At 43.0% G+C, this 72089-nt stretch overlaps 1 protein-coding gene across 1 annotated transcript; it reads right to left on the bottom strand.

The window, feature by feature from the left end:
* Window positions 1-28617: 28617 nt before the first annotated feature.
* On the bottom strand, window positions 28618-58156 carry GCNT2 (glucosaminyl (N-acetyl) transferase 2 (I blood group)). Its single transcript, XM_072152576.1, has 4 exons — window positions 57898-58156; window positions 56939-57786; window positions 36926-37015; window positions 28618-28899 (listed from the first exon to the last, which is right to left on the bottom strand). The coding sequence occupies exons 1-4, from the start codon at window positions 57912-57914 to the stop codon at window positions 28709-28711; spliced, it is 1146 nt and encodes a 381-aa protein (XP_072008677.1). The 5' UTR covers window positions 57915-58156; the 3' UTR covers window positions 28618-28708.
* Window positions 58157-72089: the final 13933 nt, after the last annotated feature.

Here is a 72089-nt window from a genome sequence, read left to right as displayed (position 1 = left end):
CTACTATGCCAGATGAGATGACACTGAGTTAGTGCCTAATTGAAATCCAACCCCTACTAAATTTTCCCACTTCGGTCTTTGCTATGGATATGTGCGTCACTAAGCGCAGAACACAGCGGTCGCAAGTCTCACTACAAATTGCTCAGAATTGGCTAGTACATGCACTGCAGAAAGTACAGCCACCAGCAGATCAACCAGAAATCAAATATATAGAACGCTACTGTATGCGTAAGTAAGCTCTTTGTATTCTCCTATGGCTATTTTCTAGCCAAGTATCAAAGCACACTACTATGCCAGATGAGATGACACTGAGTTAGTGCCTAATTGAAATCCAACCCCTACTAAATTTTCCCACTTCGGTCTTTGCTATGGATATGTGCGTCACTAAGCGCAGAACACAGCGGTCGCAAGTCTCACTACAAATTGCTCAGAATTGGCTAGTACATGCACTGCAGAAAGTACAGCCACCAGCAGATCAACCAGAAATCAAATATATAGAACGCTACTGTATGCGTAAGTAAGCTCTTTGTATTCTCCTATGGCTATTTTCTAGCCAAGTATCAAAGCACACTACTATGCCAGATGAGATGACACTGAGTTAGTGCCTAATTGAAATCCAACCCCTACTAAATTTTCCCACTTCGGTCTTTGCTATGGATATGTGCGTCACTAAGCGCAGAACACAGCGGTCGCAAGTCTCACTACAAATTGCTCAGAATTGGCTAGTACATGCACTGCAGAAAGTACAGCCACCAGCAGATCAACCAGAAATCAAATATATAGAACGCTACTGTATGCGTAAGTAAGCTCTTTGTATTCTCCTATAGCTATTTTCTAGCCAAGTATCAAAGCACACTACTATGCCAGATGAGATGACACTGAGTTAGTGCCTAATTGAAATCCAACCCCTACTAAATTTTCCCACTTCGGTCTTTGCTATGGATATGTGCGTCACTAAGCGCAGAACACAGCGGTCGCAAGACTCACTACAAATTGCTCAGAATTGGCTAGTACATGCACTGCAGAAAGTACAGCCACCAGCAGATCAACCAGAAATCAAATATATAGAACGCTACTGTATGCGTAAGTAAGCTCTTTGTATTCTCCTATGGCTATTTTCTAGCCAAGTATCAAAGCACACTACTATGCCAGATGAGATGACACTGAGTTAGTGCCTAATTGAAATCCAACCCCTACTAAATTTTCCCACTTCGGTCTTTGCTATGGATATGTGTGCCACTAAGAGCTAAACACAACGGTAGCAAGTCCCCCTGCTAATTCCTCACAAAATGGTACTAGATGCAAATTAAAATAAAAAAAGTAGAACGTTATTGTAGCCCTAAGAAGGGCTGTTGGGTTCTTTGAGAATCACTCCTGCCTAACAGTAAGCTAATAGAACACCCTAACGCTTTCCCTGACCAGCAGCAGCTCTCTCCCTAGCGGCATCCAGACACAGAATGATCCGAGCAGCGCGGGCAGCGGCTAGTCTATCCCAGGGTCACCTGATCTGGCCAGCCAACCACTGCTATCGACGTGTAAGGGTACCACGTCATGCTGGGTGGAGTGCAGAGTCTCCTGGCTTGTGATTGGCTCTGTTTCTGGCCGCCAAAAAGCAAAACGGCGGTAGCTGCCATTTTCTCGAGCGGGCGAAGTATTCGTCCGAGCAACGAGCAGTTTCGAGTACCCTAATGCTCGACCGAGCATCAAGCTCGGACGAGCATGTTCGCTCATCTCTAGTGGAAATGTTTGGATAGTATCTTTTGCGTTTAATAATTTTAAAAAAATTCTCAATTTTAAAAGTTCTAAATTCCTTACTTTTCAAGTTGATAGTTAGAGCGCCCAAATAACTTTATAAATAACATTTACAGAATGTCTGCTTTATGTTGGCATGGCTTTTTATGCATCCTCTCATTTTTTTAGGTTGTTATGGGGCTTAGAATTGAGGGTGTAATTTTTCACATTTTTATGAAAATCAACAAAACCTATATTTACAGGCAACTGCTCAGTGTTCAAGTGACTTTGAGAGGCCTAATAGTAGTAAAAGCCCCATAAATTATCCCATTATAGAAACCAACTTTAAGAAGTTTGTTAATTCTTTCGGTGTTTTACAGGTGTAAAAGCAAAATGGAGGGGGAAATTACAATTTGTAATTTTTTTGGACAATACATTAATTTTGGCCCAAAATTAAAAATTCACAACAGATTAAAAGACAATAAGCTCCACAAAGTTTAATACCCATTTTCTCCTGAGTATGGCAATACCCCATATGTGTTGGTAAATTGCTGTATGGGCACACGGCCGGGCATAGAAGAAAAGAGTCACTCTATAAAATGTTAATTTTGTTGGAATGCTTAGAAAATGTTTATTAGTTTCAATAGCTAATTGATGAGTTTTTATTAACTCTTTCTTGGTGGGGATAGGAAAATCGTTTTTTTTTTTTATCTTCTAGCCCGCTGGCAAAAAAAAAAAAAAAGAAAATCATTCATTTTGGTTTAGGGTTTTTAGTTTTTTTCTTTGTAGGACGCTCACTGTACCATAAAAATGTTATCTTTATTCGATAGGTCACCATGATTACAGCAGTACCCCATTTATATACCTTTTTATGGCTGCCTTGTTTTGCAGAATATAAAACTCATTAGTTGAGAAATTTGCTAGTTTTTGGATAGCCATATTCTAAAAGGCATAATTTTTTTTATTTTTTTGTACACAAAAATGTTTTAGGGCTTGTTTTTTAAGACACAAGCTGTAGATTTTATTGGTATCATGTCAGTGTAAATGTTACTTTTTGATCACTCTTTATTCTTTTTCTTCATGAGGTTGGATGTAAAAATAATGTAATTTTTGCATTTTTAAAAATTTTTTACAGCGTTCACAATAACAATTTCATTTTATTCTATGGGTTTTTACAGACGTGGTGATACTCAATACGTTGTGTTTTGTGGTGATTTTCACTTTTTTTAATGTAAAATTTGATGGGGCGTTAGTGGATCTTTACACATTTATTTTATTATTTTTTACTTACATAATAATAATCTTTAATGATCTTTATTTATATATCGCCATCATATTCCATAGCGCTTTACAAGTCATAGCGGATATATACAAATATAATATTATATTACAGTGTATAAACAGTCATATGGAACAATAGGAGTGAGGGCCCTGCTCGCAAGAGCTTACAGTCTATGAGGATGAAGGGGTTGACACAAGAGGTAAGAGAGAATGCATAATGGTCCAGCCATTCTTTATAAGTGAGCAATATAAAATAATTTAATAAATAATTGAATAAAAATTCTGCTGCTTGAACCAGCCATTAGCCGTTACCTTATTTACAAGGTCCAAGGTGAATGTGACTGCAGAGAAGCCTGAAACTTGGTATATATCTGGTGTTTGCCAGATAGCAGAAGGGAGATAGGACATAGGATGGATTAGTAAAGGGAGAGTTGACATTTCATGCAGTTAGCGAGTGTGATAGGCTTGCTTAAAGAGATGGGTTATAAGATCACATTTGAAACTTTGGAGGGTGGGTATTAGTCTGAGAGTCCGGGGAAGGGCATTCCAGAGAATTGGAACAACTCGTGAGAAGTCCTGGAGACGTGCATGAGAGGTTCGAATTAAGGTAGAGATTAATTCGAACCTGGCAGATCAAAGAGCACGGGTAGGGCTATAGACTGAGATGAGAGAAGAGAAAATGGGAGGTGCAGCATTATTCAGAGCTTTGTGGATGAGGGTTATTATTTTAAAGTGAATACGGAAGGAGACAGTCAGCCAGTGCAGTGACTGGCACAGACTGGAGGCATCCATGTAGCGTTTGGTCTGAAAAACGAGCTTGGCTGCTGCATTAAAAATGGATTGTAGAGGAGAGAGTTTAGTGAGTGGAAGACCAATTAGTAGGGAGTTATAGTAGTCTAGTCGAGAGTGACTTAGCACAACAATTAGCATTTTTGAAGTTTCAATTGTCAAAAATGATTGGATTCTGGCGATGTTTCTGAGATACATGCGGCAAGAGCGAGCAAGAGATTGAATATATGGTGAAAAGGAGAAGTTTGAGCCAGCACAAGACAGCGGGCCTGCTGACTCGGTGCTATAGTGATCCCATAGACCGAGATGGAGAAGTCAGGGTTGGGTCGGTTATTAGATAGTGGAAAGACAAGAAGACTTAGAAAGATTAAGTTTCAAGAAGAAAGAGGACATTATGTTGGAGACAATCACTAGCATTCTGGATTAAGGCAGGGGTGGTGTTACCTGTAAAAGTATAAAGCTGGATTTCATCAGCATAGAGATTATGCTGGAAACCAAATCTGCTGATGTCCAATGGGAGCAGTATATAGGGAGAAGAGAAGAGGACCTAGGACTGAGCCCTGAGTGCGGTCAGAGATAGGAACAAAACCAAGAGAGCGCAGTGTCCTTTAGGCCAATGGAGCAAAGCATCTGGAGGAGGAGCTGGTGGTCCAAAGTATCGAAGGCTACCGATAGATCCAGAAGAATGGGGAGCTATTAGTCACCTTTGGATTTAGCAGTGAGAAGATCATAAGAGACTTTAGAAAAAGCAGTTTCAGTGGAATGCATAGAGCGGCAACCTTATTGTAGGGGGTCAAGGAGAGAGTTAGCTGAGAGATAGCAGGTTAGTCGAGAATAGAACAGGCATTCCAGAAGTTTGGGGATGAAAGGGAGATTAGAAACTTGTCTGTAGTTAGTAGCATTGGATGGATCCAGGGAAGGTTTCTTTAGTAATGGAGTAACAACAGCATGCTTGAAAGAAGTGGGGACAACACCAGAAGAGAGAGAGGTTGAAGATTTTAGTGAGGTGAGAAGTGACTGCTGAGAAGAGAGACTGTACAAGATGTGAGGAGATGGGGTCACTGATGCAGGTAGTGGGGCAAGCAGAGGAAAGGAGCCTGGACACTTCCTTTGTGACTGGCTCAAAGGAAGAGATTGAACAAGATAAGGGACCAGAGGTAAGGGGATTAGTAAATTGAGTGGATTGAGCAATTATTTCCTGACGAATGCTATCAATTTTATTTTTAAAGTAGGTGGCCAGATCTTTAGCCCCAAGGTCTGTGGCTGGAACTTTGTGTGAAGGAGTGAAGTGTATCAAAGAGCCTTTTGGGATTGTTAGAGAAAGATGATATTAGATTAGTAAAATAGACCTGTTTAGCAAGGTGAAGGGCAGAGTTATAGGTTTCTTAGCATAAATTTAAGTGTAAAAAATCTGCAGATGTGCTCGATTTTCTCTACAGACGTTTGGTAATCCTGGAGCACTGCCAAAGGAAACAAGATTTTTTTGGTGTGCCAAAGTTGCTTGTGTATGTGTTGAAAATTTGGGATAGTGAGTGGTGCCATCTCATCTAGCACGCTTCTGACAGTATGATTATAGTGGTTAGTAGCCAGGTTTGGATAGGTGAAAGAGGGGATGGGAAACTGTAAGGTTTCTGTGAGTTTGTCAGTATCTATTGCAATTGGGTTCCGGTATAAGTGATTGGTGATAGGATTCAGGTGAAGGCTTATTGAAAGTAAAAGAAAGGAGGTTATGGTCTGAAAGTGGAAAGGGAGAATTGGTAAAAATAGATATTGAAGAAAGTTGGGAGAAGACCAAGTCAAGTATGTTTCCCTCATTATGAGTGGGGGAATCGCAGAGGTGTGAAAAACCTAGAGAAGTAGTTAGTGCTAAGAGCTGAGAGGCAGGAGGGGAAATGGGAGTGTTAAAAGGGATGTTGAAGTCTCCCATGATGATGGTTGGAATGTCGCAGGATAAAGTGAAAGAGCCGAGAGGCAAAGAGGTCAAGGAACTGATAGGGTGAGCCGAGAGGACGGTATTCTACAGCCACACGAAGAGAGAATGGGCTGAAAAGTCTGAGGGTATGAACCTCAAAAGATGGGAAAGTAAGAGAGGGTACAGAAGGAATGACCTGGGAAGTGCATAGTGGAGCGAGTAGTATGCCTACCCCTCCTCCATGCCTATTCTCAGGTCTGGAGCAGTGAGAAAATTGTAAGTCACCATAAGACAATGCCGCATCCAAGGCGGAGTCATCCTGCTGGATCCATGTTTCCGTGACGGCCAGCAGGTCAAAGGACTTAGAAAGAAAGAGGTAATGAACAGATTCTAGTTTATTGCACACAGAGCGGGCATTCCATAGGGCACATTTAAAAGGGGTTATGGGTAGAGGAGGAGAAGAGGGGATACACTGAATCTTTTTAAGTTTAGCAGGATTACTTTGTGAAGTGTTAAAATAAGCAGAAGGTGGGCCTGGGCTAGGAGAGATGTCCCCTGCAGCAATCAGAAGGGGAAGAGATAGATGGACGGTATGCAAATAAAACAACCATAGCAAACAGAGAAAATTGAAAATATTTTTCCACAAACATAATTGGTCATTTTTCTCTGCCATCTTACTTGTCTCCCATCCTGTCTAACTGCAATGTATAACTGCAGTCTCATACTTGTCAGACTATTATACTTAATTGCAATGTATAGCAATATACTTGTCAGAATATTATTAAACTCAGAAAAATAATATGCCAACAATGCAAGCAGAGAAGACAAGAGACCAGGCCCTCATTTAGCTCGTTAAACAATTAATCTAGGAGACTTAACACATGTGGATAAAATTTTAAACAGAGAAAAACAAACTCATTGGGGCACATTTACTAAGGGTCCTGCAGGCGCGATTCCGTCAGGTTTTCCCAAATATTTACGTTTTGCGCCGTTTTGCGCTGAATTGCCCCGTGTTTTGCCGCACGTGATTGGATTGTGGCGCATCGGCGCTGCGACAGAAATGGGGGGGCTTGGCCGACGGATTCGGACAAACCGTGGAATTTAAAAAAAGAATTGTGTCCCAAGATCAGCACTTACATGCACCAGGAAGAAGGTGAACTCCGGCGCCTCCCAACACCTGCTGGGCGCACGACCTTAGTGAATCCCGGCAGACCCGAATCCTCTTTGGACAACACGCCAAGGGATCTCGATGGGACCGGGTAAGTAAATACGCCCCATTGAGAAGCATATATTAACATTAAATCAGGTTGGACAGAGAAGGGGTCAAATGTTAGAGAAAGAAACAAACACATGCAATACAAAGGCAATTAACAGATATATACCATTGCAGAAAGTGAGACTGGATTCAAATACAGAGTAGATGGGTGAAAAATGTATTCAGCAATCAGAGATATACCTGTAGAAGAGAAGAAGAGAGTTTTATGTTATATGCATTTAGTGTATAACTCACTTCCACTTATAACTCACTTAAACTTTTTTTTTTACTGTTTACTTTGTCCCGGGATAGGGCATGAACAAGTTAACATTTGATCACTTGTTCAATGCAATATATTGCAATACTTATGTATGCATTCTGCATAGGCTGACAGGATGTGTTAGATCGTGCTGAAAGCACAATCTAACAGGTACTTGCTGCCGGCAGCCCTGGGGACCATCATAGGACCCCATGGCTGCCATGGAAGCGGTCGGCACCTATGTGCCTTGCACAGAGGATGCTGACCCACTGGGTGAGTACTCCGCTCCATAGACTAAGGGGTTAAACAGTATTGCGATCCCAGCTGTTACTGCTGCCATATATAGCCAAGCTCCCACAGCGATCACACAGGCTCTGCTACTGAGCCCGGCGATTGTGGAGACATACATGTACGTCAGGATGCAGCAACAGTCCACATTTCCCAACGTACATGTACGTCAGAATGCGCTATGGAGTTAAATAATGTGGTGCAATGTGCATAGTAGTGAGGAAAATTGCACTAAGGCATTTTGCACCACTTTTCTTATATTTGGGTCATTGGGGCACATTTACTTACCCGGTCCCTGCGCAATCCCCGAGGTGTGTTATCCAACGAGGATGAAGTCTGCCGCAATTTAACAAGAGCGTGCGCCCGAGATCCTGCATGTGTTGCTTCCCTGCTGAGATCCGACGGAGTTCACCTTCTTCTTCCCGGTGCATGTGAGTGCATGTCTTTCGACACAATTTGAATTTTAAATCCTGTGCTTAGTCCGAATTAGTCGGGTTGTCCGACGGCCACACCCCCGATTTGTGTCACTGGTTAAAACTTCGATTGTAGATCACATTCCTCTCAAAGAAGTCATTCCAATAAAATCTAAAATTTTCCCATTAAATAAATCTAACACCAAAATAAAGCATGATAAACCATAGATACTTACTGTGTAGACCCAGGCACTGTGACTGTGGCAATCTTCTTATATTTGTTATCCATAGCCTCCTTCTAAAACAACTTTAAAAATTATGCTAATGCACCTGAGAGGCTCCCCATTGGAGGAGACTGACAGTATGGATCATCAACATCACTTCCTAGCCCTAGCTTTACGTGCCACTGGATTTCTATGTTATATCAATAAATAGTGTGAATTCTGTCACATCTGGAGATCTTATTTCATTTTTGGTTACAAGCGCACCCATTTGGCTCTTCCTCTTTTTTGCACTCCTGTATCATTTACGTTACGGTGCCGTTGGTTACCGGTTCTTTGGAGAGCGTAGGAGTAGCTGCAGTAACCTAGGTTTATAATTAAGAAACCTTTTCCCTCCGAATGGATAACTTTACCGCTTACTAACAAGTGGTCACCAGGTGAGCACCCACCTTCTCACCTTAATCGATACCGACCTATCCCTACGTTATTACGCGAGGCGCCGTCCTCTCCCGTTGTTGTTTTTGTTTTCTTTCTTCCATATATCTATATGTCTAGTTAAACAACATTTGAAAAGTCCAGCAGCACCAAATATTGCAAAATAACTTTGTGGGTGCAAACCCCAATATCCTGCTCTTGACACACCAGACAATTATATTCAAGAAAAAAATGAGTCTGCACTCCAAGGTAAATGTGAAAAAACGGATATATTTCTTGTTAGCTATTTCCTATTATCTGACCATTTATATATCTCACTTTTTCTCTATTTATTTATTAATATATATATATATACATCTCCCGTATATATTACCTACTGTATATGTAATCTACTTTATAGTTCTGCATCTAGAAATCTCTATCATCTTTCATATTTATCTTCTATCATAACAATTATAATTAATAATTCTTTATTTATATAGCGCACACAGATTACGCAGCGCTGCACAGAACTTGCCAGATCAGTCCCTGTCCCCATTGGGCTCACAATCTATTCAACCTACCAGTAATTTTGGGAGGAAACCGGAGGACCATGAGGAAACCCATGCAAACACAGAGAAAACATACAAACATCTTTGCAGATGTTGACCAGCGCTGCAAGGCTGTAGTGCTAACCACTGAGGCATCGTGCTGCCCATCAATATCCCTATCTTCTATCTCTTTTAAAATTCTCCCATATTACAGTTTGTTTTACCATATTAAAGGAGCCTCTTACTGACTGTGACTGGTCATAAAATAGTTTTATTTTGGGGCCCTACTTTTAGTTTTGCCCAGGGCCCCACTTTGTATAGAACCGGCCCTGTTTACATACCATAGTTCTTTATACTTTTCAGGTCATCATTGTTACACTCATGCGCAAGGTGTGACTTGATAGTCCATAGACTCAATAGAACTCAAAAGTAACCAAGGTATTCAATCTTACATAACATATATGCATATTTGTTTGAAAGCATTACATATTCATGCACATTGCTCCATGCACTACATCACACAAGTGAATAGAGCAGCACAAAAAAGGACCTTATAAAAGATTTCTGCACATTTCTGTGTTAGGAAGCCTTATACCTTCCCTTGCAGCTTTGTAGAATGGCAAGTACTGTCTTATGCAATATGAACGATACAGTTTAATTGGGATGTGTTCAAATGATCTGACCTTTGTCAGAATTCCGCTATCCTTGTTTAAATTCCTGTAATGCCTAGCAACCACTGAGGCACGCTACTGCTGGATGCCCGGCACTTATTACTACAAGACAATATAATAACCATTCATGTGCATCACATCAGTTCAGTTGAACAGTTGCCATAACTCATTGGTCTTTGGCATTAAACCATAGAATCCACTACTGGGAACTGAATTTCTAAACGGCTGTGCAAGATAGTGATTTTTCCCCCCATCCTACAGATTCTGTGCTGGGGAGATAAGGAACAACATGTACATTTGACCAAGATTTCTTGAGTGACCTCACTCACCGATCTTCTATGAATGTGTTCCCTGGCATTCTGTCTCTGCTATGGCTTCTGGAATTTTCTATTATGTTTTATGATATGGCTTTATGATATTGTATCCTCTTCATTTGACATTGTGCAACTTACCATTACCATCTGGTCATTTGATATGGTCATCTGCATTCAGGACCACACTTCTTGTCTGACACATTGGGGGTCATTTAGTAAGGGCCCAATTCGCGTTTTCCCGACGTGTTACCCGATTATTTCCGATTTGCGCCGATTGCCCCTGAATTGCCCCGGGATTTTGGCGCACACAATCGGATTGTGGCGCATCGGCGCTGGCGTGCATGCGACGGAAATCGGGGGCGTGGCCAAATGAAATCCCGACGAATTCGGAAAAACCGCCGCATTTTTTTTAAAAAAAAGTGTCGTGAAACTTGCACTTACCTTCACTAGGAATAGGCCGGTCAACATGAGTGCATTTCGGCGGGCCTCGGGGAACTTCAGCGCAGCAGCGCCACCTGGTGGACGTCGGAGGAACTACCTTAGTGAATCCACTCCGGACCAGAATCCACCGCAGAGAACGCGCCGCTGGATCGCGAATGGGTAAGTAAATCTGCCCCATTACTCCACAGATGCCTAATATTCCAGTCCATCCTGTATTGCCCTTGGGGAACCCTTAGACTCTGCTAACTGGAATGATGTCAATTGGAGGAAACATTTTTAACTAGTGGACTTTTGTCATCATCAAGGACCTGCTCTCCATACATTAGGAATTTGCTTGGAGGACTTCTACCATCATAGATGTGTCCAACTAAGAAGCTCCTGAGGAACAATGTTCCTCTGCACCTCTTTTATTATAATTCTATTTGCTACAATTGCAGCAATATAGAGTTATAAAAATGATGATAATTAGTGTGGGTGCTCTGGCTACATTAATGGAGCGCCTCTGATCACCTCATCTTTTTATTTACTCATTCCCCTTCATTTAATTTATTCTTTGGATTTATATGATCACAGGGATACCAAATTGATATAGGTTTTATTGTGTTTTAGATTTGAAAAAATTAAAACCTTTTGTACTTCTTAGTTCTTAATTTTGACCTATTCTGAAACCAGCAGCTTTTTCATACTGCGGTATATCGACCTGTGTAAGGTGTTGTTTTTTGTGGGACATGATGACCTTTTCATTGTTACCATTTTTTGGACTTTTCGACCTTTTTGTCACTTTGAATAAAAATGTTTATGTGTTACAAAATGGAAAATAGTGGCATTTCTGATAATTTTTCCCTTATGAGGTTCTATTTTGATACCTTACATGTTTATAATTTTATTTGTTTATTTATATATCAGTTATAGGGAAAAGGAGTGAATTATTTTTTTTTACTTTTAGTGGGGAGGATAAATCAAGTTGGGAGGCAGAGAGGGCAATGGCATGGAGATGTCTACAGTAAATGTATGGGGTCATTTTAGCTAGGGGGATGTGTAAATGTATTGGTTACTGGCAAGTCATTAGTTACTAACACAGGGCATGGTGATCAGACCATGTGTATGTCCCATGAAGGTGCATTCACACATGGCGTTTGCAATGGGTTTTTAAACGCATCTCTGAAATAAAATCATTTTACATGTTACCATGTGTTTAGCTGGTTTGAAAGCGATTTTCTTTGCTGCTGGAAGTGTAAGCAGCTGTGAAAATTTTAACAGATGTTTTTACACTTATAAAAATGAAGAGAAACGCTTTCAAACCAGCATGCATTTCTGGGATGCATTTAAAAACACATCCAAAAATGCTACTTATGAAGGCACCCTAAATGACTGAGAATCACTATACCTAACTCAGGCAGAGTACATATACTACACCATCAGGCAGAGCCCACATAGTACATCACTTCAGGCAGAACACACATAGTACATCGCTACTGCAACATTCCCCCACCGGGCCCTAGCCTTTTCTTGGGGCCTGGAGGCAGCCGGGGCCCATAATACCGGAGTGGCTGGCGGTTGCGGCCTAGGCACGCTAGTGTCACGGTGCTTGGTATGGGGACCGGAGGGCTGCCTGGCAGGTCTCCAGCAGGTGGTGTTGGCAAGAAATGATATAGAGGGAAAGGCTGATGTACTGGTTCTCCTTGGAGCAGCCCTTAGAGTCTGTGGTATGTGTCCCTGGTAGATGGATGGGGCGCGCTTGATGGTGATACAGCCATAGCAGGGACCAGACAGAGGAAATGTTGTGCATAAAAGTAACTTACAGTTCTTTATTCAAACCAACGGTAACAACACGCCAAACAATTCTATACAGATGCGGTACTGGAGTGATCTTGGAGAGGATCCTCAGGAGTGTGGTCACCAGCCTGGATGCAGGGGCAGGCTGGGATGTAGCTGTGTCCAATGCTGAAGCTGCAGCTTTAATTCTGAGTATATTCAGTATCAGCCCTGAAGGTGGACTGACGCCCTGAAGCTCTGTAGTGAAAGCTGAGGCCTAGTAGCTTCTCCTGTGGTGATAGCTGGGCCTGAGAGATCTGCTCTCTTTGAAGTTTCTGGAACTCCCCGTTCTAACTCCTCCCCTGACTAAGGGTTCAGTTCCTCCCTAGTCAGGTGGTCTCCACCTCCAATCACACTCCAGTTACAATAGTGGAACATCATTGGATGATAACATTAACATTCCTTTAACCTTTGCCTATCCAGGCAGAATCTACTACTGCTCAATTACGTCTATATGTATTGGGTAGTAAAAGGTCTTATTCGCAACTACTCCTCTGCCATGCGCATTGGCAGGAACGTTACACTACCCATGGGTTATTCTTGATACACATTCACATCACAAATTGATACACTTCAAGACTATCTATACGGTCTTAATTTGTAAATACCAGGTGTTTAGCTATTGTGCAAAAAATGCAAAAAGATAATAGTGTTTTTTTAGAATAGCCTCATACTTAGCAGACATACAATATTATATTAGTCATAGTTCACCTCCCGTCAGGGCCAGTTCTAGACAAAGTGGGGCCCTGGGCAAAACGAAAAGTGGGGCCCCAAAATAAAACTATTTTATGACCAATCACAGTTAGCAAGAGACTCCCTTTAGTATGGTAAAACAAACTGTAATATGGGAGAATTTTATAGGAGATAGATAGATGATAGGGAGATTGATGGGCAGCATGGTGGCTCAGTGGTTAGCACTACAGCCTTGCAGCACTGGTCAACATCTGAAAAGAGTTTGTATGCTCTCTCTGTGTTTGCGTCGGTTTCCTCCGGGTCCTCCGGTTTCCTCCCACATTCCAAAAATTACTGGTGGGTTAATTCGATCGTGAGCCCCATGGGGACAGGGACTGATCTGACAAGCTCTGTGCAGCGCTGCATAATCTGTGTGCTCTATTAATTATAATTATTATGATAGAAGATAAATATGTAAGATGCAGTTCTAGATGCAGAACTTTAAAGTAGATTATATATACAGTACATTGATATGAGAGATAAATACAGTAGAAGAGAAATAGAAGATTGATTAGTAAATAGAAAAAGCGAGATTAAATGGTCAGATTATAGGAGATAAATAACTAGACAGATAGATGATAGATATATAGACAGGAGATAGATGATAAGCATCTTCACCTGGGCATTCAACCAAGGGGTATTAACACTTTCATCACCCGGGATTTCTGGATATTTTGTCGCGTTATTGATCAGAGCAATTTTTACAATTTTGACGTTTAAAAATTAAATCGAAATTAAATCGAAATTACAGCAAAAAGAATTAAAGTAAACCCAACAAACCACATATTTTCTGAAAGCAGACACTTGCCCCATTTTCAAAATTGCATTAAAGAGTTTATAGACATAGGCGCCTTCATGCAATTTTGATTCAAACTGAAACATTTTTAAAAAATACTTAAAATTTGACTTTGATGGCAAAAAATTTGCTCTACACAGAAAATATTTACCTTCAGATCTCCTAAATGTAATAGATGTATATGTGTAGAGTTCACAAATGCCTCATATTGATATGTTCACATAATAATTCCACATAATTCCACATAAAACTGTAATAACTAGATATCTTCTTTTCAGCTGCAAATTTTAAGACAGTCACAACCTGCAAAATATATCAATAAAATAAAAGTAAAGACGCCATAAACCTATATAATTTTGAAAGCAGACAACCAGGCGATGCATTTGGCAATTAACATTCAAAATTTCCTCTAAAATACGTACAAATCCAGATACTTATATAAAGAAAATATGCGCCATTGTATTAGCCGCACAATAATGGTGTGAAATAAAAATTTTATTCCAGAACATGTGTGTGTTTTTGGTGTTATATATAACTTTATGGACATGTTCTTCATGTGTTAATATATAATAGTGAAATTAGGCGAAGAGGATCGAATGTTCATTATAACAGTAAATTTTCACAAAAAAAAATCACTAAATAAAAGGCAATAAGAGAGAAAGTGTGTTCTTAGATGTTCTGCATAGAGAAGGGTTAAAACATGAACATTAGTTGATTTTATTCCTTATCAGAATATAGTAACATATAAAGTGAATATTTCCATCATCTGTGAGGTGCAGCAGCTCCTGTGTGCAGCAAATTCTCCCTGTAGCCTGATGGCTAAGAATCTGGAGGGGGGGGGGTAAGATTCAGGGGGCTGTATCTCTGGCTTTGTGACACCTAGAACCTCAGTTCTTTTTTGCTATGGAAGAAGAGTCTCCTCTTTAAAAGAAATCTAAAAGTGTGTTTCTAAGTTTCAGGAAAACGGGGATATTAGTTGTTAAACTGCCATCGGGAGTGATTTTTATATATAAAAATGGCACCTGATATTCTTACTTTAAACCTGAATATCTTTGGATCCATGGCACCTAGAAACAAAATTCAAGATTCATTTGAAAAAAGAGATTCTCTCCTTTCAGGGGGCCATGGGCAATTGCCCACTTTGCCTACCCATAGCGTCGGTCCTGTCTCCCGTCTACCACGCCTTGAGGTTAGGCAAAATTATTCTAGGGTGATATCAACAAATATCCGTGCAGTGTGCACGCCCGGCATGGTGCAAGCCGTGGTGCACGCCAATATAACCCTGTTTAAATCCCTAATCCTGGGCTTGTCTCTGCTGATGAGCCTTCCTTCTTATCCAATCAGCTGACCGGGTGTCATATAGTGACGCATTGCTGGAGTCAAGATGAGATCAGCAGTGTGGGAGGTTCCAAGGGGTTCTGGTGCTGATACGACCACTACACCCATGTAAGTGGTATTGCGGGTTACTGTGCCGCACTACTGTACCCTCTAGCCTCTGCTGACAGTGCTCATGACAAGGGATGGACAGTCAGCACCACGGTGACCCCACAGTAAAGCACTGACACCCCACACTTACCTCAGCTTATAACTGTCTCCTCTACTTAGTATTGTCTCTCTCATGGAAGCAGCCATGTTATGTGGGTGGGGCTTCATGCTGTAGGGGTGGAGCTATGTCATCTCTGTACCTCTAAAGCTGCAAGATGCCGTGGGACAAGGCTGACAGCAGGGAAGAGGAAAAAGTACCCCCTGTCAGCAGATCCCCAGCAGGCAGAGCAGAGGTGGCGCCCTAGACAGACGCCTACCTCTGCAATACCCCTAATCCCGGAAGAGACAGTCATGCTGCTGGTGGGAGCTGTAATCCAGCCCTGGTGTTGTGCAGCAGGCAAGCCTATGATCCACCTGCATTGCACAAGACAGTCGGCAGGCACTCTGCAGCGGTTCCACACTGAGTACCTTCTGTCTGGCACACCCTTCTGTAAAGACAGAGCCAGAACTGGCTTACGGAACCTCATACAGTGCCCCACTCCTCTAAGATTCTTCTGCCCACCAGGGGGTGCCGCCCGAGGCAAGATTCTAAACTAACCTCATGGGTGGTGCATGTCTGGGCACCATCATCTAACCTGACACCAGGGACATCGCTAGGTTAAAAGATCCGGGGCCTGTGTTTGTTGTGGAGGACACTACAGGGGGTTGTGGGGGATATTACAGGGGGCTCTGAGGACAATACGGGAGGCCGTGGAGACAATACAAGGGGCTCTGGGGGACATTACAGGGAGCTCTGGGAATATTACAGAGGGATGTGGGGTACATTACAGGGGGATGTGGGGGACATTACTGTAGGGTCTAGGGGACATTACAGGGGGCTCAGGACAATAGAAGGGGGTCTACAGAACTTATTGGGGACTGTGGGAGACATTACTGGGGGCTGTGAGGTAATTTGGTTGCCTATGTGTGACATTACTGGGGGCTGTGAGGACATTGATGGGGTTTGTGGGGGACATTACCGGGCACTGTGGGGGACTTCTTAGTGGTAGCTGTGCAGACATAACTTAGTGTAGGTATTACCGTATTAGGTGAGGGTCACATTGAGGGCAAATTACCGTATTTTTTGGACTATAAGGTGCACAAAAAATCCTTTGATTTTCTCAGAAATCAAAGGTGCACCTTATAGTCCAGTGCGCCTTGTATATGAACCGTACTTACAGACAACAGCTGCCTTGAACTGTGCACATGTCTGCAACCTGCTGGTCATTCATCCTTATAATCAGGTGCGCCTTATAATCCAGTGCGCCTTATATATGAATCTAGTTGTTTTAGCAGGCATTTATTGATGGTGTGCCTTATAGTCCGAAAAATACGGTAGTGGGGGGCCACAGGTATTAAGTATAGATTGCATTCTTGCTTGTTAGTACAAGTTTAGAAAACAATAGGTGCGTGGCACAATGAGGGGGTGTAAAGTGTGGGTCCCTATACTGTGGGGGGGCAGTACCATATATACCGGCGTATAAGACGACTTTTAAAGACTGAAAAATCTTCTGTCTGGTCTGGGGTCGTCTTATACGCCGGTAATGTTTCTTCTCACCTTTTCCGCGATCCACCCAAGCTCCGCTGCTATGCTCTGGCCACCGGTGACAGCTATGTGGGTGCCGGCGTCGCAGAGAATATGACGTCGGCACGCGGCTGACGTCATATTCTGTGAGCCGCCAGCGCTCAATGAGCTGTCACCGCCGGCCGGAATGTAGCAGCGGAGCTTCGGTGGATCGCGGGAAAGGTGAGAAGCTGTTTTATTATTAGCGTGCCAAGCAGGTTGGCTATATAGAGGGGGAGGCGGCAGGATGCAAACTGGGGGGGCCGGCATTCTGCACAATTGGGGGCCGCCAGGCTGTATAATAGCTGGCTGTATACTGGGGGTACAGGCTGGCAGTATACTAGGGGGGGGGGCAGTTTGGCTATATACAGGGGGGCTGGCTGTATACTGGGGGTACAGGCTGGCAATATACAGGGGGAGCTGGCTGTTGGAAAAGGGGTAGTCTTATACGGTGAATATATCTTAAACTCTATATTTTTAACAGGAAAGTAGGGGGGTCGTCTTATACACCAGGTCGTCTTATACGCCGGAATATGCAGTAATTGTTAGCTTCATTATCAAGCGTAAGGGCCAAAATGTGGACCATGTACTGTGTGTAAACAAGAAAGTATGTATAATATATATATATATATATATATATATATATATATATATGATTTTCGCCTTTTACAATATGTTATACTAAGAAGCACTTATTATTTCTGTATTGCCGGTATTTGCAGGAGGACTTTCTGTGCATCTCTATTAGGCCCCTTTCACATGATTGTATATGGTGCCCGTATATTAGCCATATGAACAGTAGTGAACATACGGTCACCATAGGAGAGCATTGTGCACTTGTGTGTCACCGTGCCATTACTGGAAAAACAGATCTTCTGTAAGAATGTGAGAAGTGGTCACCCCTCAACCTCCCCAGCCAAGCAGTGCTGCCCGGGGCATACATGTATGTGAAAGGTGCCTTTTAGTATTTTGTGGAGAGTGTTAGGGGTAGCAGCAGGATAACACTGTGAGGGGACCAAGATGTAGGGACAATGAAGAACATAAGATGTCTGTTTGGTGAACTCCACAGGAAGAACTCGTGGTGATGCCTAATGGAGAAGATACAGAACACAACAATTGCAGTCACTGGATGGAACAAGTAGGGATTCCTACTGTGGTTTCTGTAGCTGTATATGTTACAGGTACAGTAGTTATAGGCCAAGCTATACATGATGGGGGTTATGTACAGATGTGGGTATTACTGAAAGTTTGATACATGTGCGCTGGGGCCCATGCACCGGATCTTTTACAACCCTAGCAATGCCCCTGCCTGACACACTAAAGAATGGAGGATGTGTACCACTGTATAAATATTATGCTACACATTGTACAGCATAATATGTATACTAACATACATGTTGTGTATATATGCTGTATGTCTATATTGGGTATGGTGTGTGTGTATACTGTATGGGTGATATTTACCAGAGCCCTGAAATTACACTTGCGATTATTCACCCCAATCCGCCACCTTCACACCAGTGGGGCATGGTGGGCTGGCACAGGGGCGAATTTTCACTGTGAAAATTCTTAGGCTGCATTTATATGCATTTCTCTTAGGCTGAAGCCTCTTGATGTATGGTGCTGCGCTAGACCACCAGGGGCGCGAGCACCGGCGTATGATAAATATCTCCCTATGTCCCTATATGTGTATATATGTCTGTATATGGCACTTTAAGTGTGTATATGCTCCATGTGTGAGTGCATGAGTGTATAAATGTGTGATTGTATATCGCATATGTGATCGTATACGTGAGTATACAAATATGTATATTTTTTAAGTTGCAAGGGGGACCCCTATTTGGAAGTCCTTTGGGCTGTGATTCACAGTTAACGGGAGGAAATAGGAAGAAGTGAATAATTATCACGCGATGGAGCCAGAAGGGGCTTCTGTGATGTACACAGGGGCCCCTGAGGCTAATTTGCATAATTTTGCAAAACTTAAAGGACATGAACAACCAGCATGAGGGATTATAAACGAAGCACTGGTTATACTGGTGGGTGCCCCCTCTAGCAGGATCCACTCTTCTTTTAGTTTCTGATGCCCTGTTTAGTTTCTGATGAGCCTGAGGAGCTCCGGGTTTCATAGGTGTTAATGGTGCCTGGATAACAGCCTAATAACAAATATAAAGGTGTCAGATAAGGCATCAGTTATAGAGTAATTCAGAAATATGATTAATAAGCCAGCTTTCCCAAAAGCAGTCTTGGGGGTGTAGATGCTGAAATATAGGGCAATATAATGAAATATGTATACTCTGTATAAAATTAAATAGAAATAACCTTACATTTTTAAACACTATATACCGTATATACTCGAGTATAAGCAGACCCGAGTATAAGCCGAGACCCCTAATTTTACCACCAAAAACTGGGAAAACCTATTGACTCGATTATAAGCCGTGGGTGGGAAATGCATTGGTCACAGACCCCCCCCCCCTGTATATAGCCAGCCCCCTATAATATACAGCACTGCCCCCAGTAGTATACAGCACTGCCCCCAGAAGTATACAGCACTGCCCCCAGAAGTATACAGCACTGCCCCAGTAGTATACAGCACTGCCCCCAGTAGTATACAGCACTGCCCCCAGTAGTATACAGCACTGGCCCCAGAAGTATACAGCACTGACCCCAGAAGTATACAACACTGCCCCCAGTAGTATACAGCCTGCCCCAGTAGTATACAGCCTGCCCCCAGTAGTATACAGCCTGCCCCAGCCTGCCCCCAGTAGTATACAGCACAGCCCAGAATAAAAAAATAAACTTATATACTCACCCTCCGGTGGCCCCGATGCGCAGCGCTGCTCCCCCGATGTCATCGCGGCTCCTCTTCTGGCTTCCCGGCTCCTCTTCTGGCTTCCCGGCTGCTCTTCTTGCTTCAGCGTGCTGGGCGCCGCCATTGTTCTTTCCCGGGTGGCGCCTAGTATGGCGCGCCGCGGCTGATGTCATACTAGGCGCCGCTCGCGAGAAGAACATGGCGGCGCCCAGCACGCTGAAGCAAGAAGAGCGGCCGGGAAGCCAGAAGAGGAGCCGCGATGACATCGGAGGAGCAGCGCTGAGCATCGGGGCCACCGGAGGGTGAGTAAATAAGTTTATTATTTTTTTAGTCCATTTTTAATTAATTTTTGGTAGTATTGACTCGTGTATAAGCCAAGGGGACGTTTTTCAGCACATTTTTTGTGCTGAAAAACTCGGCTTATACACGAGTATATACGGTACAACATTTTTCCAAGCATCTGTGTAAATGCTTTGCTTCATTAAAGGGAACCTTCTATGCAAATTAACCATGATTAAAAAGCATTGCCAATGGTCCCTTTCCATGGCTCCAATATTTAAAAATATCAGATTTAAAGGAGTACCGGAATTGTTAACCCTGAAGAGCTACAAGCAGCGGCAAAGGAAATTTTTGCGTCCCTGGTAGGAAATGAGAGGGCTCAAGACATACAAATAGAGAGCATTCACAGGGCTCTGTGGTCTCCTGTTATATGTGGACACAGCAGCCAGTTTGAAAGCAGCTAGAAACAAAGAAGTGATCCAAATCAGAGATGAAAAAATTGCCCTATATCAGGACATCTCATCTGCCACCCTCAATAAGAGGAGAGTACTAAAACCTTACAGATTATCTTTAATGTAATAATATCCTGTTTCGATGGCTATTCCCAATCAGAATAACATTCCAGAGAGGAGGAAAAAGATGCACAATAAGGCACCCAGAAGACCTGATTTCTGCCTGGGAAATCCTAGACATAGAACCACTTGATATCGCCTCCTGGTCCGCAGTAACCCGCGGTAACAGTTCCTGGACCTGCCAGCACTCCCCACGACGGAGCCATTTCACAATGACAAAGGGGAAATCGCCAAGGAGGAAGAAGCACACAGATTAAAAGTTGATGTTATTATTATTGACTGATCCCCACTTCCGAAGAGAGGAGCGCAATGTCAGATAAGTCCATCCAATTTAAACCCAAATTGGCCAATAAAAAGGTCACCCAAAACTAGAGGCCTAAACCAAGAGTATCTTACAATTATACACTCCCATTCAAAGGGTTCCCCACCATGATATAAACTAATTAATTCACCTAAACTCACTCTAGAGAACCTAATTTTTAACCTCTGAGCTACAATCCCCCCCTCTGGACTTACCCCATACTGGTAACCACCAGATCTTTTAAGAGAGCAGGTCCAATGGCCACAATCACCGATCAGGGACACTTTAGTCTCCACCCCCCCCCCCTTCTCATCCTACATTTGAGAAGACATACTCACACTGCCTCTCGCTGACAAAAGGTGGCAAACTAGGTGAATTACTAAGTTGTTAGTATATAAAACTAACATGACATGCAAATTAACCACATGTCAATATTGTTCTTGTTTATGTTCTTGTTATTTGTACAGGTCTAATTCCATCTTGCCTCGGGGGATCCGCGTCTTCGCCAATCAACACTTAACCATGAGTCGCATCAGTACACAAAAAAAAGTTGATAAGCAAATATGGCAACAGTAACAGTTGTAACATCCAACGTTAGGGGTTTGAACACGCCATAGAAGAGGTCTCAAGTCCTCACTCTACTACATAAGTCCCAAGCCTGAATATCCTATCTACATGAATACACACGTTCCAATATTGGTTCCATAGCACCTATGACAAAGCAGCAAAAGGGATTACAATAGCAATAGCCAAATCGATACTGTTTGAACACACCGCTTCTTTTTACGACAGCGAAGGCAGAATCTTATTTATCAATGGCCTTTGAGGTAACACTAAAATCACGTTAGCTAATTTGTACGCACTAAATACTGGTCAAATAGACTGGTTAATAAAGACGTTGGACAAATTACAAAACTTTGCTGATGGTATGATCTTCACAGGAGGGGATATTAATGTTGCCCTGCACACTTCCCTAGATTCCTCATAAGGAACCTCAGTCCACTCTCAAAAAACCCTAGCCAAATTACATAAAATGTTGCAGAGAATGGAATTAATAGATGTATGGTGGGCAGTTAACCCCTCTACTAAAGTTTTCACTTTTTATTCAATGCCACATGACAATATAAAGAATTATACAACATCCCACCGTACACGCCCTCCGATGGATCTGACCCAATGTCCAAAATAAAACTCTTCCTTGAAGGATTCCACCTCCCATCCCTTAATGCTTCAGAGGCCGAAGAACTGTCAGGCCACGTAATGAAACTAGAAATAAGGAAAATTGTAAATTCACTACCCATACATAAAAGCTCTGGACCAGGCGGCTTACCAGCCTCCTACTATAAAAAGTTTGCAGACGTGCTACTTCCCCATTTAACCACTTGGTGCGAAGCACTCCGTTCAGGATCACAAATTGTGAACAATCCCTTTCAGGTAATATTTCTTTCACTGCAGAAATTCTGCAACAAAAATTACTGCAGTTCCGTAATGGCAAAAACAAACCAAGTTATTTTTTTCTGCCACTGCATTTTCGGTATCTTTTACCTTAAAGGGTAAAAACAAAAACAAGATTCTTAAATATACTCAGGATAACAAAATAACACATTCTCTAATTCACTGTTATTAACAAAAATACAGCATTTCACAGATATAAGTCCAACCTGTCTCTATCAGTCCTGGTGTATACAATTTTGATTGCCGCTGGATACGACCGTAAATCATCTGACTAGGGTCAGGCAGGATAGAGTTTTCTCATGAATATTTTCTCCTCTCTGTTCACTGCAGTGTGTCACGATCAGAGGTAATGGATCCTCTGTGCCACTACGGGCGATGACTTAAACTGACACCTAGGATCTAAGTGGTACCTGGTTTTCACCATAGCCCGCCGCAAAGCAAGTTGGACTTATTGTGGCGTGGTACCACCAGGTCGTTCCACAGGTGTGACTTTACCCGCGGTGGCAGCCAAGGCGTAGTGAGAATTGTGAGGCAAACTCGTAGTCAGGCACAGACAGGAGGTCAAGACAGACAGCACAGGTTCGGAGTCGGGGACGTAGCAATAGGTCAGGACAGGCAGCAAGGAATCGGAGTCAGGAACGGAATCGAGGTCACAACGGGAAATCTGAATAAACGCAGAAGGCTTGGACTGCAGCTTCTCTCAGGCATGGAAGCACAAAGATCCGGCAGGGAACATAGAAAGGAGATGTAATTTTCTAGGGCAGGCAGCTGGCCAGCGCCAACTAGCGGCGCGCTGGCCCTTTAAATTTTACAGAGCTGGTGCCTTAGGACTGCGCTGGAGTGCGGCCATTACAGGGATCGCTGCTGGAAGTGGTAAAGGTGAGTCCAGACACTGGGGCACACTGAAGTACAAGGTTGCACCCAGGGCCGATTCTAGCATATTTGCTGCCTGAAGTGAATATTAAAATGCTGCCCCCCCCCCACTCCTGACCACTCCCTGTTAAGTAAATCCTTAAACTTTACTAACAATTAACAACCCTACAGGCAGTTCCCTGACACTGTGTGAATGACTACTGGATCTGAGAGTCTTTAGTGGCATCTAGTACCTTATAGATGACAATCTCTTCCATCAGTAGAACTTTATTACGGGTTCTCCAATCCATGATGTATCACAGGTGAATTCACGGCCAGATGTCTTCAGCTCCGTGCAGCACATCTCCACCCGGCGTCCCTAAAAATACCACAGTCACTTACAGTATGAAGTCTCCTGGATAACAACATTGGGGGTCATTTACTAAGGGCCCGATTCGCGGTTTCCCAACGTGTTACCCGAATATTTCCGATTTGCGGCGATTTTCCCTGAATTGCCCCGGGATTTTGGCGCACGCGATCGGTTTGTGGCGTATCGGCGCTGGCATGCACGCAACGAAAATCGGGGGCGTGGCCGAATGATAACCCGACGGATTCGGAAAAAACGCCGCATTAAAAAAAAAAAATTGGTCGCACGGGCCATACTCACATGCACCACGATGAAGACGATGAACTCTGGGGCACCTCGGCGGACTTTGGTGCAGCAGCGACACCTGGTGGACATCAGGCGCAAGACCTTCATGAATCGCCGGAAGACCCGAACGCTCGTCGGAGAAGCCGTCGCTGGAACGCGAATGGACCGGGTAAGTAAATGTGCCCCATTGTGCTCCTAAATAATATATACCCCTCACAACACAACTGACCACACTCTCCCCACATATAACACATCCCTTCATTATATATATATTCTACTGGAATTATAGCATGCTAAGCAATATACAACACCCCCAATTTATTAATACAGACCCCCCCCCCAACATTTGGTTTACATGATGCAAAGTAATCTGTATCCTATAACTAATAAATATATAGCACCCCCTAATGAATATATATATATATATATATATATATATATATATATATATATATATATATATATATAATAACTAATAGCCTGCCTAGTTAGAAACGTTTAAAATAGCAAAATTTTATTAATTATCAGTTTAAAAATATGCGTTCACAATCTAGTCCCTTCCGGATGTGGGATCCAGATGATTTAGGCATTGGCCAATAATAAGGACTTATGTAAAGGGTCCATAGACGGGGTGGTCAGTATAGAGGTAATCCCCGGCTAACGGGCTATTGAATTGGGGATCAAGTCTGGGCGGAACTAGTGTGATCTAGCTCCGCTTGACTGAATTCAAGGTGCTGATGTGTTTTGTCAGCCCTCAGGGAACGAGCAAGGTGCCCTACGATCCACTTTTATGAGTGCCAACTCTTTTAGTGCACCATAAAGGGTTTGAGCAGTATGCCCTTCCTAACACCTAACGCGTTTCTGCATCATTTGTTGGGTTAGATGCGTCCTCAGAGGTGCTAAGGTTATTTATTGTCGGTGTGACCTTGTTTAGTTACACACCGATAGCATTTCCCCCCCACAGCATTGTAGCAGCTATCAGCCAGGCTGTGAAATGCCGGGCTTTTAAAGATAAAGGCTCCGCCCACTAGGTTGGATGTGTGGAGTGGGCGGTGAGCCTCGCCCGAAGCTGATTGGACAAGATCAGCTTGCTGGCTACTGGAAGCCAGTGTCCCGCCTGCCTTAGCTTACAGTCTACTCCCACCACACCATTAGGGGGCGTGCCCCGGACGGCGCGATAGCGGGGACGACCGCCGCCCAAGGGGCAGGGCAGTGGATTGGTGACCGCCCATCACAACGTGACGTCATCATCACGTGGACGTGTCATGTGACTGTCTAGTCATATGTGTTACTATGGAGATCTAGTATCGCAGGATTGTCCGGTAAGGCAGATATATCAGGAGGACGACACCAATGTATTAAATGGCAATCATGGCTGTACGGGTATTATATATATACACATGTTCGGCAGGATGAAATTATGAGATAGTAATTCACTTTTAATCATTTGTTAAATATGACCACCGATGATCATATAGTCACTGGTGATATGAATGTTACCTATTAGGCTTATTAAATGAAGCAGGCATATGGCACGAAGTCATTGAGACCTCTGGGTTTAACAGTGTCCAGAGAGAATATCCACCTTGATTCCCTCTGGCAGACTACTTTATCATAGTCCCCTCCCCTAGATAGGGGGTTCACTACTTCAATACCCTGGAATTTAATGACCTCAGGGTGCCCTTGATGATGTTCCCATACGTGTCTGGCAATTGGGGTATCTTGTTTGTTGATAATGTCCCTAATATGTTCACCAATTCTTGTTCGCAGCTCCCGGATCGTCTTTCCCACATATTGGATGGAACAACAGCAGGTAAGTAGGTAGATTACTCCGGTGCTTCTACATGATATAAATTTCTTAATTGGGAATGTTTTGTTCGTCCTGGTGCTACGGATATTTTCTCCCTCTTGTATGTATTTGCAGTTTTGACATCTTTTGCATTTATGCGTACCCTTTGGGGGCTTGGGGAGCCAGGTGGATTGTTGGATAGGGGTTAGATGACTATGCACTAGGCTATCGTTTAAGTTTCTTCACCTCCGGAATGTAATTGAGGGTTGATCCCCTACCAAGCTCCCAATGTCGGGATCACGTCTCAAGATACCCCAATATGTTTGTAGGGTTTCCCGGATCAGATGATGTCCTGTATCAAATGATCCGATAATCCGAATTTGAGGATCTTCATCTTCCCGTGCCCTTGGATGTAATAACTCGTTCCGATTGGAGCATAATGCATGTTGGTATGCATGCCTTAAGACTCCATCTGGGTAACCACTTTGGCGGAATCTCTCATGTAGATCCGCTGAGGATGATATAAAATCGGGAAGTGATGAGTTATTTCTTCTTGCCCTTAGGAACTGTCCTTTGGGAATGCCTTTAAGTAACGGTTTTGGATGATGGCTTTGCCAACGCAATAAGTTGTTGGTTGCTTTACAGGGACCCGCAGTCTGCCGCCTAAAGCGAGATTTTCATCTCGCCTCATGGCAGATGCGGCCCTGGTTGCGCCTGAGACCCAGGATATGGGTCACGGGGGCACCCGTTACACAGTGCCTTTGCAGCGGCCCCCACCCTTGCATTCAAAGATGAGTTTAGACACAGGCACCCATGTGAGCATTTCCTGCTGTCAAGCTGCATTGTGAAGAGACTAATTCTACAAGTTAGACAGCTAAGATCTATATAGCAGGGGAGAGATGCAGAGCTGACAGTGTTTGTTATAGCTCAGATGTAGCAAAACTGAATTGTGTTGTTGTGTTTTATATCCAACTCATTGATCTAATCTCTGATCTGCCACATCTCTCTTTTTCTATGTGTCAGATATTAGTACAATGTTCAGTAAATAAAAGTGTATATAAACCTATACCCTGATAATCTAATCACATTGTTAGCACACAGCATCTCACTGCACAAGAGGTATCATCAGGGGCGGACTGGGAAATTAAAGTGGCCCTGGAAAAAGTTTTAAAAGTGGCCCCATAGTGTGGGTTGGTCCAAATTCTCAGAAGGTGGAGTCAACATAAGTGGGCTTGGTCAGAATATAAACCACAGCCATGTTTGCCATAGGTTAGTTTATGCACAAATGCAAATATGATATGATTTTAATATAAATAATTATATTTTGCAGCAGCTGAGATGATAATTATGGTCATGAAGTTCTGCAGCAGCTGACCGGTGTATTATAACATTCTGCAGCAGCTGAGGTAAGTATAAGGTTCTGCAGCAGCTAATGGGCTTAATATGATGATCTGCAGAAGCAGAGGTGAGTATTATGTGGTTCTGCAGCTGCTGTAGTGAGTATTATGATGATCTGCAGCAGCTGAGTTGTGTATTATGATGTTCGGCAGCAGCTGAGGTGTGTATTATGATCTGCAGCTGCTGAGTTTGTATAATGAGGTTCTGAAGCAGCTTTGGTGAGTATTATGATGTTCTGCAGCAGCTGAGGTGTGCATTAAGGTGTTCTGCAGCAGCTGAGGTGTGTATTAAGATTCTCTGCAGCAGCTGAGGTGTGTATTAGGATGTTCTGCAGCAGTTGAGGCATGTATGATGAGGTTCTGCAGCAGCTGAGGTGGGTATTATAAAATTCTGCAGCAGCTAAAGATTGTTATGATGTTCTGCAGCAGCTGTGAGGTATGTATTACAAGGTTCTGCTGCAGCTGTGTTGAATATTACAATGTTCTGCAGCAGCTGAGGTGTGTATGATGAGCTTCTGCAGCAGCTGAGGTGTGTATGATGAGGTTCTGCAGCAGCTGAGGTGGGTATTATGAAATTCTGCAGCAGCTGAGGTGAGTATTATAAAATTCTGCAGCAGATAAAAATTGTTATGATGTTCTGCAGCTGCTAAGGTATGTATTATGAGGTTCTGCAGCAGCTGAGGTATGTATTACGAGGTTCTGCAGTAGCCGTGGTGAGTATTACAATGTTCTGCAGCAGCTGAGGTGTGTATGTTGTGGTTCTGCAGCAGCTCAAGTGTGTGTTAAATTGTGTGTTTAATTGTGTCGGCCCCATGTGTGTGATGCGGCCCTGGAGGGGATCATCCCACCGGAAACTTCCCCGGCAGATTTTATGGCCAGTCCGCCCCTGGGTATCATAAAGTGTCTGCTTAGAGAGTCCCTGCCCACACCCGGGGATTTTGCACTGACCATCCTAGGGAGTAATAGGAGCTAAAACAGCAATAAAACTGAGTAAAATTGTAAGGTAACATGGTTACAAATAATCTCTATTGTGTAAACATCACTAGGGGATAAAAATTTGAGAACTTTCTTTCATAGGAACCCTCCTTTAAGGAACTGTTCACACAGTGGAATTTCAATCACATTTTCTAATGGGAAAATATTTAGCAAAATACCTCTCAAAACTGTATGTCTGCCATGTGTGTCCCAACGGGATGTTCTCAGAATACAGTGTATATCGATCAAATGCATGGAAGATGCAAATATCGCCATGTGCACTTTTGTTTTGCAGTAAAGAAATAATCAAGGACAAAACGAAAAACGGCTCAGCCAAGCTCCAGGCAATGCGTTTGAGGTCCTTTATTCTTGCATAAGAAAATACAACATCCACATTGTGGGGAGCTGCCTGGAGCTTGGCTGAGCCATTTTTTGTTTTTTCCTGGATATTTTGCCCCAGCAGAGGGGTGGTTCGTGCCTCACTCGGCATGTCCTAAACGGGAGGTGAGCTGGTTTTCTCCACTTACACTATATTAAGAAATAATCAAGACTGACAAATTAATAATAAAAAATATAAAATAGTTTATAATTTTATACAATTTCATAATATTTCATATTCAATGTTTACTAATATATCAACTTCTTTATAGTAGTTAAAAGAACCAGCTAGGTTGCAGTGGAGTTTCACTCTGAGATAATGCTTTGTTCCGTATCCTCAGTTCCAGGCATTCTAATGTAGGAGGATACCTTGAAAGCTCAAATTTGTTGGCGAATACACTTGTGGAGTTGTATAGCCATGGTAAATCACCTTCCCCATAGACACAAACTTGTCTTACATAGCGACCTGAAACAAATGAAAGAAAAAAACAAAAGAATGATTTCAGATTTTTACTGAAGTGGAGCTTCACTTGAATAAGGTGTTATACACATAAGGGTTCAGAGACACTGATACATGTGATAAGGCTGTGTATCGCTTCCACAATGTAGATTTAAAGGACATCTACCCCCAGGATGAAGGATTGTAAACTAAGCACACAGACATTCTACTCTTCTTTAAGCTTCCTATGCCCTTGTTTTTTTTTTTTTAAAAATCAATATCTATGGAGCCTGGAGCCCCTCAGACTTGTTTGTATAATTTTAAAAGCCTTGTTTTGTAAAAACAAGGGTGTAAGAAGCTAAAAGAAGAGCAGATCCTGTCACAGGGGGCAAACACCAGTATGTCAGTGTGCTTGATTTACAATCCTTCATACTGGTGGAAAAGGGTGGTCCCCTTTAAATCAATGACCTTATTTAACAAGTCTCACTGGTGTAACAGGTCTTTAGTACAATGGGTGTTCTATTTGAAAAACAGATAGTATATATCCATTATACAAAAGATACATCGTAACAATCTCTGGTTCTTTGGCACTGTAGAACAAGTGAAGTTACTAAACAAAACTGAGGCCACTGTTTGGTCTAGGGTCTACCTTGTCAACTGGCAATGTTGAAGAACAAGCCTAAGCAGAGAAAGTACAATTTTTTCACTATCATAACCCCACTTCATTAGCACCTCCTCTTTTTGTTTAGAAGGATAATTATGAAGATTTCTGTGTTGCAAGAGTGAAGTTATGGCTGGAAGAAGCTGACATTGTGGCCTTGTTCGAAGAACAAAATGAAGTAGAACTGATCAAAGACATCATATGTGAGTCATCAAATTTTTTGTACATCCTTGTATTACCCATGAGCTAATAATTCTAATAATTCGTAATCATCTTGTTATGTTGTGACATAATTTTATAAAACTTCTCTTCTGATTGGGAGCTACAAGGAGTTGTGATGTTATGCAGTACCTCAGATGTGTCTAATGAGGCTCTGCAGCAGCTCCGGTGTGTCTTATGATGTGTTTCAGAAGCTCAGATGTGTCATGAGTATCTTCACCAGCTCAGGTGTGTCTCATGAACGTCTGCACAAGCTGAGGTTTGTCTTATGGGGTTCTGCAGAAGCTCAGGTGTATTTTTTGAGTTTTTACAGCAACGCCGGTGTGTCTAATGAAGTTTAGCAGAAACTCAGGTGAATCTAATGAAGTTCTTCAGCAGCTCAGTTCTTATAAGGTTCTGCAGCAGCTGGTTTGTGCTGTTCAAATTTTTGTTTGTGCTGCTTTTGTTTTGAAGATATTAACTAAATTGTAAAGGCAAAAAGTCAGCCCCCCACCACACACACACACATTAACCAAATCAAACAAATGTGGTGTCAAAAGTTTGTGCTACGTTCGTGCAGCAAAAATTTTAATCTAAAACACGTTTAAAAACAGATTTAGAACAAGTTTCAACAGCTTCTTCTTCAGGCCAAAATTTTTAGTGATGATGGGCAGCTGTCACCTGTTTATGGATTTGAATTGATGATAACCCAGACTATGTAGCATTATCCCTTTTTTCCTTGCATCATTTTTCTTGATGTTAGGCCCCTTTCACACAAATGTTTTGGTATGGGTAGCATACAGCTACATGCATTTTAATTAGCAATACATCTATTCATTAGAATGGACTTATTGCCCACCGGCTGTAAGTATGGCCTTGTCCCACTCCTTCCTTCTCTCTCCAGCACACGGCTGTATGATTGCCCGGGCGAGCATACCGTGTGAAAGAAGCCTTAAAAAGAGAGACCAGAATGGAAAAGTAAGGTGGTAGATATATAAGGGCAGACTTATAAAAACTGTCTTTAGTACCCATGGTCTTTCACCTTTCAAGACCATTTTATGATATAAAAATGTGCAACTATTTGCTACAATGGACAACGAAGACTATTTGTCTTTGAGATAGGGGCGTGGTACAGAAGGGGCTGGCATGTGCTGCACCTGCGCAAGAAAAAAGCACAGCGCATGGAGCACATGTGGAACAGCTTTGGATGCTGCAGGCCCCCTGAGCATGTAGGTTCCTGTGCACAATACAGAGACTGTCGCCATCCCCGGGTTGTCCAGGGAGCTGCCTGCCGGAGGCCTGCTAGTTCCATGTTGTTTCTGGCAGCAGTGGACACCTAATGGAGGAAGTGTTGCTGCTGTTCCCTGGCTTGCTGCTATGTAATGTTACAAGGCAGCTGTTGGGTCAGAAGCAGCAATGAAGGAAATCCAGTACAAGCACTGTGGATCCACACTACTGTTCTCCTGGGATGTTCCCTCCTATCCCGGTTAACTTACAGCATGTCATTTGGAGAGATATGTACCTGTGTGTGAGTTTGAGTATGTGATTTGTCCATATATACTATGAGTATTTTTGTGAAAATGAGCAATAAGTGTATGTTCAGTACATTTGTTAAGTAATGTGCAACACCCCTGCAAATACAAAGGCAGGCTGGTAGTTGTGCATAGCACTCTCTCCAGGTCAGGAGCTGTTAGGGGGAGTCGCAAACCCCACTATGAAGGTTCCAGAACCTGGACATTGTGTAATAGCAGCTGTAAACTCTGCCTGGAAAGGGAATAGTTAAATGGGTGTAAGATGTTATCTAATTGCATGGATGTATTGTAAACTGGAGTGTGATTGGAGAGCTGCTGGATCCATAATCCAAGACATAAAAGAGAGAAAGCCACAGCATCCAATATGAGGTAAAAAAGGTTAAACCTTTATTCACACAGGCATAGAAAAAACTGCAACGTTTCGATTCACCATGAATCTTTGTCAAGCTTGATGCTGTCTCAGGAGTATTAGTCTCAGTTCCTTCAGAGCCTGTCAGCAGTCCAGACCACATGGTCTGAGAGAAGAGAGAAGAGAGAGCGTGTAGAGCACACCTTCAGTGTTGCCATGGAAACCAATCCCAGAAACTGAGTCCGGAGATTCTAACCAGAGCTGCAGTTTCCACACAGGTCCATCTCAATTATCCCTGCCTGCATCTACTACCAGGCTGGTCCTTTATTCCAGAGGATCATTTTCCTCGACCACTCCAGTACCAGAATCCGAATCTGCTGTTTGACCGTTTAGGCCCGTTGCCTGCTACCAATAAAGAACTGTGAGTTGATTTGCACAACGTTGCCTCCATCTGATTCTTAGATATGGCTGTCTACGGGCTTCCCCATCCATTACCCAGGGACTCATATTACAGACACTCAGGGGTTGCCCCAGGGAGAACCAGTACATCAGCCTCTCCCTCCATATTACATGCACACACCAACTGCTGGAGACCTGCCAGACTGTAGGACAGCCCTCCAGTCCCCATACCAAGCACCGTGACTTCAGCATGCCCTAGCAATAGCCAGCCACTTTTTCTTGGGGCCTAGAGTCAGCCGGGGCCCAGAAATACGGAGTGGCTGGCGGTTGCAGCCTAGGCACGCTGATGTCACGGTGCTTGGTATGAGGACCGGAGGGCTGTCCTACAGCCTGGCAGGTCTCCAGCAGGTGGTGTGTCCAAGAAATATGGAGGGAGAGGCTGATGTACTGGTTTTCCCTGGGACAACCCCTGAGTGTCTTTAAGATGAGTCCGTGGTGGTAATAGCCATATCCAGGGATCAGACTGAGGCAACGTTGTGCAAAATAACTCATGGTTCTTTATTGAACAACAGCAGGCAATGGGCCTAAATGGTCTCACAGCAGATTCTGGTACTGGGGTTATCATGGAGAGGGTCCTCAGGAATAGTGCACCAGCCTGGTAGTAGATGCAGGCTAGGATGGAGCTGTGTCCAACTGTGGAAGCTGCATCTCTGGATTGGAGTCTCCAGACTCCAGACTGGTCCTGGGATTAGGTTAAGTGACATTACTGAAGGTGTACTGTGCACTGTCTCTCTCTTCACTCTGTCTCTAGACAGACCTTGCGGTCTAGAAGTCTGCTGGAATTCTAAGAGCAGGTTTCTAGGAAGGAGCATGAGATCCAAGAGGCCTGTGCTCCCACTGCACAGAGGTTTTATCACTTCCCCTGGTCAGGTGGTATCACCTCTCCAATCACACTCCAGTCAACATCATACACATAGTTAACTGTTGCCTTTCCAGGCAGTATTTACAGGCTGTATTTACTAAGTCTCTCATGTTACGGCTTCTGATATGGAGGTGTTGCATATACATATGTAGATATAATGCTTGTTAGTGTGAAGAGGGTATATGCACTGCTTTGTTAGAAATTATGTGTGTTAGATATGTGTGTTTGTAATTATATGAGCACGTGGGGGAATGGTGCTGTCTCTCGTTTTGATTCCATTTTGCACTGTGGTTGCCCACGGCCGATTGCGTTGTATGAAAACGTATGCGATCGGCAATCAGCACCCGGTGTCTTGTATTGTGTAGTACAGTGCAAAACAGAATGTGTATATGTATTTTTCTATCCTTTTTTATTTTTCGATGTACAGCGCTGTATGAAGGCTTGTTTTCTGCATAACAAATTGTACTTCAAAGTGACGGTATTTTATATTCCATGCCGTGTACTGGGAAGTGGTAAAAAACTTTCAAATATGGTTAAATTGGTGAAAAAGCGGATTTGTACCATTTTCTTGCGATTTCGTTTTATGGCTTTTACTGTGCACTTCACATGATACATCTCCTTTATTCTTTGGGTTAATGTGATCACAGAGATACTAATTTTGCATAGATTTTATTGTGTTTAACCCCTTAGCGCTCTGCGCCGTAGCTGTACTGCGCTGAGTCCCGCGAATAGCGCTCAGCGCAGTACAGCTACTGCGCAGAGACGATGCCGGTCCAGCTCTGCAAAGCAGCTGAACCGGCATTTGGGGTCGCGGGATTTCAGCGGTAATCTACCGCTGAAATCCCCCGGCTAACACCCGCGGTTGGAGTGGGCTCCAATCGCGGGTGTTTAACGCGTTAAATGCCGCGGTCAACGCAACCGCGGCAATTAACATGCCTTCCAGGGGTCTTTACCCCACGATCGGCGCCCCCGCGCCGTTTTCGGGGGCGCCGATCGCTGCTATGGCACCTCTGGGGTCCGATCGGGACCCGAGAGAAGCCTGAAGGCAGTGCCTTTAAGATGGCGTCTGTGACGTCATCTTAAAGGCAAAGTGTCAGCCTATGCATCTGCATAAGCTGACACTGCTAATACCCTGCAATACATGAGTATTGCATAGTACTATCATGAACAAGCAATCAGATGATTGCTTATTCATATCCCATGGTGGATCAAGTAAAAAATGTAAAAACAAATGTTTTTCAATAAAAAATAACTTTATAAATCGCTAAAAATGCCCATAAGCCCCAAAACATATAAAGAGACATATAACGCTCAAAAAAGTCTAAATCATAACACAAACCCCACATATATAGTATCACCGCATCCGTAACAATCCATAGAATAAAACTAAATAACTATTGAACCCATATGATGAACGCCGTAAAAAAAAACTTTAAAAACCCGCCAAAAATTATGATTTTTACCTATTATATCCCACTAAAATGCAATAAAAAGTGATCAACAAAACATATGTACTCCAGAATGATACTATTGCAAAGTACAACATGTCCCGCAAAAAACAAGCCATCAACCAGCTTTGTAGCCAAAAACGTAACAATGTTATGCCACTTGGAAAACGGCAATGCAAAAATGATAGATTTTTCCCCACATTAGGGTTTTATTTGGCAAATTTAGTAAAACATAAGAAATAATATTCATGTCTGGTATCCCCATAATCATATCGACCCATAGAATAAAGATAACAGGATTATTGGGCTATACGGTGAACACGAAAAAAAAAAAAGTAAAAAATCCAGTACAGAATTGATGCTTTTCTACTCATGACCTCAAAAAAAGTTCCTAAATTTTCAACAATAGGTGATACCAACCCCAAAATGGTAACACTGGAAAAATCATCTCATCCCGCAAAAAAATGCCATCACATGGCCCAAATAACGGAAAAGCGAAAATTTTATAGCCTTCAAAAGGGGGCAACAAGAAAACTAAAATCCTGGCAGCTGCAGGGCTCCTTCCCTTCTGCGCCTCGCTGTGCCCCCATAAAACAAGTAACGGTCACATGTGGGGGGTCTCTGTACTCTGGAGATATTGTAGAACAAATTTTATGGTGGGTTTTCTCTTTTTATCTTTTGGAAATGTGTAAATTTTAGGGCTAAATGAAAAATGTCACCGCCATTTTGATTCAATTACTATGAAGATCTGAAGGGGTTAACAATCTTCGTAAATGCTGTTTCTGATAGCTTGAGGGGTGCAGATTTGAAAATGGGTTGGTTATATAGGGTGGTTTTATGCTAAATATGTAAAATTTAATTTCAAACAGTATTTATCCCCAAAATAGTCAATTCAGAAAATACGAAAAATCGCTATTCGATTTGTAAGCCGCATAACGTCAAAATAAATTATCCAGACAATTCAAAAATTAGGAAAAAGTAAAGTAGACAAATGGGAAATGTTATCCGGTTTAGGTGGTATTAAGTTATTTAGGTGGTAAATCGATCTGCCTGAAAACGCAGTGATTTCGAATTACGAAAATGGCAAATTTTTCTAAAAATTCATCATTTTTTTTCTTTTTTTTGTTAATAAACGCAAAACTTATCAGCCAAAATTTACCACTAAAATGAAGCACAACATGTGGGGAAAAAACTATCTCAGAATTGCTTTGATAAGTAACAGTGTTCAAAAGTTATAACCATATAAAGAGACGCAGGTCAGAATGCAAAAAATGGGACTGAGCCTTAAGCTACAAAATGGCTGCGTCCTTAAGGGGTTAATACACTTAAATAATTAGAACCTTCTGTACGAAAAAAAATGTCTTTGTTTCATCATCTTCTGGCACTAATAACTATTTCATACTTTGGTGTACGGTGTGTGGGATGTAATTTTTTGCAGGTGAGCTGATGGGTTTTTTTGCTACCATTCTCTGGATTAAAACACAGTTGTTTGTGGTGCACAGTTTTGCCCCTTAAGGAGCTACTCACGGTATAAGACCGGTCCACACAGTCTTTGAAAAAGTCCACAAAATAGAGAAAAATATTTTCACTATAACCGGAGCTCCAGGATTTCTAAAACTTCGATGAACAGCACCAATCTTCAATTTCTCCTGCTGAAAGTGTGTCACCATTCAGACTAGCACCATCGCACTCTCATTCTCCTCCTTTATTATATTGTAACTGGAAGAAAATATGCAGGCAGATGGTGTGGTACGTTCCAACAAGGTTAAAATTTATTCCAGTTCATTATACTCACAAAAATCAAGTAAAAATGCGCATATCAAAAATTCACATAACGGGACGCTAGCTTTCTCTCCGCCCGACCCAGGGTTTCGCCGGCAAGGCTTCTTCCGGGGCGTTGCTCAGAAGCCTTGCCGGCGAAACCCTGGGTCGGGCGGAGAGAAAGCTAGCGTCCCGTTATGTGAATTTTTGATATGCGCATTTTTACTTGATTTTTGTGAGTATAATGAACTGGAATAAATTTTAACCTTGTTGGAACGTACCACACCATCTGCCTGCATATTTTCTTCCAGTTACAATATAATAAAGGAGGAGAATGAGAGTGCGATGGTGCTAGTCTGAATGGTGACACACTTTCAGCAGGAGAAATTGAAGATTGGTGCTGTTCATCGAAGTTTTAGAAATCCTGGAGCTCCGGTTATAGTGAAAATATTTTTCTCTATTTTGTGGACATTCTCTGGATTGTATACAATTTTTGATGTCATAATTCTTGCAACATTGTTACTGTTCTGTGCTGTTTTATCTGTAAGGATGATATCATTATCACTCAGGCCAGCCTACAATGTAATGGAATACAGTTGTCTGTCACCGATGTAAGATGAGGTGAAAGTTGTACACATCAATAGTTGAAATTTTAAATAGGTTTTTCAAAAAGAAGTCTCCTCTCCACCATGTGGATCTGCTATATCTTGTTCAGCTATGTGTATCATGTGTCCTGTTATCTTTGACTTTCATACTACAGTAAAAACAATGAAAGTATATTACCATGGCAACCATCATGTGTACTGTCATCACTCCACTTTATCTCTCTGAGTTTACCTTCCCATTTAGCATCTGGCATAGACCCTGGAAAATCTGTTGGAAAAGAAAAAAACCATTGTGTCAGGATGAATACTTCACTGATGCATATAAATGAAATGTATTAAAAAGAATTTACGTTTCATACCACAACTTATTGCCTCTATTAGAAAGTTTAAATATTTTGTGAGAGAATGTTCTTAAAGGGGTTTTCCCACGAACAAAAGTTAAGCCCTATGCATGGGGTAGGGCCTAACTTGCTAATCCGTGGGGGTCTCCGTGATAAGACGCCCACAGATTATGAAAACAAGGGGTCCAATGGGGTCCCACGTACCTCTGTTGAACCCCTTGTCGCTCCGTCAGACTAATGGAGCAGACGACCAAATGAGCTGCATGACTGTTCCACTCCATTAATCTCTGTGGAGCCAATGGTCATATATAGCCATCTGCTCCATTAGTCTGACGAAGCAACAAGGGATCTGACGGTGGTATATGGGACCCATCATTTCGTGATCTGTGGGTCAGCAAGTTTCCGTGAATAGGGCCTTTAAAGGAAAGCACATTTAACATGTTTTCCATTTTTGCTTTTCAGTTTTTTGCTCCCCTCCTTTTTTATTTTTCAGCACACAAAGCAGTATTAGGGCTTGTTTTCTGTGTCATAAAATGTACTGCCTAGTGTTAGTAACAAATGTTCCAAATGCAGTGAAATTGATTAAAAAACAAAATTGGTTTTCACTGTGGACTCCAAATGACACCTCACGTCCATTAAGGCATCCAAGAACTTCTTTATACACCTGCCCAGTTCCAGTACACCTTGCTGGTTTTACTAGACTCCTTAAACTTTTGTGTTTCTCTACTAATGTTATTTGACCATCCTCTTGCTATTCGATTCTGTGCTTCACCACTATCTTGGATTTGACACGGTTTTGTTTAACTCTGTTTGTTTGGCTGTTATCTGTTGTTTGTCCCTCTGTGTCTGGTCACATTCTGCCCGCGAACCGTTTTTATCCGGCCCCCATCGCACCCAGCACTTGTCGGCCAGGGGACAGGGAGCTCCTGCTCGTCACTGTATAGTGCTCCATGCATCTGGAAACGGCCACTCGAACACTATAACTACAGGTAGAGCGCTCTGGACCCTGGCGCAAATCGCTCTTTGAACCTGGATACACGGCCGTGTGATGACTTACCCGAGTGAAGGCGAACCCTTTCCTGTCCGGCAGCAGCCAGAAGAAAGAAGACGTGAGAGCCACTGCCAGAGGTGAGTATAGGATAAAGAGCATTAAAAAATTGTGGCGGCCGGGGGCCCTAATGAATGAAATGATTAATAATGGGGTCAGCATAGGAAATAATTAATGGTGGGGGTCAGCATAGGAAATAATTAATGGTGGAGGTCAGCTTAGGAAATAATTAATGGTGGGGTCACCATCGGAAATAAATAATGGTGGGGGGCAGCATAGGAAATAATTAATTATGGGGTCAGCATAGAAAATAATTAATGGTGGGGGCAGCATAGGAAATAATTAATTATGAGGGGCAGCATAGGAAATAATTAATGGTGGGGGCAGCATAGGAAATAATGCATGGTAGGGGGGGCATCATAGGAAATAATGAATGGTGGGGGGGGCAGCATAGGAAATAATGAATGGTGGGGGGGCAACATAGGAAATAATGAATGGTGGGGGGCATCATGGGAAATAATGAATGGTGGAGGGGCACCATAGGAAATAATGAATAGTGGAGGGTCCGCATAGGAAATAATTAATTATGGGGTCAGTATAGGAAATAATTAATGGTGCGGGCAGCATAGGAAATAATTACTGGTGGGGGCAGCATAGGAAATAATGAATGGTGGAGGGGCAGCATAGGAAATAATGAATGGTGGAGGGGCAGCATAGGAAATAATGAATGGTGGAGGGGCAGCATAGGAAATAACTAATTATGGGTTAGCATAGAAAATAATTAATGGTGGGGGCAGCATAGGAAATAATTACTGGTGGTGGCAGCATAGGAAATAATGGTGGGGGCAGCATAGGAAATAATTAATGGTGGAGGGGCAGCATAGGAAATAATTAATGGTGGAGGGCAGCATAGGAAATAATTAATGGTGGGGGCAGCATAGGAAATAATTAATGGTGGAGGGGCAGCATAGAAAATAATTAATGGTGGAGGGGCAGAATAGGAAATCATTCATTGGAACCGGACATTGACCATCTTATCAACCAAAAGCTAGCTCATACTTCCCACTGAGATGCTGGTAAGTACTTGCTCTTTACTTTAAATATTGTATTAGTCCCTGTTTTGTATTTTTACCTGTCTATCTTATCTAGATACACACTACCCAGTTGAAACCATACCCTAGATACGCTTATCCTTGTCACGGGTGGTCCCGTGACCCACATCGCGGGTCGCGGGCTCACCCGTGCCGCCCTGCCCCCGCCAGCGCGTCGCCAGCGCATCTTACCCGTCCCGGCTCCTGGCTCGCTCCCCTCCGCTGTGCGCACGCGTCCCCGACTGCTAGGGCGCGCGCGCGGCACCTTCTCCAAATTTAAAGGGCCAGCGCGCCATTAATTGGCGCTGGCCATATTGCCCAATTCTTCATAAGCCTGCCTCTTCCTGTTACCCTTGCCGGATCTTTGTGCCTCATAGCCTTAGAGAAAGCTTACTAGCGATTATTCCTGCGTTCCTGTGTATTCCTGCGTTCCTGTGTATTCCTGCGTTCCTGTGTATTCCTGTGTTCCCGTGTATTCCTGTGTGTTCCCGCTCCTGTGTTACCCGAGTTCCTCCGTGTTGCTGTGTTCCGTGTGCCTGTGTTCCCGTTCCCGCCTGCCTGGACCTCCTGTTGCTGACCCCGGACTTGGATCTGACGTTGCATCTCTGCCGCCTGCCCTGACCCTGTGCCTGGACCTGTCTACGAGATTGTCATCCGCTAAGGTACCTCGACCTCGGCTGCCACCGTGGGCTAGTCACACCTGGGAACGACCTAGTGGTATCCTGCCGCAGCAAGTCCAACCCGCTTTGCGGCGGGCTCTGGTGAATACCAGGTGCCGCTAGGCTCCGGTTCCGGGTGTTGGCTAGTTACATCTCCCGCGGTGGTCCAGAGGATCCACTGATCCTAACAGTAAGATCCGGTCATGGATCCCGCCGAGGCTCCTTCTCCCAGTCAGCCTGATCTCGCCACCATCGTGATCCACCAGTCCCGGCAGATTGCTGCACAACGGAATCAACTGGAGCAAGTCACCGCCATGCTACAACAGCTACTAGCTACCCAGCATCAGCAACAGTCTCCTGAGGTGGCCGCTGCGACTCCTGCTACCCCGGCTTATCTTCCTGCTGCTGAACCCAGGCTACGTCTCTCTTTGCCCGGCAAGTATGACGGGGATCCCAAGATGTGCAGGGGCTTCATCACCCAGTGCTCCCTGCACATAGAACTTATGCCGTCGCAATTTTCCACAGAGCGGTCCAAGGTGGCATTTGTCCTCAGCCTCCTTTCCGGGAAGGCCCTGGCCTGGGCTACTCCTCTTTGGGACAGGGATGACCCGGTTGTCGCTACCCTCTCGGAATTTCTGGCAGAGTTCCGGTCAGTCTTCGAGGAACCGGCCCGAGCTTCCTCTGTGGAGTCTGCATTATTGAACCTGCGCCAGGGTAACTCATCTGTGGGAGAGTACGCAGTTCAGTTCCGCACCCTGGCTTCTGAACTTGCCTGGAACGATGCGGCCCTCATTGCTACCTTCAAGAAAGGACTTTCTGCACAGGTCAAGGACGCGCTGGCAGCACGGGACCTGCCGTCAACTCTGAGTGGTCTGATCACCCTGGCCACTCGAATTGATGTGCGGTTTAAGGAGCGCGCTGAGGAACTACGCTCCAAGTACCCCCAAGGCCGTGTTAGACGTCTTCCTCGCCTGGCACCTGTATTCCAAAAGCCGCTTCAGCCCCCGGCTGAATCTTCTGCTGATGAACCTATGCAGGTGGACCGAGTCCGGCTTTCTCTACAAGAGCGTTCCAGGCGACGTCAGGAGAACCTGTGCATGTATTGTGCCAGCCCAGGGCACTTCGTCGGGGCTTGTCCTGTCCGCCCCCAACGTCCGGGAAACGCCAGCACCTAGGCTTCTCAGGAGAAGCGTCCCTAGGTGAGAATAAAGTTTCTCCACGCTTGACTCTTCCCGTACTCCTCAGCGTTGGCACTGGCACCCAGATCCAAGTTTCCGCCTTCCTGGATTCGGGCTCTACAGCGAACTTTATGGATGCTGCCCTGGTCTCCCAGCATCACTTCCCGGTGGTTTGTCTCAGGAAGCCATTGTCCATTGCCTCGGTCAGTGGCCAAATTCTCTCCGTGCCCATCCGGTTTCGCACAGAACCCCTGCTCCTGCAAGTTGGAGCATTACATAGAGAAAGTCTGTCCTTTTTTGTGCTGCCCCAGTGCACTTCCATTCTCCTGCTGGGCCTCCCCTGGTTGCAACATCATGCCCCTGTTCTGGACTGGTCTTCTGGGGAGATTCTCCGCTGGGGTCCGGATTGTTCATCACACTGTATGAAGGTTCTACATCCGCTCCCTGTCGGGACTTCTACCTTGTCTCCTAAGCCTTTGGGGGGGCTTCCCGCTCCATACCAGGACTTCGCGGATGTGTTCTCCAAGAAACAAGCTGAGACCCTTCCTCCACATCGTCCCTACGATTGCCCCATCGACCTGCTGCCTGGATCTTCTCCTCCTCGGGGTCGGGTGTACCCGCTCTCGGTACCTGAAACAGCCGCCATGTCCGAGTATGTCCAGGAGAATCTACAAAGAGGCTTCATTCGTAAATCCACCTCTCCGGCAGGCACCGGCTTCTTTTTTGTCACCAAGAAAGATGGCTCTCTCCGCCCCTGTATTGACTATCGCGGTCTTAACAAAGTCACCGTTAAGAATCGCTATCCTCTGCCGCTGATCACGGAGCTGTTTGATCGCCTACGGGGTGCGAGAGTCTTTACCAAGCTGGATCTTCGTGGGGCCTACAATCTTATCCGCATCAGGAGGGGCGACGAGTGGAAGACCGTCTTTAACACCCGTGATGGGCATTTTGAATATTTAGTTATGCCTTTCGGACTCTGTAATGCGCCAGCCGTTTTCCAAGAGTTTGTCAACGATATCTTCAGGGACTTATTGTACCGCTGTGTTGTGGTTTACCTGGATGACATCCTTGTGTATTCTGCTGACCTCGAGTCCCACCATTCCCATGTACGGCAAGTGCTCAGCCGCCTCAGGGCCAACCATCTCTACGCCAAACTGGAGAAGTGCCTGTTTCATCAAAAAAGCCTTCCATTCCTCGGCTACATTATTTCCGATAAAGGCTTGCAAATGGATCCTGATAAGTTATCTGCGGTTCTTCAGTGGCCACGCCCAGTGGGACTACGGGCTATTCAAAGATTCCTGGGCTTCGCAAATTATTATAGACAATTCATTCCTCACTTCTCGACTCTGGTAGCTCCTATGGTGGAGCTAACGAAGAAAGGTGTCAATTCTCGTGCCTGGCCCCCAGCGGCTGACCAGGCCTTCAAGAGACTAAAGTCTGCTTTTTCTTCTGCATCTGTCCTTACCAGACCAGATACCGAGAAGCCATTTTTTGTGGAGGTTGATGCCTCCTCCGTAGGAGCTGGAGCGGTCCTTACTCAGAAGGGGCCTAGGGGCCGTACTCTATCTTGCGGCTTCTTCTCCAAAATTTTCTCCCCTGCAGAGAGGAATTATTCTATTGGAGATCGTGAGCTTCTGGCCATCAAGCTTGCCTTGGAGGAGTGGCGTCATCTGTTGGAGGGAGCCAGATTTCCAGTCAGCATCTACACTGACCACAAGAACCTCCAATACCTACAGTCGGCTCAGCGGTTGAACCCGCGTCAAGCCCGGTGGTCTCTCTTCTTTTCCCGTTTTGACTTCCAAATCCATTTTCGCCCTGCCGAGAAAAACATCAAGGCTGACGCCTTGTCCCGTGCTTCGGATGTTATGGGGGAGGACTGTGCCCCGAGATACATCGTTCCTCCTGAGAGACTTGTGCTGGCAGCGCCGGTGGACCTCTTGCAATTACCTCCCGGCAAGACTTATGTGCGACCTGGACTTCGAAAGAGGATTCTGACCTGGGGACATTCCTCTCGTGTGGCTGGGCACCCTGGGGTGCAGCGCTCTGTGGCCCTAATTTCCCGATTCTATTGGTGGCCTGATTTGGTCAAGGACGTTCGGGATTTTGTGCGGTCCTGTACCTCTTGTGCTCGTAATAAGCCCTCACGACAAAAACCAGCTGGTCTTCTGTTGCCGTTACCCGTGCCTACGTGCCCGTGGTCTCACGTGGCTATGGACTTTATTACAGATCTGCCACCATCATCTGGCAATACCGTTATCTGGGTGGTAACCGACCGCTTTTCCAAAATGTCTCATTTTGTTCCTCTGCCAGGCCTGCCGTCTGCTCCACACCTTGCCAGCCAGTTCTTCACCCACATCTTTCGCCTACATGGACTTCCGTTGCACATCGTCTCGGACCGAGGGGTCCAGTTTGTCTCCCGCTTCTGGCGAGCCCTGTGTAATCAACTGCAGATAAAACTGGACTTCTCTTCTGCGTACCATCCTCAATCTAATGGACAGGTTGAAAGAGTTAACCAGACTTTGGGCTGTTACCTGCGTCACTTTGTCTCTGCCCGTCAGGATAACTGGTCCACTTTGCTACCTTGGGCAGAGTTCTCATATAACTCCCTGGATTCGGAGTCTGCTGGTGCATCACCCTTCTTTGTTCTATATGGAAGACATCCATGTCCACCCCTACCTCTCTCCGTGTCTGCTGATGTTCCTGCTGTGGAAGAGTTGGTAACGGACCTTAAAGCTATTTGGGAACAGACTCGTCAGTCCCTGCTTCAGGCCTCTGCCCGCACCAAGACTCAGGCCGATAAAAAACGCAGGTCTCCTCCCATCTTCTCTCCAGGGGATAAAGTGTGGCTGTCTTCAAAATATGTCCGGTTGAAGATTCCCAGCTACAAGCTTGGCCCTCGCTTTCTGGGTCCATTTGAGGTGCTGAAGCGTATTAACCCTGTGGCCTATAAGCTGCGCCTTCCTCCCACCATGCGCATCCCGAACTCCTTTCACGTCTCCCTGCTCAAGCCTGTCATCTTGAATCGCTTCTCCCAGCAAGATCCTCCTCCTACTCCAGTGGCGGACTCTACCAACACCTATGAGGTAAAAGAGATCTTGGACATGAAGACGGTGAGGGGGAAGCGGTTCTTCTTGGTTGACTGGAGGGGGTTCGGGCCTGAAGAAAGGTCGTGGGAGCCAGAGGACAACATATTGGATCGTAGTCTTCTGCAGAGGTTCCTCCAGCCTAGGAGGAGGGGGAGGCCGAAGGGGGGGGTACTGTCACGGGTGGTCCCGCGACCCACATCGCGGGTCGCAGGCTCACCCGTGCCGCCCTGCCCCCGCCAGCGCGTCGCCAGCGCATCTTACCCGTCCCGGCTCCTGGCTCGCTCCCCTCCACTGTGCGCACGCGTCCCCGACTGCTAGGGCGCGCGCGCGGCACCTTCTCCAAATTTAAAGGGCCAGCGCGCCATTAATTGGCACTGGCCATATTGCCCAATTCTTCATAAGCCTGCCTCTTCCTGTTACCCTTGCCGGATCTTTGTGCCTCATAGCCTTAGAGAAAGCTTACTAGCGATTATTCCTGCGTTCCTGTGTATTCCTGCGTTCCTGTGTATTCCTGCATTCCTGTGTATTCCTGCGTTCCTGTGTATTCCTGCGTTCCTGTGTATTCCTGTGTTCCCGCGTATTCCTGTGTGTTCCCGCTCCTGTGTTACCCGAGTTCCTCCGTGTTGCTGTGTTCCGTGTGCCTGTGTTCCCGTTCCCGCCTGCCTGGACCTCCTGTTGCTGACCCCGGACTTGGATCTGACGTTGCATCTCTGCCACCTGCCCTGACCCTGTGCCTGGACCTGTCTACGAGATTGTCATCCGCTAAGGTACCTCGACCTCGGCTGCCACCGTGGGCTAGTCACACCTGGGAACGACCTAGTGGTATCCTGCCGCAGCAAGTCCAACCCGCTTTGCGGCGGGCTCTGGTGAATACCAGGTGCCGCTAGGCTCCGGTTCCGGGTGTTGGCTAGTTACATCTCCCGCGGTGGTCCAGAGGATCCACTGATCCTAACAATCCTCCATTATGAGGTCCTGACTGACTGTCTTTTTCCTCTGTTTATACCAATTACCTGTATTTTCCTCATTTACGCTATCAATTTATTGTAATTTTTAATGTTGGTACTAATAAAATTTAGATTCTTTTAACCTATATATGACTGTTAAATTTGCTGCCAGATGTCTTCAGCTACCGGCACCACATCTCCGAACTGCACCCATAAAATACCACAGTCACTTACAGTACAAAGTCAACTAAATAACAGTGCCCCTAAATTCATATACACCTCTCATCACACAAATGGACCACTCTGCCCCCCCACACACACATACACACACACAAACACCGTGGATATAGAACCCACAGTGTGGCCCTTCATTTATTTAAAAATATATAATAAAAGCTCCTCTCCCCCAATTAAATGATATACAGATCCTCTAGTTTAATTAAAATCCGACCCCTATATCCAGATTCCCCCACACATTTAACTATATACAAACCACTATATACATATTATATACAGTACAGACAAAAAGTTTGGACACACCTTCTCATTCAAAGCATTTTCTGTATTTTAATGATTATAAAAATTGAAGGCATCAAAACTATAAATTGACACATGTGGAATTATATACTTAACAAAAAAGTGTGAAACAGCTGAAATTATGTCTTATATTCTAGGTTCTTCAAAGTAGCCACCTTCTGCTTTGATTACTGCTTTGCACACTCTTGGGATTCTCTCGATGAGCTTCAAGAGGTAGTCACCAGAAAAGGTTTTTACATCACAGGTGTGCCCTGTCATGTTTAATAAGTGGGATTTCTTGCCTTATAAATGGGGTTGGGACTTGTGCAGGAGTCAGGTGGATACACAGTTGATAGTCCTACTGAATAGACTGTTAGAATTTGTATTGTGGCTAGAAAAAAGCAGCCTCGGTCATGGCCTCTCATGGCCTTGGACATCTACCACCTGAGGCGAGATTCTCCTTTTCCCTTATGGCAGTTGTGGCCCTGCATATGGCTTCATATGACTACATGTATGTAAGTGGAAGAGAGATAAGAGTGGAGGCAACAATCAATCAAGTCTTCGCTTGTTACATTTTCTATCTTTAGTGTAAGCACATATGGGCTTAGTTATGAGGATGAGGATAATTCTAAATGGTGGTGCTCTAACTATTATTTTGATCGAGGAGAGATCTCCATAATTGTTCAAGTAGTTAAGAGAAGAAAGTTGGCACTCACCGTCTTTTCTTTAAAACTTCATATCTTTATTTCCATCTTAAAAACATATGGACATACAGCGAGAGAGGTAACGTCAGGAAAAGGAGGATGTAAGGGACAAGTCGTTTCGCACCACTCAGCACTTCATCTTGCCTAAGACGGTGAGTGCCAACTTTCTTCTCTTAACTACTTATTATTATGCTACATGTATGTGTTTGTACGTGTCTGTGCGTGCGTGTGTGTTTATATATTAAAATTGAGTTAGTATAAGGAAGGGAAAATGGTCTGGCAGATCTTGGGCAACTTGTGTAAAATGATGCAGTGTATCTTATGGCATTATTACATTCCTTCTATTGTGTGAGGCACAGGAAGATATGCATCATATATCATGTAAGCTTTTACACAATACTCTACACTCCCTTAAATGATATTAAAGTACAAGTACATTCTGAGTTTTAGGAGAATTTAATTTTATTACGACACATCAGTTTTGCTTCCTCACTGACAGAATACCGGGACACAAAAAAGCTAATTTTTGTGCTAATCTTTGTATATATGGAAATGCATTTGTTTATGGAAAATTTACTAGAAAATTTTAGCAGAAAAAGTAGAACGCTTTTAGGAGCAACATGCAAATACTTCCATATTCAAATGACTTCAAAGTTTAATATTTGCATGAGGTTCCACGATTAATACAAATGAACTCACACAGTATACCTCCCTGTTGTGAAGAAAAGGCTGTCATACAGAAAAGTAAGGTCACATGGTTGAAATCCATAAGATTGGATATATATAGCTTCCCTGTTTCCCTGCTTGAAGACCACAACAGAAGAAAGCACCAGATTTCAGGATTTTTTTTTGCTTGCATTTTGGATATAAGGAAAATCTGGTATATAATCCTACAACTATACAAGTGCAGCCCTGAAGGCTTAATGCATTCCCATAATTAAATAACCCCAAAAGTCCTTGACAAGAGAAAATACCATGTCAATTATCATATCCCCAAATAAAAAACGGGGATGTAAAGTGAAAGAAACAACCCCAATGTGTGTTTCGGTTTGAATCACTTTTGTCTGAGGCGTTCGTAGTGTCACATGGGTAAGGTTTTCTTTGCCATATTGTTGGTTTCAATATCATTGTCTATGCCACTTGCACGTCAGTCTATTTAGACCTGCTACGTGATAGTTCATAATATCTAATATGCCATCTGTATGTGATATAAACCTGTATTTACCTACACACTCCCTTGTACTAAATGAGATAACTGCTCTTCTCTCTGCCACTAATAAAGATTTTCTATTTACATATTCTAATTGCAGTTGTTTCTTTGAGTTTACATCCCATTATTTTTATTTGGGGATATAATAAGTGATATGATATTTAGTTGTCTAGAGATGGCTGCAGATACTCTTCCAGTGCTGTGATCTCTTCATTGGTTCCTTTGTCCTATACTGTAAAACACTGCTCATTTAATAGTGAATGTGCTTGGCATTATAGCTTTGACGCAAAATTTAAAAAAAAACAACAGATCTGTAGCAGTTCCAAGGATAGTGCTGGAGTGAGGCTTATCCATTATTTTGGGGCATCTACTCTGTAATCTATATGTTCTATTTGTCCACATATTTGTGAATATCTTTTAATAAGGAAAAGTTATGAGGGATTATATCTGAAGAAAATTTATCATTGCAGTTACATTAGTTTTCTGACAAACAAATTTCTAACAATTGTCTCAACTGCTGATTTAAGCAAAACTTTAATACTATTTTTGTGATATTAGCAACCCACTAAACTTTTCACTTTTACCTACTTATGCCAAATTTATGAAGTGAATCCAGATGTGATAGACAGATTTATGAACCTTTGGACGACTTTTCACCACAAAAGTCTCAAACCCAATGCAGACATTAACACCTCAAATGCCACATTCAGGGACAGATTTAGGGTGATAGAGGAAACAATGGAGGGAGGGAACTAATAGGCCTGCCTTAAAGAGGACCTGTCATCCATATAAAAGGAATTGCTTACTAAAGTAAGAAGCTACAACAGATGTAGCAGTGTTACACTCTGCTGTAAACCTCCGATAACGCTAGCAGACACTGCTGCGCTGTACAATAGAAATGCAGGATCGTGCTGTAAGCGGTCAGGCGTATTCATGAGGGGACCACTCCATAGGCCGGCAGTGACTGCAGAGCTTCATGCAACAGTCACCGCCTCCTAGTCCCACCCCCTCATGAATATGCCGACCGCTTACAGCACGGTTCGGCGTTCCTAGTGTACATCGCGGCAGTGTCTGCTAGCATTATTGGAAGGTTTGATAAAGCTAGCAGGGTAACACTTCTACATCTGTTGTAGCATTAGGAGCTGCTTACTTTAATAAGCAGCTCCTAGTGCCTTTTTATGGGTGACAGGTCCTCTTTAACTAGGTCATAGAAATGAAAAAATGTGAGGAATAGAGAGAAATATAGGTAGGCAAATAGAAATAAGAGATCAATAGGTAGGTAGGTAATTAGAAAAGCTAGATATATTTTCAGTTTTTTTAATTACACTTTACTTTAACTTCCAATACATCAATCTATAGCTTCTATAATCTATAAAGCTGTTTGTTAGCCAGGAGACCTAACCAGAGCTGCAGCTTCCACAGTTTGGACACAGCTCCATCTCCATTATCCCAGCCTGCATCCACTACCAGGGTGGTGCTTTATTCCTGAGGACAACTCTCCACAACTACTCGAGTACCAGAATCTGCTGTGAACCATTTAGGCCCATTGCCTGCTACCTGTTGTTCAATAAAGAACCGTGAGTTGATTTGCACAATGTGCCTCCACCTGTTCCCTGTATACAGCTGTAACACCAAGGGTGCCCCGTCCATTACCCAGGGACTCATACTACAGACACCAAAGGGGTTGCCCCAGGGAGATTCAGCCTCTTCCTCCATCTTTCTTGCACACACCACCTGCCGGAGACCTGCCAGGCTGTAGGACAGCCCTTCGGTCCCCATACCAAGCACCGTGCCTAGGCCGCAATAGCCAGCCACTCCGGTATTCTGGGCCCTGCCTGCCTCCAGGCCCCAAGAAAAGGCTAGGCCCCAGTGGGGGATGTTGCATATCCATCTCTCTCTCTGTCTATCTGTCTGTCTGTCTATCTATCTCACTTTTCTATCTATCTACCTAGCTATCGATCTATCTACCTACCTATCTATTGATCTCTTATTTCTATTTGCCTACTTATCTTTCTCTCTATACCTCACATTTAATCTATAATCTATCCATTACTTATTTTTCTTTCTATATATTAACTATTTCTGTCTATCTATACCTGTCTATTTCTTCATCTAAAAATGCAAAAACTGACACTTACTATCGTCAACATTGACTTCAATGTAAAAATAACTTTAAGGGGTTGTCCACTTTCAGCAAATAATTGATACTGTTTGTTAAAGGAAAAGCCATCCAATTTGCCAATATATTTTCTGTATTTATTTCTCACTGTTTTCTAGATCTCTGCTTGCTGTCCTCCTATAGAAAGATTTTATGTTTACTCAGGTGAATAGAAATCTGTCCTTGGTGATGTGATGGACATGCAGGTGTACGAGCTGTTATTATCACAGAGAGTAATAGGAGTTGTATGATATTAACAGCTCATGCACCTGCATGTCCATCACATGAGCAGATTTCTATTGACTGGAGTAAACATAGAAGCTTTTTAATGAAGGTCAGCATGCAGAGATCTAGAAAACCGTGAGGAATTTATACAGACAATGGGATTCATTTACTAAGGGTCCGCGCAAACGTGGGATATTCCAACAATTTAGGATTTGCGCTGCATTTAAGGGGGTATTTTGCCGCACGCGATTGGATTTTGGCACAATCGCACAGGCTTTCATGCAACATAAATCGGGGGGGGGGGGCGCCAGATGATCGAAATTAGTACAATAAGTCTAAATCAATATTGAATCCGCTCAATGAACGAGGTAAAAAAAACACAAAAAACTTCCCGTAATATACAATTTTTCATCAAATACCCTCACAAAAAATGTTCTAAAAAGAGATCAATAAAGTAATGCGCCCTAATATGATACAACTAAAAAGCACAACTATTTTAAAAATAAGCCCTCAATCAGATCTGTAAACAGTAAAAATACTGACGTTATGCCTCTGAAATGTTGTTGATATTAAAAAATTTGATTTTCTCCTATATTGGTTTTGCTCAGTAATATTGAGCAATGATAAGAAAAAACTATATAAGTGAGGTATCACCGTAATCGTAGTGAACCAGAGAATAAAGATAAAATATTATTTTTATGTTATGGCGAGCGGCAAAAAAAGTGTTAAAATCCAAAATAAAAATTGATGATTTTGTTTGTGTCCTCCTTGAAATAGTTAATAAAAATTTGTGAATAAGCTATAGACCCCCAAAATGAATTATCTATACATTGTATCTCACCCCGCAAATAATAAGCCTCATATATTCACATTACCAAAAAATAAAAATCCTATAGCCTGTACAATGTGAAAATACAAATCTGCTGTGAATGGCGCTGCTTACATTCCATGCCCAGCCATCTGCCCATACAGCAGTTTATTACCACATATGGGGTATCAGTACACTCAGGAGAAATTGGGCATCAAACTTTGCAGAGCATTACATCATTTAGCTCATTATGAAAGTGTCCAAAACAATTCAAAGATTTTTAAATTGCACTTCCATTTTGTTTTAACTCATGTGAAACACTTAAAGGGTTAATAGACTTAATAGAAGTTGTTTTACATACATTGAGGGGTATAAATTCTATAGTGGGGTAATTTATGGGGTTTTACAATTATTTAGGCCTTTCGAAGTCACTTAAAAGCTGAGTCTTGCCGATTTTAATGAAAATTAAAAAAATGGAACCTAAAGTTTTAAGCCTCATACTATCCTACAAAAAGGATAGGACACAAAAAATACCATTTCAACATAAAGCAGACATTCTGGAAATGTTAGTAATCAAGCTTTTTAGTTAGTTTAACTATCTGCCTGGAAAGCAGAACATTTCAAACTTTGAAAATAAAGAATTTTACTGAGCTTTTGCCAAATTTTCATTTTTTCTCAGAATGAAACGCAAAACTTATCACTTATGTTTTACAACTAATGAGAAGTACAACGTGTCATGAGAAAACAATCTCAAAATCACCTGGACATGTTAAAGTCTTCCAAAGTTATAACCAATTATCGTGACACACGTCAGATTCTAAAAATCGAGTCTGGTTACTAAGCTGAAAACAAGTGTTGGCGATAAGGGGGTAAGCTTTCACGTCCATCTCTTTACTTATATTTTTGTGGGGGTTGTCGAATGAGCACTTTCACTTTTTTTTTTAATTCCTCTGGTTTTATGATTGATGATTACTTGCACATCCTTTGTATTTCTGTTTTCCTATGGGCTTATACAAATGCACTCTTTGGGGGTTATTTATCATACGCCGGCTTCGGCCTCTTGATGTATCTAGTGGGGCACAGAGCAGCGCTTATCTCTATGTCAAGCCCTGCCTGACGTAGAAATAAACGCAGCCGGCGACTTTTCACATGTAAAAATTTGCAGGCTTCAGCAAGTGAGCAGGCGTGAGGACAGTAACACCCCACGCCAACCCACTCCACACAGGCCACGTCCACCTCTTGTCTGGCCGTGCCCTCCTTCACGCTCCACTGTTGTGAAGGTGGCGGATTTGGCAAAATAATCGCAAGTGTTAGCAATAAGCTAGCATTAGCTTTTCTACAGCCACATGTATGAGCTGACTCATAGCTGACTCAAAACTCAGAGCAGGTGCTATTCCTGTTTGAGTTTCCTGTCTTGGGCAATGTTTTATACCATGTGGACCTCACACGCGGATGACACATTGCTGTAAATATAATCCACTGCTCCACTCCCATGACTCCTCACTGGTCATTTGTATAAAGTTATAAAAGTTATAAAAGGATAACAGGTTGGTTAAGCTTTGTGGGCCTAAAACCTCTTAAAAAGTTCCCTTGAAGCTTTTTTGCCACGTTCAGATTTTCTGATGCAGTTTTTAATGTTTAACCACAAATGGAGTGAAAAAGAATAGGAGTTGCATCACCTATTATGGTGTATTATAATTATGACTTGCTTTTCGATTCAAAAACTGCATTAAAAAACCTGAACATGGACACATAGCCTTAGGCTGCATTCACATGGACATATTCTCATGGATGTATGGCGCTACTCACCCCTCCCCTATGCACAGAAAATATTTTGTGGCCTTGGCACGGTTTGGTGAGCACTCGTTGAGCTCACCGTACCAAGAGCGGGCGCAATAGCCGCCTTTGATGTATATCTGCTTATACGTCCATGTGAATACACCCTTAGGCTGCGATTACATGCAGCATTTTAAAACACATTTTATTGCTTTATCTTTTATCATAATATCATTAATACACAATGTAAATGTGATGTTATGATTATGTTAACAATGTTAACATTATCATTGTAAATGCTTTTCAAATGCTGTGTGTGAGCACGTCCTCAAGGTATTCTCTTGCTAAAAACTTTCGATCTGGCTTTTGTGGTTTGCTTGAAAAATTAATAATTTGTAGATGTTAGCAACGCCTGCTTCTTCCTCAGTTTGCATAACTCTACAGCTTTTTCTTCTTGCTTTTACAATTTTAAGGTTAAGGTGTGTATGTAACTTCCTTGGGATTGTTCTATACATTTTATTAAGTGTATCTCATCTACTGTAAAATTAACACCCTCCTTCTACTCATACATTGCTAAATTGCTGCACCCACATTTAATTTGATTTTCCTAGTCCTTCTTAAAGAGTCAAATAAGAACAGTTGGCTCCCTGGAAATTTTCACTAATGATTAATGAGAACAAAGGAAAGATAAATAATTAACCCCCTCCCTGTGGACAGATATATGATCTACTTTTTGTCACTGGTGCTATGCTCTACACATAGAAATGGAATATTCCTATAATGGAATGATAATCCTTGAATCTTCGTTTAGAATGATACATTGGACTTTACTGCAGTAATAATTTCTACAGAGGAGGAAAAATAAGCAAATGTTGCAAATGCACCAGGTGCTGCTTATCTTTATTATGAATATAAGATTAGTGAAATGAAAGGTTTGATTTGAAATCTGCATATGAGGAGTTCAAAGGAATCTACTATATCATTTAACCTCTTCAAAGCACCACCGGGGACTTGTAGAGGTTAAATATCTGAACGCCAGCATGCCTTTATAAAAGATAATCACTGGATGATTGCCGGTAAAAAATACATGAATCCTTATGTAAAGTAGCCAGAAGAGCTCTGGGGGGTGTTACGCCCCCTGAAGTGCTTCCAACCCACCCGCCGCCTCCTCATCCAAAGGGGCAGAGAAAGGGAGAAAATAGGAGAATTAGAACAGCCGGAAACCCATGCAATGGTCAGTCTATACAGGCGGTCCCCTACTTAAGAACACTCGACTTACATACGACCCATAGTTACAAACGGACCTCTGGATATTGTTTATTTATTTTACTTTAGTCCTAAGCTACAATAAACAGCTATAACAGTTATCACAGGTGTCTGTAATGAAGCTTTAGTGTTAATATTGATTCTTATGACAACCCAACATTTTTAAAATCCAATTGTCACAGAGACCAAAAAAGTTCTGGCTGGGATTACAATGATAAAATATACAGTTCCGACTTACATACAAACTCAACTTAAGAACAAACCTACAGACCCTATCTTGTATGTAACCCGGGGACTGCCTGTACTCCTACTTTCCTCTGATGTATAGCCCTGTTTATACTAAGTAGGTCAGAACCATTGTTTCCATTAATTCAACAGTCTGCATTTATAGTAAAAATGGAAGACATAATCATAGGGTATTTCCACATGTTGCAGAATGTCGTGTGGAAAATCAAATACACACACTTGTGGTTATATGTAGTGTGTTTTTAGACGCTGATTTGCATGAATTTTTTCTGCATATGTTTAAATTGTATAAAATCCGCAACACAAAGAGGATTTGGTGCGGATTTGATAAAGATTTGGTGTGGATATTTACTCTTCCATAAATTACAATGTAAAATAAAACACATGCAAAAATTCACATGGATGCACAAGAAAAGTGACATGCTCATTATTTTATTCTCTTCATTGAGCAACAATTTCCGTGAGGTAAAAAACACATTGGGGGATATTTATCAGATGAGTCTGTTCGTAGCAACCAATCACAATTCAGCTTTATATAATAAACAACTGTGAGTAAAGAAAGCAGACCTCTGATTGGTTGTCATAGGCAACTTAAACATTTCTGATAAATCTCCCCAAATGTCTACATTACCTTTTCCAAATCTCACTCACCTTAATGCTACTGTATTGTGCTGCAGATATTCTGCAATCAAATCTGTGCCTAAAATCAGCACTTCTGCAACATATGCAGATACCCTAAGGGTTCATTCACACCGCCGTCAGGGGGGATGTATATGTGGCTGCAAATTTTTAGCCGCATATACGTCCCCATAGACAGCAATGGCGACCCGGCAGCAGTACTAACATGTGTGATACCATTTCGCACACGGGGAAAAGATAGAGCATGCTCTATCTTTCCCCTGTGTGCGTCCATGCAATGCTTTTTTCTATGGAGGGGGTCCGCTCTTCTCCAGGGCACAGCGATATGCATTAAATTAACGCAAAACTCCGGCAGCTCGTTCCCCATCGCAGGCGTTTCCATAGAAACGCTGATGCAATCGGGTCGCGGGCCACCCCGGTAGGCGCGGCTTTGTCTGCGTTTTCAAACGAAGACAAAGCGGTGCATGTGGCACCAGCCTAAGTCTTCTCAATTGTCTTTTCCTATTTTGATACAACCCAACTTTACCTATTTTCTTATATGTATGAGGTAATTATTTTAATGGAATCTCTAAATATGAGGGAGTGATTATGTGACGAAATGAGTGTACTTTTTTAAATGTTTAGTTTTTAATTCCTTTACCACGTTTACCCTAGAAACATCGGAAAGACAAACCCCTCAGCATACATACAATGTGTAATGCAAAATAAGTCAATTCCATTACCATTATATTATCAACCTACAAGTATACACAGGTGCGCTATATTTGCCTCGCAATTGCTTATGAAAAAGTCACTAAAATATTTATCTATTTATCTTTAGCATGCTACTTAAAGAATACTTGTATTATAATGAAGCATATGTTATATATATATATATATATATATATATATATCTGAATGTATATATGTACACACACAGTACAGTCCAAAAGTTTGAACACACCTTCTCATTCAAAGAGTTTTCTGTATTTTCATGACTATAATTATTGTAGATTTATACTTGCAGGCATCAAAACTATGAATGAGCACAAGTGGAATTATATACTTAACAAAAAAGTGTTAAGTAAACAGCTGAAAATATGTCTTATATTCTGGGTTCTTCAAAGTAGCCACATTTTGCTTTGATTACTGCTTTACACACTCTTGGCATTTTCTTGATGAACCGCAAGAGGAAGTCACCAGAAAAGGTTCTCACATAAAATGTGTGTCCTGTCAGGTTTAATAAGTGTGATTTCTTGCCTTATAAATGGGGTTGGGTCCTTCTGAATAGACTGTTAGAATTTGTATCATGGGTAGAAAAAAGCAGCTAAGTAAAGAAAAAGCAGTGGTCATCATTACTTTAAGAAATTAAGGTTAGTCAGTCTGAAAAATTGGGAAAACCTTGAATTGTCCCCAAGTGCAGTTGCAAAAACCATCAAGCGCCACAGAGAAACTGGCTCACATGAGGAGTGCCCCAGGAAAGGAAGACCAAGAGTCACCTCTGCTGCAGAGGATAAGTTCATCCGAGTCACCAGCCTCAAAAAATTTGGACCCATCAGACCAAAGTGCAGATTTCCACTGGTCTAATGTCTATTCCTTGTGTTCTTTAGTCTCTTGTGCTTGTTGCATGTCCTTAGCAGTGGTTTTCTATCAGGCTGTGGCAGGGAGTGCGACAGACTGTGACAGAGACTGACTGACAGACAGGGACTGACTGACAGACAGGCTGTGACAGGGACTGACTGACAGACAGGCTGTGACAGGGACTGACTGACAGACAGGGTGTGACAGGGACTGACTGACAGACAGGCTGTGACAGGGACTGACCAACAGGCTGTGACAGGGACTGACCAACAGACTGTGACAGGGACTGACAGACATGCTTTGACAGAGACTGACAGACAGGCTGTGACAGGGACTGACAGACAGGCTGTGACAAGGACTGACAGACAGGCTGTGACAGGGACGGACAAACAGGCTGTGACAGGGACTGACTGACAAACAGGCTGTGACAGAGAATGACAGACAGGCTGTGACAGAGAATGACAAACAGGCTGTGACAGGGACAAGCTATTCAAGGCCAGGTGACAAGTCCTCCAAATGTAAGAAAAAAATAGCTCCAAGTATGTAAAGTGATCAGGTGGATTAATTTCATGTAAGCAGCAAAGTTTTGGCTCTAATTCTCTCAAGCTTGAGAAAGGCTCAACATAAGAGCTGAAATGTTGCTGCTAAGATGGAATAAATCCACTTGATCACTTTACATCCTTGGAGTGCTGCCATTTTCTTATTTTTCTTATATATTTATTTGCAGGGTACATACCTGGTATTCTATTTAGGGTCACCCAGTAATGTTCATCTGGACTGTAAGTGTCCTTAGACCATTTCAGTAGATCCAAGGCTCTCTGATCTTCCTGAACAAATTTAGTAAATTCTCTCGTCAGGGCAACATATGCAGTCCCAAAGTATATGGTGATATTATGAGGAGGAGGAGGCTTTTGAATATTTGTTCTTCGCACATAAGAATGTACTATATCCTCACGGTGAACATATTTGGTGCGGGGGATGGCATGACCTGGAGGTAGGACACCAGGAGTAATATTTTTTCCATTGAATTTTTTTAAATGTTGTACAATCTCCTTATTTGTCTTCAAAGGGAAATCCTGTCCACACATATTGATCACGTACCTCCACTGCACCTCTGATTTCAGCAGATCTTTCATGCAGTTCAGATCAGCCTGCAGTCTCGATATTCCAGCATAAACCACCGGCTCCATTTTCGAGGCAAGAAAAGCATTTGGAAAGCAATTAACAAAATCATTAACTTCCTGCAAATAATCCGCACTCGCCTTCTCATCCACATGGATACAGTACACATTTTGGGGCATGTAAATAGCGCGAAACAGTCTCTCAAATGTATCAAATTCCTTGTGCAACACAATCACATAGGCTATGGGAAAATCTGCCTCTTCAGCCGAGAGAGGAGCTGTGATGTAATGGTTCTGGAGCAAATATCCTTCCATACATTTCATTGTCTTCAGAGAATTTGTTAAGGAATTTACCCATATAAAAGAATTTTTCTGTTTTGCGAGTCTGTCACAGGCAATCTGTAACAGGGATGCATCGTGGGAAAACTGGAGCCTGTGTAAGTTATTCTGCCCACTGAATTGGCTGAAATTACAAAGGAACAATAGCACAACTCCCAACGTAATCACAAAGATAAAGAAATGAAAATACAAAGTCATTCTTCCCAGGGTTACATAAATAAAAAGCTTACAGTACTTGCTTAAAAGCCTCATATTCCTTTAGCTGTGTGTTCCAGGTGTCATCATCTTCTTCCTCACTGCTCGGGAAGGATGTTTATCAGCTTGTATCACCGAGTGTCTGTTTCCTCTTCTGCTCAGCTATACAGTGCCCAGCCTTCTGGGGCAGGCTACTTGCATATGAATGCAGTGATCCTGCTATTGGTGACTCCAAAATGAATGACTGACAAGTTTTCCTCCTTTTACTTTGCAAAATCTTACCACTATACTTTACCTTGTGTTTGTACTAGGGAATAATCTGTTTGTATTTCACTGAATTACTAATCTGCATTATAAATTATATTTTAGTCATATACTGGCAAGTTTTCGCAGTTGCACAATGGAATGTTTGGACATGTTTCAAACACTTTGTCATCACCCTATGGCAAAATGAACAGTTTTATCTATTCTGGAAATCTCTAATGAGACATACAGTCAGTTACATAAGTATTGCTAACTTATGGACTTTTTCTCTTTTATATTGATAGAGATTTTTATTTAGTACTCAAAACAGTCCTTATCAGTTGTAAAGGTGACTTTCAAATTAACCCTTTCATGGCTCCCCGGTACCGGGAGGAGAGAACAAAAACCAAGACACATCAGTCTCTTAGTGTATGTAGAAATCTTCCACAGTTTATTAGCCTCAGCTGCATATATCAAACATCAGCATTAAAGGGGAGTGAACAGAAAATAGACTACTGCAATGCTATTGGCCATAATGAATTTTACCAGGACATTCTCCGAAAAGGTTAACTATTTCTTCTCAGAGACCTTGTTTAAACTAATTTCCCTGAGAAGAACACTTGAGCCAGCCAAAACATAAGATATGCCAGAGCAAGAATATATAACAAAAGTGAAGGACAGACTGGCTTCTCATTAAATGTCAAGGGGAGGGTGAAAGGCAAACAACAGTTTACATAAAAATAGCTGAATTATGGAATTAGCTGGACAGTGGTCAGCATGACCCACGACATGACCTCCTTGCTAATACTAAACTGTCCTCTTGATATTCAAAATGGCTTCTGTTTGGTTCTCTTGGCCCAAGATGGCCACTGTAGAGGAATATATCATTAACATTCCCCCCTATTTGAGCCTTGCAGACGAATAACCTCTTAAAGCAACCTCCTCAAACTCCAGGTACCTACAGGTGGGCTAAACCCTCACCTGCTGGACTTTTTTTATTGCTTCACCAGATCCCCCAGAGGCCAGACACTAAAAGGGTTAAAGGTCTGCACACTCAAATAACATCACTGAGCTCCCATAGTTCATAGGTTTGTAAACAGGCTGGTTCTCCAACAGGCAGCATCATCCTCCGCTCCGGGCACTTCTCCTGTTGTGGTTCTTACTACCTGGACGGCTATCTGGAACATGGTGGACTTGATGAGGGGGAACACACAACACGTAATAAGTGACAAGAGCAAAATCACAATCCCCAATATCACCCCCATTTAAAGGAAACCCTTCCAATCTCCCAACCACAAAGTGAAGGACAAAGTGTCCACTCCAGAGTTTCTCTTAAATTCCCTGGACAGTGCTTCAATCTTTTCAAGGGCATGGGTAATGGATCCATAGGGGGGATGTCATCTGGGATGTACATGCAACAAGCCACTCCCACCATCTTACAGACTCCTCCCTTCTTAGCAAGGGTCATGTCCAAAGCCATGCAGTTCTGGAACGCATCTCACACATAATTCACAAATCTCTGTTGATTACAATAAAAACAGTTAACCCTATAAACATTTTGCTCATAGCTATCTGGGGAATAATGGACTCTAGACCTGCCCATATCTGATTGTGGGCCTTGAACTCATCTGAGACCCCCCTTGGTGCTCCTACTGTATCTATATAAATGTTGTAATCTAGGTGCTTCTCTCTTAGACCTTCAGAATCCTTTGAGATTCTCTACCTTTTCTTTATGTGTCCGATCAAACTTATCCCTGGGGATGACGAGGAAGAAATGCACAAATTTTATCACAGTACACTCACCTTCCCAGCCTCTAGGCAGGCTTGACCTGACTCTTCTATCCCCACAAATCCAGTACACATCAGACGCTGCTAATACAGGGCTACCTGTGCTGTCAATGTCAAAGAAGGTCATTGCCTGCACCGACCGTAGGTAAAGTCTCCAACCCTGGGGGCATCCTGGTCAGCCCCATAGATACAGTGATAGTCATGGTTGGGGTGTCCCTGAGCATACAGTCAGTCAGTAGAGACCAGCTAGTAAGAAGAAAAAGTAAGTTTGCAATAGAAAGCATGGAAGCATGCTGGCTTCCCTTTAGCTTCACATACGTGGCGCTGGTCAGCAGGACTTGGAAAGGACCATTGTAGCGAGGCTCCAGACTCTCTCTCTGATGAGTCTCTTTACCACCACACAGTCTCCAGGCTTCAGTGTATGCATCCTGAGTTCTCTGTCTGGATCTGAAAAGGAATCAGAAACACTTTTGCAGACCTTTTCCAAGGCCTGGCTCAACTGTATGGCATATTCCACCTGGTTTCCTGCCATCAGCTATACGGTCTGTGGGAAGTAGGGGCCTAGTATGGGTGCACAGCCAAAAAGTACTTCAAAAGCTGCAAACACAGCACACGCGACAGCAGCACGGAGGAACACTGGTACACGGGAACACGGAGGAGGTCAGGTAGCACAGGAACATGGAGGGAGTCAGGAACGCAGGAGACACAGGAACGCAGGAGACACTGGAACGCAGGCAAATCACAACAGAGCTTTCTCTAAGGCTGTGAGTCACAACGATCCGGCAGGGTTAGATGGGAGAGGCAGATATAAATAGCCTCATGGGAAATGACTCGGGGAGAGGTGAGACGCGCTGGCGCGGCGCCTGTGGGGAGCAAGAGGCACGGGTGAGCCCGCAACCCGCGATGTGGGTCGCGGGTCCACCCGTGACACCCGTCTTTCTGTTGAGGGTGGTCCTAACTAAATAAAGGGCAGCAGGAAGGCACTCAGGCCATGGTTTACCTGTTACTTCCATGGCCTACCGGATCTCTAACTTAAAAGTCTTTCAACCCCACCACTAACTTGAGGATGGTAAGGGGTGTGTAGGGCCTGTTATACACCCAGGAGGGACAAGGTTTCAGGTCTTTACCTATCCAGTGAAGTGGGTTCTGCGACCGGACTTGATGGTCTCTGGAGGTCCAAAACCTACAGAAAATCTCACTCACCAACTTGGCTGCAGCTCTGGCAGTAGCCTTGGTCATGGGAAAAAGCTTCTGGCCACCCTGGAAAGAGATCAATGCACACAAGCACGTACTCCTATGTACCACTTTTTGGTAGCTGGATAAAATCCATCTGCAGTCTCTGGAAGGGATACAGCAGTTTGAGTGTCACCTTCTGTGGGGTCTTTACCACCTTACCCGGGTTGTGGCAGGTACAGACTATACAGGCTTGCACTAGTTTAGTGACAGGGGTAGTAATGCCCGGGGCAAACCACTTGCGGTTTATGAGTACTAGCATTTTGGATGTGTGTGTGTCCGTGGGCTACTTGACTTACATTTATGGCCAAAAGTTTTGAGAATGATACAAATGTTAATTTTTACAAAGTCTACTGCATCAGGATTTATAATGGCAAATTGCATATTCTTCAGAATATTATAAAGAGTGATTAACTTAACAGCAATTAATTGCAAAGTCAATATTTGCCTAGAAAATTAACTTTTTCACCAAAATTACATTTCAGCTTCATTGCAGGCCTGGCTTAAAAGGAGCAGATAACATTGTTTCAGTGATTGCTCCATTAACATTGTGGGTGTTGATGAGGACAGGGCTGGAGATCAATCTGCAGTGATTAAGTGACAATCACACCACTGGACACTATAAAAGGAGGCTGGTGCTTGGCATCATTGTTTCTCTTCTGTTAACCATGGTTATCTCTAAAGAAACATGTGCAGTCATCATTGCACTGCACAAAACTGGCCTAACAGGGAAGAGGATCACAGCTAGAAAGATTGCACCTAAGTCAACAATCTATCGCAGGAATTCAAGGAGAGAGGTTCTATTTTTGCCAAAAAGGCTCCAGGGCACCCAAGAAGGACCAGCAAGCACCTGTGTTTCAGGTCTGGGCTACCAGCAGTGCAGAGCTTGTTCAAGAATGGCAGCAGGCAGGTGTGAGTGCATCTGCAAGCACTGTGAGGCAGAGACTCTTGGAGCAAGGGCTGGTTCTCAAGGAGGTCAGCAAAGAAGCCACTTCTCTCCAGAAAAAAACATCAGGGACAGACTGATATTCTGCAAAAGGTACAGGGAGTGGACTGCTGAGGACTGGGTTAAAGTCATTTTCGCTGATGAATCCCTTTTCCGATTGTTTGGAACATCTGGAAAACAGGTTGTTCGTGGAAGACAAGGTGAGCGATACCACCAGTCTTGTCTCATGCCATCTGTAAAGCATCCTGCAACCATTCATGTGTGGGGTTGCTTCTCATCCAAAGGAATCGGCTCTCTCACAGTCTTGCCTAAAAACACATCCATGAATAAAGAATGGTACCAGTATGTCCTCCAAGAGCAACTTCTCCCAACCGTCCAAGAGCAGTTTGGTGATCAACAATGCCTTTTCCAGCATGATGGAGCACCTTGCCATAAAGCAAAGGTGATAACTAAATGGCTCAGGGAACAAAACATAGAGATTTTGGGTACATGGCCTGGAAACTCCCCAGATCTTAATCCCATTGCTATCTTGTGGTCAATCATCAAGAGACAGGAGGACAAACAAAAACCAACACATTGTGACAAAATGCAAGCATTGATTGTACAAGAACGGACTACTATCAGTCAGGATTTGGTCCAGAAGTTGATTGAGAGCTGCCAGGGAGAATTGCAGAGGTCCAGAAGAAAAAGGGTCAACACTGCAAATATTGATTTGCTGCATTAACTCATTCTGCCACTAAAAGCTTTTGTTACTCATAATATGATTGCACTTGTGTTTCTGTATGTGATAAAAACATCTGACAAACACACATAAAAACCAGAGGGCAACAGTTCATCTGAAAATATAATATTTGTGTCATTCTCAAAACTTTTGGCCATGACTGCACACACCGGGATTGCCCTAGGAAGAAATCTCTGTCAGCATTTCTCTCTATTTTCTTGCACACTCCAACTGCTTAGGACCTGTCAGGCTGTGGAGGAGACTTCCACTCCTGATACCAAGCCCTGTGAACATCGCCATGCACAAGGCCGCACTAGCCAGCCACTCCGGTATTCAGGACCCTGGCTTCCTCCAGCCACCGAAAATGGTTAGGCCCCGATGGGGAATGTTGCACCTTTTTTTGAACTGTGATTTTTTAAAATAATCTCAAAATGAGTAACAAAGTTCAAGCACATATTCCGGTAGGGAAGTGGAGTGACCTTATGATTTTTGTTAAAAACAATTGTCATAAATATGGCTTTACAAAGCGTTGCACTAGCAATGATATTATGTTTAACCCCTTACCGACATGTGACGTAATAGTACGTCACATGTCGGGTCCCGGTACATGGAGAGGGCTCGCGGGCCGAGCCCTCTCCATAGCCGGTAAGTCTTTGCTGCATATTGCAGCAAAGGCTTACCGGTAACACCCGCGATCGGTGCATGCGCCGCCATCTTTCCGTGGATCTTTCCGCGATCCGTCGCCATGGTAACTTCGGGTCTCACGAAGACCCGAAGCTACTTCGGGTTAACCCATTCATTACCACGTGCTGTCAGCACATGGTAATGTATGAGTAGTAAAATCCCCATATACTGCCATACTGTAGTATGGCAGTATATGATAGGATCGATCAGACAACCTAGGGTTAAAGTACCCTAGGGAGTCTGAAAAATAGTAAAAATAAAAATAAAAAAAAAGTTAAAATAAAAAAATTATAATAAAAAAACCTAAAAATTCAAATCACCCCCCTTTCCCTAGAATTGATATAAATATAAATAAACAGTAAAAATCATAAACACATTAAGTATTGCCGTGTCCGAAAATGCCCGATCTATCAAAATATGATAGCGGTTTTTCACTGCGTTTAACCCCGTAACGGAAAATCGCGCTCAAAGTCGAAAATGGCACTTTTTTGCCATTTAAAATTTTTTTTAAAATTCTATAAAAAGTGATCAAAAGGTCGTCCAGTCCTAAAAATGATAACATTGTAAACGTCATCAAAATCCGCAAAAAACGACACCACCCACAGCTCCATACACCAAAGTATGAAAAATTTATTAGCCCCAGAAGATGGCAAAATTCCCCCAAAAAATTTTGTACAGGAGGTTTTAATTTTTTTAAATGTATGAAAACATCATAAAACCTATACAAATTTGGTATCCCCGTAATCGTACCGACCCAAAGAATAAAGTAGACATGTCATTTGGGGTGCACAGTGAAATCCGTAAAATCCAAGCCCACAAGAATACGGCACAAATGCATTTTTTTACCAATTTCACTGCATTTGGAATTTTTTTCCCACTTCCCGGTACATGGCATGAAATATTAAATACCACCATTTTGAAGTGTAATTTGTTACGCAGAAAATAAGCCATCACACAGCTCTGTACATGGAAAATAAAAAAGTTACAGATTTTTGAATGTGGGGAGTGAAAAATGAAAACGCAAAATCGAAAAAGGGCCGCGGCGGGAAGGGGTTAAGCCAATATTTATGAGTGTTGGGTAAAGGCCAGTGAGCTTTTTTAGCACTAAATACATTATTGCTATTTATTGGGGGACTTTTATGCCAAAAAGTCAAGAGCATCTTGATTAATGTCCTTCAATAAAACTATCTGAAACTCTTTATTGGGGTCCTCTCAATTCACTTATAGTAAAGTTACGCACACTTGTCTGCAGTATAGAAATGGAACAAAACCTGCTCCACTACTTAAAGGAAACCTACCATTTCAAATGGTAGGTTTAAGCTGTAAACACCGAGCACCAGCTCAGGGTGAGCTGGTGCTGGTGCTCAGTTTCGTTAGTGTTAAAACCACGGTATCGCGGTTTTAACACTTTTTAAACTTTACAGCATAAACTGCTTCGGCGCTGCGTGCGCACGATCGTGCGCGCGCCTACATAGGAAATGCCGCAGGCGTTGCGCGCGCACGGTCGTGCGCAGCGTGAAGCGGCTTCTGCTATAAAGTTTAAAAAGTGTTAAAACCGCGATACCGCGGTTTTAACACTGACGAAACTAAGCACCGGCACCAGCTCACCCTGAGCTGGTGCTCGGTGTTTACAGCTTAAACCTACCATTTGAAATGGTAGGTTTCCTTTAAATTTGGACTATGGTTTAATGTTGGACTAGAAAAAACTGATACAATTAATAAAATAATGAAATTAATGGTCCAGCCAGCATAAGTGATCTTTCAGACTTTTATTTTGTCAATTTTCATTTGTCCATAGTGTTAATCCAAAAATTCCTACGCGCTTCGAACACACTAGTCGTTCTTAATCCATCTTTCCATGATTAAGAACGACTAGTTCGTTCGAAACGCGTAGGAATTTTTGGATTAACACTATGGACAAATGAAAATTGACGAAATAAAAGTCTGAAAGATCACTTATGCTGGCTGGACCATCAATTTCATTACTCTATGTATCGTGCCTGTGCAAACAAGGCGGGTTCCGCGCCGACACCTACGTGATCTCGGAGGTGAGCTGGGATATATTTTTTCTTTTCTTACAATTAATAAAAGGCTGACATCTAGTGGTAACAACATACATGGCCATGTTCTTCATTTTGTCAAATTTTCTTTCTTTAGAAAGAAAGAGTAAAGGCTGAGGGATGAAACTTCAGATATGTATAAGAGACTTAAGTATAATAAAATACTTTATAATGATAGAAAGGAAATAATGTTAACATTGAGAAGGGAAGTAAATGTGTATACGGGGATTAGCAAAACCACTGTGTAATATGTAAATATTATAAGGAAATATGAGAGGTCACAGTAATACTATTATTAATATTTATATAATTAAAAGGGAGGGTACAGTATAACGGAGCATAAAGTATATGATCATGAGGCAGAGTACTGTATATAATCATAAATGAGGTTAAAATATATGGAAAGACACTAAAAAATAATAATAATGGGGAAAAAGTGACAGATCGCTGCATTGCTCTTCCTCTGTTTGAAAAAACGCATAGATATACCTGCCAAACTGACCATAATGGATGACATAAAATTTACATTGATGTCAATGGGATTTTTAAAAGATACTGGAGCACATTTACTCAGGTTCCGCAAACTGCATTTCCGTCGGGTTTCCCGACTATTTCAGATTTTTGCCGCATTTAAAAGGAGTTTTAGGCTCGGATTTTCAACTTTCATTGCGAAATAAATCGGGGGGTGTGGTCGACTGATTCGGACTAAGCGCGGGATTTAAAATTCAAATTGTGTCGCAAGACATGCACTCACATACACCTGGAAGAAGAAGGGGAACTCCGGCAGACCTCAATGGGGAAGCGACACAAGCAGGATCTCTTGCGCCGGGTCTTAGGCTGGTGCCACACGTAGCGCCGGTGTTTTGCGATCGCAACCGTTTCCATAGAAACGCCGATTGGGATCGGGCCGAGGCCCGGCCCGGTAGGCGCGGCTTTGTCTGCGTTTGCGTTTTCAAACGCAGACAAAGCGCTACGTGTGGCGCCAGCCTGAGTGATTCGCGCCGGACTTCATCCTCGTCGGACAACGCACCTCGGGGATCGCGTCAGGACCGGGTAACTAAATGTGCCGCATTGTGACCGAGTGTCTGGAGAAGTGGTGGATAATGTCTACATTTGCCCAAGGTTCCTCACATCTACACATTTCTAGAAAGCAACCAGGATGTATGTCAGTTCTTTGCAGCCTCCTCTGCATTTCGGTTTTGGGGAAAACCTTATAGGGAAACTGTGCGGGGCCCCACTCCATCCAGACAGTACGGGTTTTGGCTGTCCGCATTACCTGGCATATAGGTGTATTGGGTTAGTTTAAGGAGACCAGTAATAACATTAAGGGTGCCTTCACATGTTCCTGGGAAACGCATATGAGATCGTCCCAAGCCCTACCCCCTGTTTGCTAGCATCGCGTTATGAACGCGCCCTCAGGGTGCAGTCACATGTCGTGTTTAATGCATGCTTTTAAAAACGTATTGCAATAGCTGAAGAGAGATTTGCCTAATTAAACAGCTGTTAACACTTGTGTTTTCAGAACGCATGTGTTAACGCTTGTGTTAACACATGTGTTAACAATGCGTTTCAGAAACACAAGTGTTAACAGCTGTTTAAATAGGCAAATCTCTCTTCAGCTGTTGATGAATGCATGAGTTAAATGCACCCTCAGGGCTCTCTGTACCTGGGGAAACAACTGTGAGTCTACTGCTGTGTTGTTTGGGAGGCTGCGCAGTAGGCACAGATAGTCAGGAGCCTGATGTATAGTTAGTGGAGAGACGGCCTAGGATTTATTTTTGTTAGTCCTTTGTTTTACTGCTATATTTTACTGCTTTATTTACTGCTATACTGTTATATTGAAAATAAAACTGGTTGCGGCCAGGACAGAGAAAACAAGGGAACAATGGCGCAAGACTCTGCAAGTGTTGTTATGGCGTCTTTAAAAAGTGCATGTCAACCCCAGGAGATGACTATCTAGCTACCTAATCCCTTTCAATATCTTAAACCTCCATTCCTCACTTTTTTAACAGAGGTAAGGAATGATAGTGTGAATTTAGCCTAAGAGCAAAATTTCATAATTTCCATCATTAAGTGTATGGTGTATAATAAGGTAACATAGAAATAAAATGATGCAGGATTGCACTCTATTTAATGATAGTATCATAGTACGTATGGTTGGAAAAAAAAGGAGGTCCATTCCATAAGATTAAATAAATGTTTTTTTTAACCGTGATATTATTGCTCTCCAGAAAGTCATCCAGGCCTCTCTTGAACATGTACATAGAGTCCGCCATAACAACCTCCTGCGGCAGAGAGTTCCATAGTCTCACTGCTCTTACAGTATAGAACCCCTGTCTATGGCGATGGTAGAACCACCTCTCCTCCAGGCGTAGAGGATGCCCCCTTGTCTTGGTCACAGGCCTAGGTATAAAAAGATCTGTGGAGAGATCCTTGTACTGTCCATTCAGGTATTTGTACATTGTTATGAGGTCTCCTCTCAGTCGTCTTTTTTTCTAAGATGAATAAGCAACTGTAGTAATCTATTATTGTATTCTAGTCTCCCCCCCTTGCCTACTGGGGACAGATGTGTGGCTATTGGGGGTAGCAGTTTAGCTACTGGAGGGCAGCCTATGACTACTGGGGCCAGCATTGTTGCTACTGGGAGAACCCCTGTGACTGCTGGCTACTGGGGACAGAAGTGTAGTTACTGGGGTGTAGCCCTGTGACTACTGGGGACATCAGTGTGGCTACTAGGGGGAAATCCCTGTGACTACGGGAGGCAGTTCTGTTACTTCTGGGGAAAATGTTTGGCTACGGGGGAGGCCTGCGACTACTGTGCACAGCATTGTAGCTACTGCAGGGAAGCCTTGTAACTATTAGGTCCAACACTGTGGCTATTGGAGGGCAGCCCTGTGACTACCTGAGACAGCCCTGTAGCCTGGGGACAGCACTGTGGCTACTGGGGACAACATTGTGGCTACTAGAGGCAGCCATGTGACTACTGTGGATAGTGATGTGACTACTGGAAAAATCATTGTGGCTACTGGGGGCAGCAGTGTGGCTACTGGGAGCACTGTTGTAACTGCACTGTACTGGGGGAAGGTATTGTGGCTAATGGTTACTTTGAGGAATAACTGTGATCTCTAGGGAGACAATAGAACACCATTGAATTTGGCATAAGAAGGTGAAGGAGATGACGATAAAATGCTGACATATCCTCCAGATCGAAGAAAATTCCTCAGACTACAGCCAGGACTGTTAATGTCACTGCTGCATACAGCGCTGGACTGGAGCACCATAGTACAACTGCTTTCTTGTTCTTACACCCCAAAACCGTTTAACCCCTTCAGGACTTAGCCTGTTTGTAGGTTAAGGCTCAGTCCTTTTTTTAAAAATGTGACCAGTATCTCTTCCTGTGGTAATTACTTTAACATATCCCTGTGATTGTTTTTCTGTGAGACATTGTAGTTTATAATAGTAGTATAATTTCACTGATCAGTTACTTTTTTTGGGGGGAGGGGGTAAAAATTCTATAATTTAGGAGAAATTTTTAAAAAAGTTTCAAATGTTCTACTTTTTAGACAAAAAGTCATACCACAATTTTTTAATTTTTTTTGTAGAAACTTTTTGCCTTTTATATTTCCATAACAGTAGTAACCCCTAAGAACTGACTATTTTGGAAACTAAACCCCTCCATGAATTAATACAGGGGTATACAGGGGCGTAACTACAGTGGTAGCAGCCATAGCAGCTGCTATGGGGCCCACAGTGTCAGGATCCCCATCATCTGACCTGAAAAACTAAAAAGTGGAGGATGTACACCATTATATACATATTATGCTGCACATTGTACATATATGTGATGTATATATGCTGTATATGTATGTATATGATGTATGGTGTGTAACGCACACAAGTGAGTATAGCAATAAGTATATTTTTGAAGTGGGAAGGGGGGCCCCATTCAGAAGCCTGCTATGGGGCCCTGCCTCTCCTAGTTACGCCACTGGGGGTATAGTTAGCATTTTAAGCCCACAGGTGGACCCCAAATAAAGTGCATAATGGATAGTGCATAGTAAAAAATATCTATTATGTCATATTGCGCCCAGCTCCCGCCATGGGAGACAAACACACCAAAATCATGATGTGTGCTCTCCAGTGTACCGCAATACCCCATATATGGCAATATTCTACAGCCTGGACACATGGCAGGGCTTAGAAGGAAGCTGCTACATGCAGCTTGATGTATAAGCTGTGCATAGTACATCAGGGTAAAATCGACCTGTAAAGGTCCAGGGATGTGTGATAAATACGGAAGTTTGGGGAACTTCTTCCGGAAAGTGCTGCCCTGGTACATTATGTTTTGTGGCCTCGCTTCCAGAAGTGCTGCTCCCTCCTTCCTGGTCTCCAAAAAGAAAATACTTAACCCATTCACGCTCTGCGGCGGATATATCGGCCACAGAGCTATGAGGGTGTATGAAAAGGGCTCACAGGCTGAGCCCTCTGCATACAGAGATTGGCTTTGCTGCATAATGCTATCACCCATGGTCGGTGCTTGTAATGAATCTTATGCAAAAATGCCATATACTGCAATACTGTAGTATTGCAGTATATGGTAGGAACAATCGGACCATCTAGGGTTAATGTTTCTAGAGGGTCTAAGAAATAGTGAAATGAAAGAAAAAAAAAAAAGTAAAAAAAATTTAATAAATTAATAAAATTTTTAAATTTCAAATCACCCCCCTTTCCCTAGAACTGATATATAACATAATAAACAGTAAAAATTACAAACACAATAGGTATTGCCACTTCCCAAAATGCCCAATCTATCAAAATATAAAAATGGTTATTGACGGTGGTGACCTCCGAGACGGGAAATGGCGCCCAAATGTCCAAAACGCCACTTTTACACCTTTTTACATGACATAAAAAATGTAATAAAAAGTGATCAAAATGTCGCACAGTCCTCAAAATAACAGCAATGAAAACATCCCAAAAAAATGACCCCTCACACAGCTCCGCAACCCAAAGTATGAAAAAGTTATTAGCATCAGAAGATGGCAAATTTCTTTTTTATTTTCCGTACACATTAAAATGCAATTAAACCTGTATGAATTTGGTATAACCGTCATAGTATCGAACCAAAGAATAAAGTAGAGGTGTTATTTGGAGCGCAGAAGAACGTTACGCACATGCATTTCTTTTTAATTTTTCCACATTTGGAATATTTATCCTGCTTACCAGTACACGGCATGGAATAATAAATAACATCACAGGAAAATAAGATGTGTTACGCACAAAATAAGCCCTCACACAGCTCTGTACAAAATGAAAAAGTTATGGATTTTTGAAGGTGGAGAGCGAGAAATGAGCTAAAAAACCCGGCGTCCATAAGGGGTTAATAACCATCTCTTGAAATTTCAGGAAAGTTCCCCTCTGACCTGCATTGATATTACACATTAGAATTATATAACGCTATCTGAATGGAGCGCATGGCCAGCTTTTTGTACCACACCCTTGATTTCTGCATGGCATTATATGGCTGAAGCACCTGGTCCAACAAGTCAACCCCTCCCATATAATCCAGTATGCAGTTAGGCTTGGGGGTTTCTGTACGGGTACCTCATACTGGGACAGGGGTTGTGGTGTGCTCATGTATTGTTGTTAATACAAGGACCTCTCTCTGGTCCTTCTACTTAACACACAATACAGAGTTGCTGCATATTGCCTTGCTCTCATGTCTTCTAATTTTTTGCCCAATAAGCGACTTGGGGAGACCTTTGAGATTTCTGCATACAGTGCCGCATGCTGCAGTATTTCTGGAAGCGAGACACTTGAATAGTGAAGTGCTGGTGTAGAAATTGTCATGGTAGAGGTAGCCGCTGACCAAATCCCACACTATCTTTGCAGTAATACCCAGAAAGGGGGGCATTCTGGGGGCACTCTAGTGGAGTCCTTCCCTTCATACTCCCTGAACTTGTAGTTGTGCCATGATGTACTTTCGCAAAGCTTATACATCTCTACGCCATTCCTTGACCTCTTATTCGGCAGTTACTGGCGGAAGTCTTGAAGTCTTTAAAATGTACCAAGGACTCGTCTATTGGCTTGGCAAACTTGGCACTAAAATGGCCTAATATAAACCTGACCTGAAACAAACGATCATCACTGGGATCATCTCGGGTGGGGACTGTGGGTTGTCAGTATAATGCAAAAACTTATGGATGGCTTCAAAGCGCATCCTGCTCATCTCTATGCGGAACTGAAACGTGCATTTGGGTTCAGAAGGGACAGGTGATGAGGAAAAATAGAGGACAAGTGTGATCACACAAGGTGGTCACCAGGGAATACATAGGTCGCAGTAGGGAACAGATATTGAACAGGCAGCGCAATAGTTATTTTGGTGTAACAGTACCGCTCAGCTCCTCTCTCGAGGGATACCAAACCAAAATGGAGGTAGGAATTTCCTCGGTTTTCAGCCCCAAAATTCTGCAGACTTGACTGGCCAATCGCTGCGATTAGCAGGCAGGACCATTTCAATAAGCCAGGTGACGACAGTAGGAGGTACTCCTTCCTCC

Source organism: Engystomops pustulosus, chromosome 5 (genome assembly GCF_040894005.1).
Source record: "Engystomops pustulosus chromosome 5, aEngPut4.maternal, whole genome shotgun sequence".
NCBI classification, from domain to species: domain Eukaryota; kingdom Metazoa; phylum Chordata; class Amphibia; order Anura; family Leptodactylidae; genus Engystomops; species Engystomops pustulosus.
The sequence above is the reverse complement of the archived record's forward strand: the minus strand, read 5'-3'. Positions and strand labels throughout refer to the sequence as shown.

Bases quoted from the DNA above. Each gene is read 5' to 3' on its own strand.
- GCNT2 (XM_072152576.1), bottom strand. The intron at 37,016-56,938 runs GTATGTACCCTG...CTTTTCCAACAG, and splicing joins GACCCTAAATAGAATACCAG to ATTTTCCAGGGTCTATGCCA. The intron at 28,900-36,925 runs GTAATATACTTT...CATTTGTTTCAG, and splicing joins TACACATGATGGTTGCCATG to GTCGCTATGTAAGACAAGTT.